Raw genomic sequence first — 69,549 nt, forward strand, 5'->3', positions numbered from 1 at the left:
GTGCCGGTGACTGGTCACTGCCGAGTATGACTTATGCTGCACAGAGACATGGGCAGTAGTTGCATCCACCGGTGGCATTACATAAGGTGAGCCAACACAACTGTCCTGCTAGGCCTCATTCTGTACAGGCTATGCTGGGCTCGCTGTGTTGGCTGTGACATGCAGTGGTGGAGCTAATGGGGGTGACCTTTAGGTGTCTGTGTGGTACCTTTTCAAGCACATTATGCAATTGAGAAAGAAGGTGTACCAGGGGCTGCAGAGTGAGCCCACCCTGCACGCACTCATCAGCAGCGGCTCAGGTCCCGCGGGGCTGGGCCCAGCTCCCTGCTCCAGGCCTTGTGACATGGTGCCCAGGGCCGCGTGGCACTGTCTCCCCGTGCGCCGTGTCGCAGCGCCACTATTCGGCCTGGCTGCCTCTCTGTCACGACAGGGGGTGGCCGAGCCAAACCTGAACGGCGCTGTGACCCCAGGGGCCAGGTCGCAAAGCCCAGAGTGGGGAGCTGGGCCAAGTCCCATGGGACGGGTGAGTGCGGGGTGGGCTCACTCTCCAGCCCACTACCAATGACCCATTTCCCCCCCCCCCATTCGCCAAACCTGGTTCCGCGGCTGGAGACATGATGCTGCTGTAGCTATAGTGCCAATCATGCACACCGCGTGGAATGCCCAGGCCTCAGCGCTGTCTCTACACATTTCGTCTAGCTGGAGGCCAGTCCGCACTGCAGGGTGACAAAGTCGGTGCATTGTCTCCAGAGGAACCGGGCAGAGGCCATGGAGAGAGGGTAACAACCGCCTTAGCACGGAGAGACTGATTCGACTGCGTGAGCAGGCGCCAGAACGAGGGTGTTCCCTACATCTGAGAGAGACGCAGCTCGGCTGGTTCTGCAGAGCCCTCCACCCACCCATCCCAACGCCAGTAAGGATGTTACGTTATCAGCACTGCACCAAACGCATCGGCTAAACATACCCTCAGGGAAGACATCGCAACCACTTCCCAGACGTGACTAAGCCTTTAATAGGTGCCCTGTGTGTGTCACAATCTATGCTCAATAAGACTCTCTGATCCCTTCCACCCATTCCCTAGGCAGTTGCATCGCAGCTACCCCACCGGTTTGTTGCAAGGAAAGATGTTCCGTCCCACAGAGCACTTTCTTCTCGCTTTTATGGTAAGGCGAAGGGCCCGAGCCACAAAACGTGGGTCTGGATCATGAAACCCCCCAAAGTTGGAGGCTGTTTGGATCCCAGGGTTTTGGTTTGGCCCGATATAAAGACAAAGGCAATGGTGTTTGGGTTAAATAACTTTGTGGGTGTTCAGATTCCGGCCCACCTCTCGGCTACGTCTACACTACCCGCCTGAATCGGCGGGTAGAAATCGATCTCTCGGGGATCGAATTATCGCGTCTTGTCGGGACACGACAATCGATCCCCAAATCGACGCTTGTACTCCACCAGCGCAGGTAGGAGTAAGCGCCATCGACGGGGGAGCTGCAGAGGTCGATTTGCCGCCGTCCTCACAGCGGGGTAAGTCGGCTCGGATACGTCGAATTCAGCTACGCTATTCGCATAGCTGAATTTGCGTATCTTAAATCGACCCCCCCCCCCCGTAGTGAGGACGTAGCCTTGACATAAGGCCATGGAGGTGCAGCTAGTCGGAGCCTGTGCCAATTGCCTGATATTCACCAAGTGCCTTATGCTGCCAATTTTATCCTCCTTGCTGCTGGGCGCTGCTGGACCCCCACTCAGAATGAGATAGCCTTGGAGTGCCTGCCTTGGCACCACAATGGTGATGGGCCTGCTGGAATTCTGGACATGCATTTTGCTGTATGTACCTCAAGCACTGAGAAGTTAAAAAAAATAAAAGTTCCAAACTCTTCAGCATAGAACTGGACTGTCCCCTTCCTTCTGTTCACACAGATTCTAGGAAACTTGGATCCTCACCACCTGCCCCTCCCTTTCCTCCACATCTTCCCTAACTGGTATATTACTGCCCAGACACGTTGCCTCTGTTTGCCTGGAACAAACCCACACAGCTGGGAAAAGTTCTGTGGCACTTTTGGACTGATCTGGAGGGGTTGGCTAAGGGTTCTAAGCCTCAGGTTTGGAGGTACCAACACTCCTCAGGTAGATAAACTGATTACTTCTTTACACAACACGCTGGTAACCTGTGGAACTCACTGCCACGCTATATCATTGACACCAAGAGTTTAGCAGGATTTAAAACAGGACTAGACATTTATATGACTAATAACATCCATAGTGACATTATATAGGATAAAGCAACCATTAATTGACAGGAGCTAGGAAAAAAACATCGTATGGGCAGGCTACTCCTTAAGTGTCCATGATGCATGTTCCTCTGGAGCATCTGGTACTGGTCCCTGTTAGAGACAGGATACTGGGTTAGACGGGCCATCGGTCTCACTCAGTAGGACTATTCGGATAGTCCTGTGTCATCGGGTGGCTGCATGTCAGCAGTGCCATTGGCAGGGGCGCTTGGGGAATTGAGATCACTGCCAGCATTGTGGCACCGTTTCCCTGTGCTACCCTGGTGTGTCGGTCGGTCCCCACCTGTGGGGTCTTGTCTCCTACTGAGATTGCGAACTCTTTGGGGCAGGGCCTGTCTTGGCCTGTGTCTGCACAGCGCCTGGCCGTGGCTGGAGCTGCTGGAAATAAGCAGTGGGGCTACGAGGGAGCTGATGGCAAGGGAGGCAGGGCAGAGCAAGGCAGCTGCTTCAGCTCGGCCCTTCCTTGCCGGCAGAGGGCAGGGCCCCTTTCCCTGCATCCCCGTCCCAGCTCCCTGCACCTCCAGCCGGGGGGTTAACCAGACCCACGCGAAAGAGGAAGAGAGAAGCGGCCGAGCAGCAAGGAGGAGGGAGCAGAGGCTGGGGAGAGGGGGCGAGCGAGCCCAGAGGCGGAACTGCCGAGCCAGCCGCAGTCCGCCACCGCCACCGCCGCCTTACCCTGCCCGGCTCGCTCCGGCACAGAGACCCGGCATCAGCCCGGCTGCCCCGGCGTCCTGAGCGGAGCCTCCCCGACCGCGCTCCGCCTCCCGTCCCGGCTCCAGCCCCGGCAGCGGCTCACGCGGCCCCGCAGCAGAGGCAGCGATGCAGGCGCTGGCCCTGGCCCTCTGTGCCCTGCAGCTGTGCCCAGCTGTGCTGGGCGGCCGGTGGGGGCAGCCCTTCCTGGTGGAGAGGCCTCAGTCCAGGCGGCTGAGCAAGGTAAGGGGTCTTCACCCCCCCCGGGGACGGGGCAGGGGCTGTGGAGTGGGGCAGACGCAGGTTCCTAAGGGCCCATGGGCACTAGCCCACACGTGCCAAGTGTCGGAGCCAGCTAAGTATCAGAGGGGTAGCGGTGTTAGTCTGGATCTGTCAAAAGCAACAGCGAGTCCTGTGGCACCTTTAAGACTAGTGTCCTGACTGCCTGGGGCGGGCTGGCCTGTGTGGACGGTGAGCCGGTGCGGGGAACGAGGTCCTAGCCCTGGGCAGCAGCCCGAGCGGGAGAGCTGGGTGGGAAATGGTTTTCCTGCCTGGCCGGAATTTTCCAGGTCTCCCAAATTGGTCCCGTCCTGCTAGGCTGACCAGATAGCAAGTGTCAAAAATCGGGACAGGAGCTGGGGGGTGGTGGGGGTGGGTAATAGGTGCCTATGTGAGAAAAAGACCCCAAAACCAGGACTGTCCCTATAAAATTGGGACATCTGGTCAACCTACCTCCTGCATTGGGACCAGGATCCAAAATCGCCAACGGTTTCGCACACCGACAGTGGGAGAAGAATTCCTGTCGGGTCAGTCGAGACGTCGTGTTTCGATCGTTTCAACGCGTTTCGATTTTGACCTCTTTTTTTTTTTTTTTTAACTTTTTTGGGGTATAAATTAACAAACCATTTGGAAGGAAAACTCAAGTGTGTCCTTAATGAAAAGCCCTTTCTAAGAGCCGGCTCTGTATCGTTATGATTTCTGAAGGCTGAAGGGGAGCAGGGACTCTTAGCGTGAGGGGCAGGACTGCATACCCACCTGTCACCCGTGGCAGCATGGGGCTGTACGCCCACTTCTGTCCCCAGGAGAGGAGTGGTGAGCGCTGGCCTGGATTCCTACGGGGGTAGCACCCTGCTTGCTTGTGTGGGAGCAGGGCTGCTTGCCAGCCTGTAACCCGGTGCTGCTCACAATGATCTCGAATCCCTGCGGCCCTGCACCTTGTGGAGTTGTTTACACCTGTGCCAAGCAGGTGTGAATTGCTGCCATCCTGATGGAGCAGTGTGCCGAGCTCCTGTTCTGTGGGTACAAATGATGGCATCAGGTGGAGAATCAGACCCCACAGGCTTTGCCCTTCTGTGCGCTGGCACTGCCTGTGTCCATGGCCAGAGAGGGTCTCCGTAGTGGTGGTTTGGTGACATGGATGCTTGTCCACCAGGAGCTGGACCAAGGTCCCTCAGCCATCCCCGCATACTATGGATAACTGTGGCCTGAGCTGTTCCTAATGACTGTCCCGTTCCTTACCCGCCTCCTGGAGTCCTTGCCATTTGGACCATAATTCAGACATGAACTAGATTGCATTGTTATTGAATCTGTGCAATAACAGCCCTGTGACCTCAGAAGAGCCAGCACAGAGACCAGGCACAGGAGCTGCCTTATCTGGGCCGTGCTCAACTTTCAGTTCTCATTTTGTTCTTTTAAATGTCAGTTCTGCTTTTGCAGCAACCACCTCACCAGCCAAAGTCGTGAGAGGCTGGAGAGAGTCTGTGGGGGTGAGAGATCTCCCCAGAGCCAGAGGCTCTGTCCAAAAACTCGCGGTTAGGCAGAGAAGCATGTAACTCTTTGCACAGAGGCTGCAGAACGGACATGGACGCCTGGCCCGGAGCCTCACTGCAGCTGAGGGGTGCAGCTTGGGAAGAGAGGTGCAGAGATGTCTGTAACCCCCCTTTATGCTCTCCTGATATGGCGCTGTGCTTTGGATTTGTCTCAGCCTGAAATTCGGCAGCTTTAGGCCTGTTCTAAATGACGCCGGTTGCCAGTGACCCCCAAGGAGCCCAGAAAGGAGCAGGGGTGTCTGGGGCTGGCTTGCAGGGCGGAGCGATCGTGTGGAAGAGCTGCTTCGCTGGCATTACACCTCATTGATGTGACCCCCCCCAGGTGGCTCTGCCAGGGGTAGAGCCACTCCGTGCTGCCAGCGTGGCGTGAAGTGACCTGGGTGCAGGGCACAATCTGGGTTGACAACTTTCAGGTCGGCCAGATTCAAACAAGCGTAGCAGCACATGGCTCCCTTTCCCGCTCCTGTCTCCCAAGCCATCCTGATCCCCAGCCTTTGAACCTTGGACTTGGAGGTGAAAGGCTCGGTGTCCATCATGCATCCCTGAGCCTGGCTCTTGCTTTGCCTTCTGTCCCACAGATCCCCTTGCAGCAAGCAGCCAGAGGCCACGTGCAAGCTGTAGTAGATAGATGGGAAAGGATGTGGAACCTGGAAAGGGAGTTGGCTAGTGCTGGGCATTAGTAAGATGAAGCCAGGCTAGTGCAATGGGCATTTTGCTCTTGGCTTATGCCAGAGGACTAGGGGCACCAGGCGTCTCCGCTGCAAAGAAGGAGACCTTCATCTCCCCATGGGGTTTCCGAAACGGTGCTATGCTAAGCCAAATACGGCAAGAGTAAAAGCTGTTACCATTTGGAGCATGCACCGTAGGGTTCTGAGCCGTGTGTGAGTACAGGACGGGGTTTCAGTGTGTGCCAGACCATTATCCAAGAGTATCTAGCCGGTGTGGGGAGTGAGGTCCTAGCCCTGGGCAGCAGCCGGAGTGGGAGAGCTGGGTGGGAAATGGTTTTCCTGCCTGGCCGGAATTTTCCAGGTCTCCCAAAATGGTCCCCTCCTGCATCGGGACCAGGAGCCGAAATCTCCAACAGTTTCACAAACCGAGAGTGGGAGAAGAATTTCCATCGGGTCAGTCGAGACCAGGGCTTTGGAGTGGAGCCCGGAGCTGGAGCCCGGAGCAGCTCCGGAGCAGTGGAGCTGCAGGTTTTTGCCTGGAGCTGGAGCGGAGCCGGAGCACAGCTCCAAAGCCCTGGTCAAGACATTGTGTTTTGATCATTTTGACCCGTTTCGATTTTGACCTTTTACATATTTTTTTAAACCCTTTTTTGGGGTATAAATTAACAAACCATTTGGAAGGAAACGTCAAGTGTGGCTTTAATGAAAAGCCCTTTCTAAGAGCCGGCTCTGTATCGTTATGATTTCTGAAGGCTGAAGGGGAGCAGGGACTCTTAGCGTGAGGGGCAGGACTGCATACCCACCTGTCACCCTTGGCAGCATGGGGCTATACGCCCACTTCTGTCCCCAGGAGAGGAGTGGTGAGCGCTGGCCTGGATTCCTACGGGGGTAGCACCCTGCTTGCTTGTGTGGGAGCAGGGCTGCTTGCCAGCCTGTAACCCGGTGCTGCTAACAATGATCTCGAATCCCTGCGGCTCTGCACCTTGTGGAGTTGTTTACACCTGTGCCAAGCAGGTGTGAATTGCTGCCGTCCTGATGGGGCAGTGTGCCGAGCTCCTGTTCTGTGGGTACAAATGATGGCATCAGGTGGAGAATCAGACCCCACAGGCTTTGCCCTTCTGTGCGCTGGCACTGCCTGTGTCCATGGCCAGAGAGGGTCTCCGTAGTGGTGGTTTGGTGACATGGATGCTTGTCCACCAGGAGCTGGACCAAGGTCCCTCAGCCATCCCCGCATACTATGGATAACTGCGGCCTGAGCTGTTCCTAATGGCTGTCCCGTTCCTTACCCGCCTCCTGGAGTCCTTGCCATTTGGACCATAACTCAGACATGAACTAGATTGCATTGTTATTGAATCTGTGCAATAACAGCCCTGTGACCTCAGAAGAGCCAGCACAGAGACCAGGCACAGGAGCTGCCTTATCTGGGCCGTGCCCAACTTTCAGTTCTCATTTTGTTCTTTTAAATGTCAGTTCTGCTTTTGCAGCAACCACCTCACCAGCCAAAGTCGTGAGAGGCTGGAGAGAGTCTGTGGGGGTGAGAGATCTCCCCAGAGCCAGAGGCTCTGTCCAAAAACTCGCGGTTAGGCAGAGAAGCATGTAACTCTTTGCACAGAGGCTGCAGAACGGACATGGACGCCTGGCCCGGAGCCTCACTGCAGCTGAGGGGTGCAGCTTGGGAAGAGAGGTGCAGAGATGTCTGTAACCCCCCTTTATGCTCTCCTGATATGGCGCTGTGCTTTGGATTTGTCTCAGCCTGAAATTCGGCAGCTTTAGGCCTGTTCTAAATGACGCCGGTTGCCAGTGACCCCCAAGGAGCCCAGAAAGGAGCAGGGGTGTCTGGGGCTGGCTTGCAGGGTGGAGCGATCGTGTGGAAGAGCTGCTTCGCTGGCATTACACCTCATTGATGTGACCCCTCAGGCTGGCTATGCCAGGGGTAGAGCCACTCCGTGCTGCCAGGCCGGGGTTTCAGTGTGTGCCAGACCATTATACAAGAGCATCTAGTCAAAAGCAAACATTGAATCGATACTGAGGGCCTGATTCACTTTTATACTGAGGCCACTTTATACCGCTGTGGCAGTGAAAAGGTGCCTCCAATTACCCATTACCTGGGCTATAACTCTGGTGGAAGCAGCATTTCCCTCCTTTCCCCTATAGCCCCCACCTGTCAGAACAATTACTCCGTGCTTCTTCTGAGCTCACATTGGTCAGTTCACTAGTGTCCCCTCCCAGGGAGCTGGGCTTATTTTAGTTATCCAAGAGGACAAAACCTTGTCTCTTGCTTGTTCAGACTCATGTTTGCACTCCAACTAAGTCAATGGCTTTAGTGATAAAGCTTCAAACTTGACCTGGACTTTTGTCCCTTCCCGGGGACATGTGCCTTTGATGTGGCTGGAGAAATGTTATTTAGAAGGAGCAGAGTTATCCATGACTCAGACTGAGGCACTCTGAGTAGGCAGCACAAGATGTTCCACGGAAATCCTAAGCAGCCCATGATCTGGGTGGCCCGAAACCTCTAACTGCCAGAAGCTGGGCCTGGATGACAGGAGATGGACCACTTAATAATTGCCCCATTCTGTTCATTCCCTCTGACGCATCTGGCACCATCCACGGTCAGAAGACAGGATACTGGCCTAGATGGACCATTGGTTTGACCCACTGTGGCCATTCTTATGTTCTTATATTGGAGGTGTGAATCTATAGAGATACACCCACACCAGCAGAACGCTACATGCTGAAATTTTCTAGGACTAGACAGAGGTGGGCTACTAGGACAAGTTCTCCTCTTGGTGACATGTTGGCAATCCCACTGACATCAGTGGGATGGAACCGACTGTAAATCAGAGGGGTTGCCCCCGCAGAACCAGTCTGTCCCAATACGGGAGCAAGGTATGCTGATGAGTCCATGTGAGGGGATGTCCAATGAAACTATTGTTGCTTCTGCTGTACCTGTCCTGTGGATAAATAGACTTTGGTTTCGAATGATTTGTCTACACACAGAAGTTGCACTGGTTTGAATGAAATTGGTTTTAATTTGATTTAGCTCCAGTCGTGCACACGAAGTTGTGTTGGTTTGAATTGGAGGTGTGACTTTATACCAGTTCAGTTAAACCAGTGCAGCTTTGTGCATGGATGCTCTTATACCAGCTTAAATCTGGTTTATATTGGTGTAATTTGTGTTGGTAAATTTACAGGTACAAGCTGAACTGACCGAAACAGTTTTAAACTAATATAAGAGTTTGTGCACAAAAGTTGGTGCATTGGTGTAACAAAACTGATTTAAGTGAAACTCGTACAACTTCTGGGTGTAGATAAGCCTGTACGGCAAACCACTGTAGATACTCTTCTGGTGGTTTAGCTTGCACCTGTTAATTTACCGACACCAGCTAACCTGGTATTAAACCAGATTTAAATCAGTTTAAGACTGTCCACACACAAAGCTGCACTGATCTAACTAAATCAGTATAAAACCACACCTTCAATTACACTGGTGCTAGTGTGTGTGTAGACTAGGCCATATATACTCAGTTCAGAACCTGTTAATAAAACAAGCCCTCTGAGTTTCAGAGTCTAGTGTTTGTTGGTGTCGTCAGCAACGAATGTGCTGTTTCTATGCACACGTTAAATCTGGGAGATGCATGTTTTTATAAGCATTGTTCAATAGGAAATTTGGAAATGCCAGATAGAGGAGCAAGTGTTGGGCTCAAATGTATTAAAAGGCTTTATAATTATTGCCTGAGGAGAGTTTCTAAAATGCCCGATGGATTTAGGATCCCAGAGGCAATGGCATTTGTGCTCCTAAATCCCTTGGGAGCTTTGGAAAATCTCCTCCTGAAATGTTAGAACAGTGTTACCATTTCTTCAGCATTTGACAGAGACCATTTAACCCTTTCCTTCGCTCAATCCTGTAGGTTGGTGGCTTCTCGTGGCAGAACTGTGGCAATGGGACCGATCCCTTTGTGATTAAGAGTCTGTCCGTAGCCCCGGACCCGATCCACATCCCCGGGAACCTGGAAGTCAGCGTGGCGGTTTCCAGTGAAGCTGACATCGGCTCCCCTCTGAAGGTATGTGAAACAGGCAAGCCCGCCAGAGAGGCCTCTTCAGACACAGGATCTGCCCATTAACGTGCTGTGGAGTGCTGGGAAAGAACGTGCCCAAAGCCATCACAGCACCTGGCCCCGGCGGCCTTTCGATTCTCTGAAATGCCCAACAGGTGTGAATAAACGGGGATTGCTAGACCTGGGGTGTGTTTCCAGCCCCAGACCTTCCACTGCTGCAGTCGGTTTCCAGGGCCCAGAGTTTCTTATTCTGGCTTGGTCTGTGCACGGTCTGGCTGTTGGGCGGCAACTTTTCACTGAAACGGGTCAGTACAACCCCTAGGACGGATGCAGTTAAATGGGCAGAAAGGTGCTCGTACCACAATAGCTATTCCCCTCCCTTCAGGAAAGTTAAAGCAGCCCATTGATTGGTGTGTAGTCACTCCCTTGTGACTTCCCACCCCCTCTCCTTGCCCCGCGGCCTGCGAAGTGGAACTGGGTAAGCTCCAAGCTGCTCCCACCTCCCGCTCCCTGGAGCAACCTGGCTGCGTCTGTGTTAGGCTGGGGTGATGAATGAGGCTCTGAGGGAACGCAGCCAAGTCTGAGGAAGGCGGGCACCGAAACTTCCACGGCCAGATTGGCAAATCCTGGGCACCTGCAGATCCCAGCGAAGCCAGCGGGAGCTGCTGAGCGCTCAGCGCCGTTGAGAATAAGGCCGAGGGTTTTAGATGCGGTGAGCTCCAACGGGGGCCGTTTCCTTGATCTTTCCTCGCTCAGGTGGGGAATGATTTCACCGAGCTAAAGGCCACAAAGGGGTGTTCAGAGAATGAGGAAACACAGGGGGAGGGAGTGAGAGGAAGGAGGGAACACAGAAGCAATGAGAAGGGGGATGCTGGTGGGCAGAGAAATCGGAGACTCTGAGTTGGGGAGTCAGATTAAGGTCAGGAGGAGGAGAAGAGACAAGGGGAAACCTTCATCGGAAATTGAAACGAGAGAAGAGGAAGGGGGGGAGGGATAGGATGCCAGGAGATGCAGAGGGGCAGGTGGGAGATGCCTCTCTACCAGGTGACCCCCCTCCCCAGAACACCAGCCAGGGGGAGCAGACCCATGACCCACCCCCAAATGCCAGACTAGGCTCCTGATTGCGGAGACGCCGATAACTAACAGAATCTCTTCCTTAAAGCTCCTCCACATGTGCACAGCACCTGCTGCCGCTGGGGGGCTGGGGCCCTCCTGAGCCCACACGCCTTCCTGGGACCCCCGGCAGAGGGTCTGGCCTTTAGAGATTAGTGACCCGCACCGCCCAGGCTGCAAACACGGCTGAGGGGTGGGCATTGCAGGGCGTGTGCCCTTTGGAGGGGGCGGGAGGGCTATGGCGAAGGCTGCAGCAGCCGGCTCAGCTGTTCCTGAGCCTCGCTGAACGCGGAAGGGCTGCTGGTGGCTCTGGTTCACCAAGTTCCCGCGCCGTGCGAGCTGGATCATGTGATGGTGTGGGCGGCAGGGGGAGGCAGGCCTTGCTACAGGGCTCCCTTCCCATCAGTGACGCTGCGAGCCCCGGCCTGCCCTTCTTCGTGTCAGTGTGGCGGGCGAGGGCTTGGCCAGATGGGGGCAGTTACACCCGCTCTGCCCTGGGCCCTGATCTGCAGGGGCAGGACTCTGATGCAGGGTGTTAACCAGCCCGCAGCCCCACCTGCAGAGCCAGTGCTGACGGGGTGATGATGTTATTTCCCAAGAGTGTGCGTAGCGAGTGATAGCAGGCCTGATTCTCCCCTGCTCTTTACATCTGGGCAAGGTCACTGCCAGCGCTGGGCTGAGCCAGTGGAATTCCCCTTTGCTAGCCTGGCACGCCCAACTACCTCTGGCCTAACCGAGGACGCAGGGCGTGACCTGTCCTGGCTGCAGCAGGCAGAGAGATGGCTGCTGGGATTCAGGGCAGGAAGAAACCGGGGCTGACTCAAGGACACAGCTGTGATTGCAGAAGTTATAGAAGAACTAGCCCGCCTTTCACCCCTGCCTCTCAAGTGCTTCCTGTCCCTCAGCCGGGCAGCTGCAACAGTGCCAAACACCCAGCAAGGCGAAACAGGAATTGCTGCCCAGGCCAGTACATTTCTGTTCCGCTTCTTTTATTTAGTGGAATGTGGCTCTGGATCGACTTTCTGCTGCTCCTTGTGGTGGTTTATCACGCTGCTGCTCATGCCAAAGAATCAGAGCGGGTCAAATTCTGCCCTGGAGTTCGGCGGGAGCTGTGTGCCGGCACCTCCAAGGGCAAGACTTTGCAGCCTTTACTGCTCTTCCCATCGCTGTTATTTCATGTTTGTGTTGTGGTAATGCTTGGAAGTTGCCTAGATCGAGGTCCCGCTGTGTTAGGGGCGCCACAGAGAGATAGTGAGGGTTTCAAATCTGGGTAGAGTCATGTGTTTTTTCGGGAACAGAATTAAAGAGGATGGGTCTCCATTGAGCTGTTCTGAATAGGAAACCTATGGCCCGGTGAAGGTTTCCCCAGGTGTTTTTGTTCCTAAAAATATCTTGCATTGTGCCCTAAGAACTCAGCACTTTGCAGACATAGGGCTGGTTTCTGATCTGTCCATCTGGAGTAGTACCAGTGCCTTCAGTTTAGGAAGGTGCTTTTCCAGCCTGGAAGAGCTTACAATCTAAAACCACCAAGAGAAACCAAGACGGGCCATGGGCCAGTTGGTCAGGAAAGCTGGTGTATGGCAAGGTTACAGAGGAAGGCTTCCTGGAGCAGGAGAAGGGTGGAGGGGAGACCATACCAGCTGGGATTCTCTGGTACGTGATGTGTGCAACCCTTTGTCCCAGGCGGTGTTTACCGTGGAAAAGAAGATAGTTGACATATGGATAAAGATCCCCTGTGTGGACCAGATTGGGAGCTGCACGTATGATGGCCTTTGCGGAATGCTGGACAACGTCATCCCCCCCGGATCACCATGCCCTGAGCCTCTGCTCAGCTACGGCATCCCCTGTCACTGCCCCTTCAAACAGGTAAGTGCTAAGCCAGCCATTTTCCGCATGTTCCTTGTCAGGACTCCCTGCTTCCCGTCTAGCCACGAGCCAGCAGGGAGCCTCCTGTCACATAGTGACATGGAAAGGGCAGTGTGGTCACAACCCCTAAGTCCAGGACCCCTGCTCAGCATGGCAGCCCTCCTCTCCCCATGCCCTCTCCGTCAGCTATCTGTGTGCTGGGGAAGGGGCTTTGTGAGTAAATAAAAATAAATTAATGGAGATATCCTATCTCCTAGAACTGGAAGGGACCTTGAAAGGTCATCGAGTCCAGCCCCCTGCCTTCACTAGCAGGACCAAGTACTGATTTTGCCCCAGATCCCTAAGTGGCCCTCTCAAGGACTGAACTCACAACCCTGGGTTTAGCAGGCCAATGCTCAAACCACTGAGCTATCCCTCCACCCAAAGTACTTGGAGGAGAGAGAATAGAAATCGGCAGCTGAGAGAAGGGGGAGTTAGAGGGCAGCATGTCTGTTGGCTGGATTCTCCATTGCCTTACAGCCCGGGGGTCAGGTCAGAGGAACTGGCCGTTGGTGGAGACAGGGTCCTGAACTAGATGGACCTGTTCTGACCCAATCCAAAGCACCCGCTTTGCACACACGGTGCAAGGCAATGGGGAATCAGGCAGAGTCTGGGTCCAGCAGGCCCACGCCAGGGAGGTCTGGGCTTTGCCTCCCCATCCCTGGGGGCATTCTGCAGCCGTTGTGGGTCGGCAGCGCAGGAAGGCCCCCGGAGTTGTGGGCTAGGCTGGGAGCGAGGGAATCCCTGAGGAGGGGCTCAGTCGCTGTGTGATCACTGGATCTTCTTGCGCTTCGACTGGCCGAAGAAAGATGGTTCCAGACGGATTTGATGGGGTGTCCGCTCGCTTTGATCGCTGCTGCCACCTGCGGGCTGTTTGTAACATTGCTGGGAAACACTGCCCCAAAGGCAGCTGGACTCGCTCTGGCCTGGGAAAGTCTCCCAGATCAGGGGCAGGGAGTAACTTGCCTGCAGTGGTGAAGCTGGCTGGAGTGGAGAAAGTCGCCTTCCAGACACTGCCAGAGCCGGTCGTACTGAGCTAGCCCGGACAGTGGAAATGGGGCCCAGAAACATAGGGGAATACAGGCAGAAACCCACAGGTGCTGAGATCTCTGAACCAAGCAGAGAGGCTGATCTGGAAATCACTGGGCAGTGGGCTGCAGGGTGGGGAAGTAATTAGTGATCAGTAGTTATGGATATTCGAACATGCTTGATTTGTTCATCTTGATAATGACTGAGATTCCACAAGAGGTGCAGGGCAGGGAGCAGATGGGGGTAGAATCCGAAAGCTTGGTGGGGTCACCCCTCAGTGGGCTTGTACCTTGGGGCAGGAGAGGCCGGTGGTGGGGTGAGGTGGGAGCTGCTGTGTGCTAACATCTTGGCATCTGTTTCTCTCCTCAGGGCTCCTACTCCCTGCCATCCAGTGAGTTCTACTTGCCCGTCATACAGTTGCCCTCCTGGCTGACTAATGGCGACTACCGCATCCAGGTTGTCCTGAGCAACGATGCCAAGCAGCTCGCCTGTGTCAAGGTGGCCTTGTCCCTCCACTCCGAGTGAGGCTGGCCAGCCCTGCCCGACCACAAGCCCACCCCCCGCTGCAGACTGCCGCGTTTCCTTTCTCTTCCCGCTGGCAGAGACCCACACCGGAGCCGGTCGGCAGCTCTCTTCCTCCTTCCGCTGCCTCTTGCTGCCGCCTGCCCTCACACAGCTGCTGCTTGCCCTTTCCTGCCTCGATTCGCCCTTCTCCCTCTCAGAAAAAAATGGCCAATGGAGGGGGGGATGGCGGGGAGAGGCCTTTGTCTTCTGTGCAGGGTGGACTTAGAGGTGGGCAAGGCTGGCAAATGCCAGCAGGGCCCTCTCTGGTTGGGTCCCTCCTGATCCTGATTCAAAGCCTCTTGAAGTCAATCGGAGCCTTTCCAAGGGCTCCGGCTCCTAGCAAGGAGACTTGAGAGAGTCTTCGTCGCAGTGCCTACAACTGCAGCCCCACTTTTTGCCTTTCCCAGCGGGGCTTAGAGCCCTTCCCTCCGCCCCTGTTCATGCTGTTCTGTAGAGCAGCGTCCGTCTCCCGGTCCTGGTCGGCTGCGCACCATTCACCATGCCAGCTTTGGGCAGATTCCCTGAAGTCAATAGAAAACACACCCACCCACCCACCCACCCCCTGGAGGGATCAGGCCCACAGGGAGGCCCACAGCACGAAACAGAACTTCCCATCGCAGTTTCTGTTTGAGTCCCAGCTGCGCTTTGCTGGGGAACGCCCCACACTGCAGCGCTATGTGCTGGATGGCCGTATGGGTCTCTTCTGCCCCTGACTTCTCTGATCCTAGGAAATATCAGGTTAAACTGCTGGCTCGGGTCTAATGCTGACTCTTTCCGTCATATCCTAGTGGTGGCTCCAACTTTCCGGAGCTCCGTTCCAGGCCAGAATGTCCCCTATGCGCACTCTCGCCTTGAGAGAGTCGTATTGCTGTGCTACAAACCAGCCTTAAGGAGGGGGGGGGGGGTCTAGTTTGATTATTTTCCCACATATGTAATGAAATTGCATTTTTCATGTTGCTTAATGTTCCCTTCTCCCCCTCTCCAGTCAGTAACAATGGGAGGGCCCGGTAGCCCTCCAGTTGACTGGTGTAAAACAAAATGGGGTTTCACAATATTCCACCCATTGAGTAGCCTAGTTAACCTCTACCGCCCCAGGGGGTTTTGCCATCTGTGGGCTAGGGTATGGGGCTGTTTTTGTTTGTCTGGGTTTTTTTTTTAAATATCACACAGGGAATTTTAGAAAACAAAATTGAAGGAAGAAAACAGAAAGAAATAATTCTTTTAAACAATCAGTTGGAAAAAGGAAAAGACGCTTAGAGCTGGCTGCCCCTCTCTGCAATGTGGGGGTCGGTTGCCGGTCAGGAGTGCCGTCTTGTATACTTTGAGGGTGCAAGCCCCCTCCAGGAATGTGCACCCCGACACTTGACTGGAGAAATGACATGTTCATTCTTACTGGCCACTTCTGGAGACAGGATACTGAGCTAGATGGACCATTGGTCTATCTTGGGGTGGCACTTTTTATGTTTCTGAGTCAACCTGGGCAGCAGCAGCAGGAAACCTGTCAACACGAAGAGCTGTACAGCTAGCACTGAATTCTCTGACAACAAATAACCTTCCTAAACGGGACCACGCTGGACCAGATCTATTCCGAAGAAGTCATTGCTTATGGTAATGTAAGGAGAGCCGGGAGGGTGGGCATCGCCAGCCAAAGAGACAGATCTTCAACAGTATGAACATTATCTCTCTCCCATGTCTGCATGAAAAAAAGAAAAGAGGAACAAACCAAGAAAGCAATGTACTAATATTCTCACTACCAGGGGACCAAATGACTCATTCTGCTCTGGGCTTCTGTGACTCTAAAAAGGATGTGGTTGTGATGGCTTGAACCAAAGGAACAATTTGATTGGCTGATGAGGATTCCAAGCAGTGTAATTATGAAACTGAAAATCGCCCGACTCTGAACTTCTCGACCCCAGTGTTGGAGTGACCATTTCTTAAAGGTGCTAACCCATGGTGAGGCAGGCGGTCACACCGCCATGTCCTGGGCAGAGGAACAAATGAGTTTAGAACCTCGTAGGTTTGCAGCCGGCATATTTAGCAGCTACAGCAAAGGAATGGGGCACCCGAAAATGTGCTGATCAGACTCTTGGTTCATCGGTCTTGACAGGCTTTAGGGAGCAGAGTCTCTGTTTGGCGTAAATTGTTGTAGCTCAGGATGTGCCCCTGGAAATAGGGAGTCGGGACCCTAATCCGGTGTACTCTGGGCTGTTGATTTGTTCACTTTGGGTGCGATTCTGCACTGTTAAGTCAATGGGAACTTTGCTGTTGATTTCAATGGGTATGGGATCAAATTGCTTGGGTGGTGTTTTTCCTGTAAATCCCTGCCTCCCAATTCACATGCAGGGCTGACATTGCACCCGCAGACCCAGTTCAGTGCAGCTGACCCTAAGATGTGTGTAGAATACGTAACCCAGTCACTGCACACCCCGTCCCGTATTATTGCACTGGAGCTGTATGTGTACAACCATCAGAGGGGTAGTCGTGTTAGTTTGTATCCACAAAAACAACGAGGAGTCCGGTGGCACCTTAAAGACTAACAGATTTATTTGGGCATAAGCTTTTGTGGGTAAAAAACCCACTTCTTTTCTACCCATGAAAGCTTATGCCCAAATAAATCTGTTAGTGTTTAAGGTGCCACCGGACTCCTCGTTGTTTTTATATATACAACCGTCGCTGTGTTAGCGCACCTGAGGTGTGAGTAGATTTACACCATCACTGCACACCTGCTATTACAGCCGAGGTGCATGTGTGTGCCATGCCATCCCCGCCTTGTACCCTGTATTGTTACAGTCGACTTGTGTGGATAAGACACTGTCACTGCACACCCTCTCCTGTATTTCATGCAAGGCAGGTGTGTATGACATCATTAGTGCACACCTGTCCTGTGCTGTTTGTGGTACATCACCATGTATTCTGACTTCCATTACTACCCTCTGAGCATGCAAATGTGACAGCCACTGCTCACCCTGCTCTGTATTACATCTGCGATACATGGGTATGACACCCTAATACTACTACTTAGCGGCTGTGTAGGGCTGATCTTCAAAGCACTTTATAAGCCTTAACTACTGAATACCCGCAGCCCATGGGCTGGTGTGATTGTGCATTAACCCAATGCTAATCACTATGTTTTGCACAGTCTGTGTGTCCACGACAGGTTTAAGAGACAAAGGCCTTTGGTCACCTTTCTGCTTCCTAAACTTGCTACGCTTTATAGCGACGTCCTAACAGCCAGTGGGTTTTGCTCTGGTTTGTTCTGTGTGGAGAAGCACTAACCGTCCCCCCGACTCCTGCATCCTTGCTGCTTAGCTGAAGCCTGCTGGTTTTTTGGGAGGCAGCGGCCATTAGTACTGGTGCCACGAGGAGTGCTTAATAAATCTTTTTCACTCGAGGGCTGAGTCCTTGGCAGTGGTTCTTGGGCCTTCGGTAAAATTAGAACTGGTGATTTTCTTTATTTTAAATGTAAATGAAAATCTGGTGAGTTGCTTTGATGCCCATGATGGTGTGACAGCACTGGCTGGAGCGAGTGATAGTGGATTCCCCGGCTGGTCTAAGCTCCTATCCCAGGGGTGGGCAAACTACGGCCCGGGGGCTGCATCTGGCCCCCCAGATGTTTTAATCCGGCCCATGAGCTCCCACCAGGGAGCGGGGTCCGGGACTTGCTCCGCTCCAGTCAGGAAGCAGGGTCTGGGCCTTGCCTCACTCTGCGGGGCTCCCGGAAGCAGCGGCATGTCCCCCCTCCGGCTCCTATGCGTAGGGGCAGCCAGGGGGCTCCGCACGCTGCCCCTGCCCCAGGCGCTGCACCTGCAGCTCCCATTGGCCGCACAGGCAGTGCGCAGAGCTGCGCCTCCGTGTAGGAGCCGGAGGGGAGACGTGTCGCTGCTTCTGGGAGCTGCTTGAAGTAAGCGCTGCCTGGAACCTGCACCCCTGATCCCCTCCCGTGCCCCAACCTCCTGCCCCATCCCTGATTCCGCTCCCACCCTCTGAACCCCTCGGTCCCAGCCTGGAGCACCCTTCTGAACCCCCAACCGCTCATCCCCAGCCCCACCCCAGAACCCGTACCCCCAGCCGGAGCCCTCGCCCCCCCCCCGCACCCTAACCCCCAATTTGTGAGCATTCATGGCACGCCATACAATTTCCATACCCAGATGTGGCTCTCAGGCCAAAAAGTTTGCCCACCCGTCCTATCCCATGCTGCTGTCAGTGCATCTCATGCTGAACCTGCAACGTTCCCTCGTCCTGGGCACCCACACGGCTGTATCAAAGGATCTCAGTAAGGAGGTGCAAAATCCCCCTCTTAATACACGGCTGGGCTCGGAAGGGCCCTGGGCGTCAGGCAATCTGCATTTATCAGACTGCCTGGAGGAATTCTCCCCCAGCTTCCCCGTATGGGGCAGCATTTCCCAGCAGCTGCTCTCACTAGATGTTTCCCCAGACCACTGTGCCCCTGCTCTGACGCATGCCCCAGGGTCATTACTCCACAGCCTCTCCGATTCAGGTGTCGCTTGGTGCAACTCAGGCTCTGACCGGCATTGCCCAGAACATACCATTAGCCAGGCTGCCCCGTGCATGCTTTCCTCCCCGTAATCCATCATTGGTATTGCCCAGACACAGGCCCCAGCCTGGTTATGTGTCCCTGGTGCACGCTTGCCCCTCTGGCCCCTTGGGTGGTGCACGCTCCTTTCTCTGAGCCCTTGATAGTGAAATACGCCAAGTGTAGTGGTGGCTTTTGTTACATCCACATGAGCGCGGGGGTGACAGAGCATCACTTTTATGTGAGAGGCTGACGCAGGATTCATAAGCCCAGCACCGCTAAACCTGCAGCTCCTGCAAACACATCCCTGATGTTGTCAGTGGGCATGTCTCCTCCTGCTGAGTTCTGGCTCCATGCTGCACCCGGATCTTCTTCCCCCACAGCGGGGGGGCAGGGCAGCATTGCCAACTCTTGACTCTGTGGGGCCAGGTCCTGGAGTCACACCAACGCCCGGTGGGATCTCAGCTTTCCTTGCCAAAGGATGCTTCTCATCCCCCCTACCCCCGGGTGTGGGGAAAAGCTTGGAACGGGGAAGCCTCGAAGTTGTCAAACCCCAACGAGCAAAGACCCAGAACTGCAAAGAGAGGAACCCTGGCCCCAGGCAGCCGGTCTGCTGACAGGCTGAGGCCTGACTGTTCCTTGCAGGTGTGGGGAGGCATGGGGAGGCCAGCAGCAGCAGGGCCTGGGGAGCAGGCTGCATGTGCCTTTCCCACTGACTGCAGGGAGGGTTGGGTTACAGGCCATGCCGGGGAGCAGCCCCCCAGCACCAGCCCGGCCAGGGAGCCCCCCTGCAAGCACCCCCAGGCAGGGGAACCAGCAGAGGGAGCCCTGAGCTGGCCCAGCACCGTGCAGCAGCCTGGAGCGGGCCGGGGCTCTGCTCCTGGTTCCCTCGCGGGGCTGGAGCTAGCTCGGCTTGCGCAGCGCCAGCTCCGGCCGCCAGGGGGGCACAGCAACCCCCTACTGCGCACGCGCAGGCTGGAGACGCCGGGCGGGGGAGGCGAGGGAGCCGCGGGAGAGGGAGTCAGCTGAGCCGGGCGTCACGTGACTGGGCGTCGGGTGACCGGCATGCGGAAAAGCAAGATGGAGGGGTGGGGCCGGTGATCGCCGGGCAGCTGCCGGTGAGCGCTGAGCTGGGGGCGCGTGCCTGGGGGGCATTGCGCGGGGATTGGGGGCGCGTGCCTGGGGGAGCATTGCCCGGGGATTGGGGGCGCGAGCCTGGGGGGCATTGCCCGGGGATTGGGGGCGCGTGCCTGGGGGAGCATTGCCCGGGGATTGGGGGCGCGTGCCTGGGGGAGCATTGCCCGGGGATTGGGGGCGCGTGCCTGGGGGAGCATTGCCCGGGGATTGGGGGCGCGTGCCTGGGGGAGCATTGCCCGGGGATTGGGGGCGCGAGCCTGGGGGGCATTGCCCGGGGATTGGGGGCGCGTGCCTAGGGGGGCATTGCCCGGGGATTGGGGGCGCGTGCCTGGGGGAGCATTGCCCGGGGATTGGGGGCGCGAGCCTAGGGGGCATTGCCCGGGGATTGGGGGCGCGTGCCTAGGGGGGCATTGCCCGGGGATTGGGGGCGCGTGCCTAGGGGAGCATTGCCCGGGGATTGGGGGCGCGTGCCTAGGGGGGCATTGCCCGGGGATTGGGGGCGCGTGCCTAGGGGGGCATTGCCCGGGGATTGGGGGCGCGTGCCTAGGGGGGCATTGCCCGGGGATTGGGGGCGCGTGCCTAGGGGGGCATTGCCCGGGGATTGGGGGCGCGTGCCTAGGGGGGCATTGCCCGGGGATTGGGGGCGCGTGCCTAGGGGGGCATTGCCCGGGGATTGGGGGCGCGTGCCTAGGGGGGCATTGCCCGGGGATTGGGGGCGCGTGCCTAGGGGGGCATTGCCCGGGGATTGGGGGCGCGAGCCTGGGGGAGCATTGCCCGGGGATTGGGGGCGCGTGCCTGGGGGAGCATTGCCCGGGGATTGGGGGCGCGTGCCTGGGGGAGCATTGCCCGGGGATTGGGGGCGCGTGCCTGGGGGAGCATTGCCCGGGGATTGGGGGCGCGTGCCTGGGGGAGCATTGCCCGGGGATTGGGGGCGCGTGCCTGGGGGAGCATTGCCCGGGGATTGGGGGCGCGTGCCTGGGGGAGCATTGCCCGGGGATTGGGGGCGCGTGCCTGGGGGGGCATTGCCCGGGGATTGGGGGCGCGTGCCTGGGGGAGCATTGCCCGGGGATTGGGAGCGCGTGCCTGGGGGAGCATTGCCCGGGGATTGGGGGCGCGTGCCTGGGGGGGCATTGCCCGGGGATTGGGGGCGCGTGCCTGGGGGGGCATTGCCCGGGGATTGGGGGCGCGTGCCTGGGGGGGCATTGCCCGGGGATTGGGGGCGCGTGCCTGGGGGGGCATTGCCCGGGGATTGGGGGCGCGTGCCTGGGGGGGCATTGCCCGGGGATTGGGGGCGCGAGCCTGGGGGAGCATTGCCCGGGGATTGGGGGCGCGTGCCTGGGGGAGCATTGCCCGGGGATTGGGGGCGCGAGCCTGGGGGAGCATTGCCCGGGGATTGGGGGCGCGAGCCTGGGGGAGCATTGCCCGGGGATTGGGGGCGCGTGCCTGGGGGAGCATTGCCCGGGGATTGGGGGCGCGTGCCTGGGGGAGCATTGCCCGGGGATTGGGGGCGCGTGCCTGGGGGAGCATTGCCCGGGGATTGGGGGCGCGTGCCTGGGGGAGCATTGCCCGGGGATTGGGGGGCGCGAGCCTGGGGGAGCATTGCCCGGGGATTGGGGGGCGCGTTCCTGCACGGGGGTTGGAGCCTGGGGCTGCAAGGGGACAGTGCACCCTCGGGAGCCCGCTGCAGTGTTAGTTGCATGGAGGGGGCAGCAGGTGTCTGCAAGCTGGGGGGTTAAAGCCCAGGGGTTGCCACCTCCAGGGTGGGGGTGAATCTGGGACTGCAGGCACATGCAGCAAAACAGGGGTGCAATAAGATTGAGGGGGCGTTATGTTGGGGGAAGTGTGAACCAGGTGGCATGTGCCCAACATAGAGGTTGTGCTGGGTAGTGCCAGTTACAGCTGACCATACACCTAGGTGACCCATGTATATGGTGCATGGGGCCGGGGGGGGAGGGGGAGGAGGAGCAAGGGTAAGTAGTGGGCAATGTCTGTTAGCCGAAGTTGCACTAAGTATCCTCTGTACTGGAGATGCTGTGGAGCAATGAGAGGTGGGGTCGTGTGTGTCAGGTTGGGGCAAAGCAAACTCCCTAACAGTCAGAGCAGTCATAGGGAAATGCTTGTCAATGCCTCAGAGCCACCCACACGTGGGCAAGCTGGAGTCATGAGGGCAGTTTGCTAAATACAAATTGCCTGTGGAGGGCGAGTAATGTGGAGGGACGTTCAGAGTACTGGTGCTGCGTGGCATCTCTGCAGGCACTGGAAAGTAAGAGTAAACGAATACTGACAGAAAAGAGCCCTGGCATCTGACACAAAACTCAAATTATGAAGGTCTTTCCGGAGCTCTGAACAGCACCTTAATTTTGAAAGGAAGAGCAGCCCCCCAACCTTTCGTGTCCAAACCAGACAAGGAGAAAACCCATAATAATGGTGGAAATGGCTCCTCCACTTCAATTCTGGAGGTAGAATCCTGACCTCAAAGGGCTAGACATGCTTATCTTTATGCACTTGGTAGCCTCAGTGACTTCAGGAGGACTGTTCTTAAGTAAACTTGCCTGCATGGTTAGAGGAGGGACTGAATGTTCTTGTCTCTACTCTCTGTAAGTGATGAGGAAATAACTTGGTGGGTTTTGCTTTTAGCTGATGTTCTCTGCATGGATCAGACGGAAACCCTCTTTCTCCCCTCAGTACTTTTCCAAACCCTGACTGAGTGGTTCTCCTTCTTGCTGATTGCATGGAAATTGACCACTTGTGTTTCCTGCTACTGTGCAATCTTTAATCCAGAAATGTAGATGTCAAGTCACGACGGGCAGATCTGCCTGGGTTTCAAAAGAGAAGAGCAGCGAGGTGCGCTCTAGGAAAATTCAAGGGAGGAACTGAGCACTGACTGGAGAGCAGCATAACATAACTATGTTGTTTCTTGTATAGAGAACATCACTGATGTGAGCCTCAAATAGCATGTCAGGCTCCTGCTCCACTAATGGTTTGTTTCTAGATGAGCCATGCAGAGTAGGTGGTGCAGCTGGTTGCTGTGTAATTACAGTCAGATTGCTTTGTTGGAAGAGTTTCTCTTTGATCCCCAGGCTGACAATTGTCTTTACTGTTCACAGTACATACACCAACAATTCCCTCGCCACTGCCATTTACATCCTCCTGTTCTGAGAGTGGATAGGATGCTGCTTGTAAAAATATCACCAGTTGTTTTGGCAGGCATGGGTAGAATTTGGAAATGAATCTGCCCAAAAGCTGGGGCGATCGATCTGCATTACTGACTGGATTTGAAATTATGCTAATTGCCTTTTGGGCAGGACCCCATTTTAATGGCTTGGCTGAAGTTGAGCTAAGCATGAAGGAGATTGCTCCTTGCTCTTCTATTGGGCACCTATGTTTTTCGCTCACTTCATTCGTTCTAGGCGGGGGAGGTAATTATTTGGGTTAGGGAGGGTGGGGTCTGCACCTTCCCAAAGGCTTCGCTTTCTCTCTTCAGTTATCTTCCCCATGCTGTCCCTTCGCGAAGCCTTGCAGAATATCATTCCACTTCCTTTTCTGTGTGAGCCTCTCTCCTTGATTCACCTAATGCCAGAAGCTTAAACAAACGCTTTGGAGGATAAATTCATCCTGGCCGTCAGTGGATTTTGGCCCTTTAAACTATGATGTTAGTTTCAAATGAATGCTTACACCTCTTCTCTAACCTCTAGGACAGTGGTTCTCAAACTTTTGTACTGGTGACCCCTTTCACATAGCAAGCCTCTGAGTGTGACCCCTCTTATAAATTAAAAACACTTTTCAATCTATTTAACACCATTATAAATGCTGGATGCAAAGCGGAGTTTGGGGTGGAGGCTGACAGCTTGTGACGCCCCACATAATAACCTCGTGACCCCCTGAGGGGTCCCGACCCCCAGTTTGAGGAGCCCTCCTGCCCCCATCCTGATAACCTGGCTCACACCTCTTTTCAGCAAAACTCCCCTCCCCATTGAGAAGGGGGATCATCCAGTTTTGTTAGATGCTGCTATGGAGCAGTAGATCTTGCCTTTACCATGGAAACTAGAAGCAGCACTTCTGCAGCACTGTGCCGGCCTTACGTGACTGCCTCTCCTCAATTCAAACCTGCCTTCCCCGCTGCTTGGTGCAATGGACTTCCTGTCGGCCACTGTGGTGACTCTCAAGGCGTGTTTTGTGTCAGCTGATTTAGGGTTAAAGCTTGCTCAGAAATAAGAGTAGTACCGGGAGAGGACACAGTGTGGTGAGAGACTTGTTTTTTTTTCCCGGAACACCCCTTATCTGAGGGGGACTTTTCTGAAGAGAAGGAAACCACTTGGGTCTCCAGGACAGGAGAGGTTGATGTGAACTAACCGCAGGTGAGACAGAAATAGGTGCCCTGCTGACTAAGGAAGGAGAAAAGTAGCTCGAAGGACACCTGGAAGCTCCCCAGTGCTGCCTCCTCATTCTAGTATGTACTTTCGGTGGCTGTAAAACTTCTAACAGCAGGAGGAGTGTGGACTTGACTCTAACCACAGGGAGACTGCAACGGGATGAGGTGATTGACTACCTTGGAGCAAAGGGTTCTGGGTTGAAATGAACCTCTTAAGAGTGACCGCTGTCTCAGGTAGTGGAGGAGCAAGTTAATACATGTGCTTTATCCAAATACACCTCTACCTCAATATAACGTGACCTGATATAACACGAATTTGGATAGAACGCGGTAAAGCAGCGCTCGGGGGGGGGGGGGGGGGGGAGTCTGCGCACTCCGGTGGATCAAAGCAAGTACGATACAACGCGGTTTCACCTATAACGCGGTAAGATTTTTTGGCTCCCGAGGACAGCGTTATATCGAGGTAGTGGTATAGTCTGTATGCAGAGCCTTGCATTCCTCCACCTACAATTCTAACCGAGATCTGCCGATCGCTTGCTGAGAGTGTTTGGAGAGAGAATGTTTATGGTCCAACATATATTGGGCTAGCAATAGGCTGGGAGTGGGGAGCCAGGAGGGGAACAGCAGGGGTTATACTTTTAAGGTCAGGATTTAATAGCATTGGGCAGGGCTATGTAGGAGGAAGCTTGTGTAACTTCTGTCCGTGCTACGTTTGGCTCCAGCCGGAGCAATAACTCCCTCCGTTCCCCGGTCAACTAAGTTGCCAAACTTCAGAGACTAGATTTTAGAGGCACTGGGGCAGTTACTAAACTGAGGTCGCTGCTTGCTGGATTTCTTACAATAGCGGGTCTTAAAGCTTGACATCAAAGATCTCTTTAGATAATAGGGTGGAAGATGCCACGCTCTGCTGTCTCTGTTTCGTGTGTTCTTCACGTGCAAGCTCTTCTCAGATGTATTGCATGAGGCTCACTAGGTAAGATTGTTTCTATGCCTCTCTTCTCCTTCCTTTCCTCTTCCTCCCGCCATAGCCCCCAGCCCGAAAAAGCAAATGTGGCACGTTTCCAGAGAACCCTTAGTTGCTGTGCTGCAGTGGCTATTGAGAGCAGCTGGGATGTTCAGAAGGAGAATGAAGAGTTGAAGATGATGACATGTCTGAGCCTGAGTGAAGAGGACAGTGGACTTGTCATAGTGGCACAGAAATGGTTTGGGGCAGGGTGACTACCGGGAGCACAATTGTTCGCTGGGGAGAGGAGGCAGTGTTGGAGCCAGGAGGTTACCGTGGGGGAGAGGAGGAGCCAGGAGCAGAGCGCACACAGCTGCTGTTGGGCGTCCTGAAGGGAATGCTGGGAAGTGGCTGGACAGGTGGGAGGGGAGCTGGAAGAGCTCGGTGCCCTGAAAACCCAGGGGGTTACGCTTGGAAATTCCCTAGCGTTCTTCAGGATACCTTCCACCCTTGTCTCATCTTCCTGGCACTAGGGCAGCAAACTGTCCTCCTGTCTGGCCTGCTGTGCCCCGGTGTGTTGTATCTGACTCCGTTGCCGTGTCTCCGCTGGCTTTCGTCTGTTCTTCCTCTGTCCTTCTATTATTTGCATTAGAGTAATGCCTAGAGATCCCTAGTCAAGTCAGGTGCTGTCCCTGCCCCAAAGAGCTTCCAATCTAAACAGACGAGTCAGAGGAGGGTATGATCCCTGCTTTCCAGATAGGGAACCGAGGCTCGGATTTTGGGCAAGTCATATGACTGTGTTGCAGAGCCAGAAACATGAACCCAGAACTCCTGAGTCCCCGTCCAGTGGTGTAACCCCAAGGCCAGGCATCCATTCATCTTTCCATCCCTTGTTGTGTGTCCTAGCTCGCTCTGGGCCTTGCTTTCTGTTCTCAAGCCTTGCTGCTTCTCTCCACCAATTCCCTCTGCCGCCTCCACCTCTTTTCCCCATTCTGTTCTCTCCCTCTCTGCAGTGTTGTCTCCCTGACCAGCGCAGAAGCTATAGCAAATACTTGAGTGCCTGTTGTCCAGGGAGAATGGCTGTTTGCTCTGGGCCCAAACCTGCTTTCACTACAGTCTCACAATTGCTGCAGTCGGAGCAGAAGCAGGCCCCTTGTGCCCAGGGGAGCGACTCCGAGTTGCATAGTGCCACACACTTCCATGCACGTATATTGCATATCTCCGAGGCTGTGATGCTTGCTGGTTCTCCTTGTGGTTTGTTACTTAAAGGTGAATTGTGACACTCCTGTGGTAGGAATGGAAACAGAGCCTGGATCAGCCCAGCAGTAATTAAAGCATATTTCTCTCTTTGCGTTTCCGCAAATTAACGACCGGTTTCCATCCAGTTGCTAATACTGCCTGTGGGGCTGCCACCATTGGTCACCCCCGTAGCAGACTTGTCTCTTGGTTTGCCGGATGTTTTCAGCCCAAGTGGAACTGCTGCTCTGAGGGCTGGGCCAGCAGCAGTGAATCTAGATGCTGGGTGGATTTCCATGTCCACCTTCCTAATCCTCCTGCAAACCTCTAAAGCTTCCTTGTTCCATTTACAGGCTTCGAACGTTTACCATCTTAAGACACAGCAAACATCATACTTGGGAGGCATAGTGCCTGGGCCTGCAGTCAGCATGGCATCTGGAGACTCTCCAGGCTTAATCTTGGAACTAAGCGTCTGATTGCTTCTTGGCTTGCCCCCAGGAGAAAGAGGCCTTCCTTTTAAATGCTAACCTATCGGTTCTGTAGGGCACCCAGTTGCTAGAGCACTGACAGAGTAGAAAAGCTCCTGAAAGCCTCTCCATTGTTTTCTCTTATCAGATCTTATTAGTGTGACCAGATGTCCTGATTTTATACGGACAGTCCCAATTTTTGGGTCTTTTTCTTGTATAGGCTCCTATTACCCCCCACCTCCTGTCCTGATTTTTCACATTTGCTGTCTGGTCAGCCTAGATCTTATCCAGGAAGCAGTTTAAACCCTTAGTCCAACTTGATCAGCCTGATTTCATGGGGCAGAAGGAGGGGAAGTCCTGAACCCTGGGTAAAGATTCCTGGAGCTGGCCCTGGCAGTGGGGGTTGGGACCTGCTTGTTGTCAACACGGATCTCAAAATACCAAGATGAACTAGATGAAAGACGGTTGGGAACTTTGCTGGATGTGTGTGGGGCAGTTGTTCCCCTGCAGCCAATCAGTGTCTCTTCACTGGGAGTCCTTTGGGTGCCTGTCAGTCCTGAGTGTATCCACTCCCTGGTGGGCCTGTACAGGACCCTCCATTCTGAGCACCTGTCAACAGCCTTCCGTAAAGGTGACCTGCAAGTAGATGGAGAGCTCCGGGGCTGTGTGCTGCCAGCTTGCACGGGCTGGTTGCTCTGCGGACCCGGCCTGTTTGGGAGAAGCGGTACAGACGTCAGTGTCATCTGGTGTTAAGTATCTGGGCAGGTCACCTCCAAGTGATCTGTCCCCGCAGGAATTGCTGAGTGCATCCCGGGTGGGTGTGTCTAGCTTCGGGGAGGAGTGCGGGACTTATATTGACCCCTCCACAGGCCTAGGCTCTCCGGTTATTCTGGAGGCTCCATTCAGGCATGCCGACACTGTGACTGCCTGGGCAGGCTGGTGAGGTGGTGCCCCATAATAGCCTGCCAGGGCGAGCCTGCCCTGGCAATAGCACAGGGAGCTGGTCCTGTGACCATGGCTGAGCCAAAGAAACCCCAGGCAGGGAGCACAGAAGTGACTCCGGCAGGGAGCATAGAGTTAGCAGCAGTTCCTGATGTGACTGTTTCCACAGCCACCATGTCCACCAGGAGGCTGCGCAGCGAGGACTACAACGACTACAGCTCCACAGAGGCTACGCCTGACGGGAGCCCCCCCGAAGGCATAAACAGCTTTGCCTCGCCGTCATCCTACCAGCGGTTCGGGGAGAGCAACGGGACGACGTAAGTGACTGGTTCAGAACCACCTCTTCTCTCTGCTGGCGCAGACGGCCCATGCGTTACTGAGAGTGGGCACTGCGTTCAGCTGCTGGCCACCACGGCCCCCCTGTACTCCTCAGAGGATGCTCCGGGATCCTTTGGGCGTGAAATGTGCTGTGTAACCGGTAAAGAGCTACGGCTTGCCTTGCAGGCTCTCTCGTGCCTGTCCGTACAGGTCTCTGGGAGCAAGTGCTCCACCCGCCAGGATTGCTGTCAGTTCAGTCCAGGTGTGGATAGATCGGGTACTTTCCACAGATGCTGTGTCTCAGCAGATTATTATTATTATTATTATTTCTGGCAGTTTATTTCCCCCGTGAAGCCTGACTCAGAGGCAGCATCTTCTTTTTTTTAAAAGCCTCTTTGGATTTCCCTCTTCTTCCCACTCCCTTCCTCTGCCACTTTTTTTTCCCCAGCCAGCTTTGACTTGGGGATGTGGAAGGCAAATGACTTGCCTGAATTCAGAGCAAATCAGTGGCTTGCTGGCAGTAATGTCTCTGCATCTTCCTTGCTCCCGGTTCAAGCAAAAGGGCACCCGCTGGGGCAGCTGTAATCCAAAATGATTGAACACCCTGGGCGCCCAGGTTCGCTCGGGGCTACACCGCATCTCCCTGAACGGCAGCGCAGGATGCTTGAGTTCACGGACCCATTCAGTATCCATCGCTTCTGACTGCGTGGTCACCTGCTGGTGCAGCTGGGCTTACGAAGACCTGCAGGTGCTGAGCTCTGCTTGCTGCTCCGGCAAACGTATCCGCTGCTCAGAGATCTTGCCAGGGTATTTTCTGTTCCCAGCCACTGGCAATCTCTGTTCAAGAGCAGCCTAGGACTAGAGTGGCCATGTGGCGGGGGGGCCGGGGCTGAAGGACACTGGCAGGCTTGCACTGGGGCTAGAATATCCTGTGCCACTCCTGACCATCTCTGTATCTTCTCCTCCGCAGATGGTTTCAAACCTTGATCCACCTGGTGAAAGGGAATATTGGCACTGGCCTGCTGGGACTGCCCCTGGCTGTGAAAAACGCTGGCATCGTGGTAAGACGGCGTCTTCCTTAATAGCACGGAGGCACCCACTCCGATTGCGGGTGGGGGCTCCTGCTTGGTTTCTAGACAGAGGCATGTTGCTGACTTGGACTCAGGCCTTCTGTGTGTCTAGCACCTCCTGCGTAGGTGGCTGCTGGGGTTGGTCAGAGGCTAGAAAGTGTCCAGCCCTACATCACCGGTTCCACTCCCTGCTAGGTCAGTAGTGACTGCGTGGCTAGTGGCTGGCTGTTCAGAAACCCGAGTGAAGAGCTGCGGTGTCGGGCTGGTTCCTTGGGGGAAGGCATCAGCAGGGCGTCGCTGCTGTGTTCCTCTTGGGGCCATTTCCTCTGCCCGGGCTTGAAACAGGGTGTTGGGGAAGGTTTGCCTGTGTGCTGTATTGTGTAGACAAACAGAGGGCTGCAGACTCCAGAGCTGTGGGGCTGGCGCTTTTTGCCAATCGTACAGCAACCCTTAGCAGGTCTCTTTGCAATGCTGCAGTTAGACCAGTGACTGTAAAACCTCTGGCTGCTAGATGTCCTTTCACCCCCTTATCTAGACTGAGAAAACACGTTGTGTAACGTCAGGCGGTCTCTTCTCCGCTCCTAGCAATTAAGTACAAGTGTAAGTCATGAAGTAAAACAAAACCTTGCCGTGTGACGACAACACGTCCGCCTAGCCCAGGTGGTAGAACTTGGGCGTTAATGCTGTCCCAGAAGCACCTCGCTCTGAACTGCATTCCTTAGCAGTCAGGTGCTCTGTTACCTTTCAGGTGCCGCTGAGCCTTCCTGCTTATTAACATTCTTGTGTATCTAGCTGCTCCTGCAACCCTCAGGCACTGATACAGGCGTATTCATTTCGCCAGTATCTATAACAGGCCATACAGTGCATAGCGCCAGCATCTGTGGAGGGAGCAGGCTGCTCTTCTGCCCATTGCCTCTGGAGCTCCAGGGGATCCGGACACTGAGTCAAACCCCAGCGGTTCCATTTCCCCCTTGACTTTGCTACTAATCTGGTGCCAGGCGTGGTTTAAATACCGTCCATCTTCTGTAAAGCTCCTTGAGGGGCTTTGGCATCAGACGAAGCCAACATACCTCGCTTGAGGTTCCGCGGCTCTCCACCAGTCCGCAGGCGCGAGGTTGCCCCAAACCTGGGCCTGTGCTGTACTGCAGGGAACAATCCAGCATTTGGAAAGGCAGAGCCTGGATCCTACAGAGCTTTTCCCCCTCGCAGTTCTGATTCCAGGATCAGAGCGGTGTCCCGCTGTGCTAGTAGTTTTGCGTGGGTTCCTTGGTACGCTCTTCTAATGCAGGCAGGACCGCGCTTGTGTTCTCAGCTCTCTGTACATTGCTGTCTGTGAACCCAGCCTTGCAGTTCTCGTTTTAACCATCAGAGTGCGCTCTTCTCTCTCTCCCCCTTCTCCTGCTGTCTAGCTGGGCCCGCTCAGTTTGCTGGTGATGGGAATCGCCGCAGTGCATTGTATGGGCATCCTGGTTAAATGCGCTCACCACTTCTGCAACAAGTAAGAGAAACCCTCGCTGCTGTCGGGCCTGAAGTGTTGGCGTCCTATCCCCTCCCCAGCACCCCCCTTGTCTTAGTTTTATGGAGCCCATTAGAAATGGTGACACATCCTTTAAAGTCCTCAGGCAGCATTCTGTCCGTTGAAGTGTGCTGAAAGCCCTTGTGCAACCTGTGGCCAGAGAGCTCTCCTTCCTGAATCCCTGGGGGTGGCGCATGGTGGGTGTAGAGGGTTGGAGAGGATGTTGCCTTTGTAATCTTGTAACCAGATTCGCAGAGTGTTGCACCAAGGTCCTCATATTGGGAAGAGGCTTTTTGCAAGCTACCAGGTTAGGTAAGTTACACAGACTTCCCAAGGGCGTGGTCAGTTTCTGGTAGAGAGAGGGAGCTGATGGGGAGGAACGTTTAAGGAGAGAGGCGATTATAAAGGCGATTGTGCCCAGCACGTGATTGTGCCGTGCCTGGCCCTCAGAGTCACTCACGCAGTGTGCTACGGGTGTGCACCTCGGTCCCGATTTCACACTACGCCCCCTTATCCCAGTGCTGAGCCCGGCAGTACACCTGACGGCACTGTATGTGTTGTCCCAGTCCTTGATCTCTCCAACTACCGCCACCAGGCAGTGATTCAAAGCTCTCCTGGTTCTGCCGACTCCTTTGTGAATCACTTCATCGCTCTCCACCTTTGCTTCCCCACCTGTAAAAGGGGGGTGGAGACGCCTCCCTTCCTCCCAGGGGCCTTGGGAGGTGCACGTCACTAACACCTGTGATGTGCCGTGAGATCACTGATTGGGAAGAGCCGCAGAGGGGGAAAGTATTAAAGAACGAAACAGAAAATGGAGGAGGTCACTTTCACTTCCCATGGCCTGATTATATCCCTGCTTGCACCAGTGTAGCCAGGAGCACTCCTTGTCTGTTGGTTCGAGTCCCCAGCTCACACCTGCTTTGGGTGCATTCCCATCTTCCTCTGAGCAGATACTATGGGGTTATTGCTTGTGGTTACACAAGCTTCTGACGCTCCCATCTCCATTCTATAGTATCTGGGTTCATCAGAGAAGCATGACAGAGTTATTTACAGTGGACTAGCACAGTGGTCCCCAAACTATGAGGTGCGCCCCCCTACGGGATGCAGAGGAATGTTTGGGGAGGTGCAGCAGGGCCTGGGCCAGCCTCCACGGGAGCGCCACCTGGCCCTGCTCTGCCCCCAGCTGTGGCCCTGACTCTCAGCTGCAGTGGCACTCGGCCCCTGCTGCCAACCCTGACTGTGCCTCTGTTCTTGGCCCATCCCCAGCTGCGGCTCCGCTCTGCCTCCAGCCCTGCCCCCGGCCGCAGCCTCTGGCCCTGGCCGCGGCCCGGCTGCAGTTCTGCTCCCAGCCATGGCTCCGGCTCCCAACTGCGGCCCGTGCGGGGGGGGGGAGGAGATATGAGGAAAAAGTCTGGGAACCCTGGCCTAACAGTTGCCAATCAGAAATATCTTCAGACTTGCATCTAATAGCAGCAATCTTGTGTTATTCCCCCGGTGTGTGCCTCTGAAAGTAGATTGGGCCACCAATGTCACCTTCCTCTCTCCCTTCAGATATCAAAGGCCTTTTGTGGACTATGGAGATGCTGTGATGTACGGGCTGGAAGCCAGCCCTAGCGCCTGGCTTCGGACCCACGCCATCTGGGGAAGGTACTGTGTTCTCTTCTTGCTTTGGGTTCGGATTGGGAGAGGAAGCACTGACTGGGCTCTCAAACATGCTAATCAAATAGTGAGTCAAGAGACTTAACCAGTTCTTCCAGTTCAGGGGAATGCAACCTCCTCGTTCTCGGCTTTGTCCCAGTCTGATGGGAGCCTGGCTTTGTCCGTAGCACCTTTCTTACCCTGAGAGAGGCTGCACAAAGCAAAGCGCTAGGGTCTGGCCAGGCTCTAGGCAAACACAACTGTTGTGTGCTCCGCAGTTGCTTGTATACACCCCTGGATGCTGGAGTCTGTCTCGCTGAAAGGATTGTATTTATTGCCTTGAAATGCGGGAGGTCATCCTTCCCCATGTGCTCAGTTGTGGTGCTGTAGGGGAAATGTGGTACTTCAGTGCACGTATCTGGGTGGGAAAAGGAAACTCATTTGCTCCGCAGCCTAGCAAGGAAGGGACAGATAACGCTAATTACTTCATTGCACGTTGGCACATCTTCCTGTCAGCTGCTGGACACCGCGAAAGCTTAACCGCCGGTTCAAACGCTTCCCGTCCATCTTAGTAACTCCATCGCCTTGCAGGTGTTGCCGAAGTCAGTACGTTAGCAGTGTGTCTATTACACACACTGACAATCCGTATGTGAGGCAGTGCTTCTGTGGGGCAACAAGAGCCTGTAACACCTCTTGCTGGGACAGATCTCTTTGAATGCAGGGGGGAGAAGTGGCTGAGTCTCCCAGATGGCCGGGGGGCGGTGCTGGTCCCTTCCACAGAACGGGCAATCCAAACTCATGGGGGTGGGGAGGGACACTCTTCAATTAACCACTGAAACCACTTCCCTGGGCTTGGGGTGGATTCTCCATCACTGGCAATTTTAACATCAAGACTGGATGTTTTCCTAACAGATCTGCTCGTGGAATTACTTTGGGGCAGTTCTGTGGTTTGTGCTATACAGGAGATCAGACTAGAGGAGCACAATGGTCCCGTCTGGCCTTGGAATCTATTAATTTTGGGGGTCCAGATCTTCATCCCCACCCAGTGTAAACTCTGTGCTTCTGCGCCTCTCCAAGCTGCAAGATAATGTCCCCTCCTTGGCCACAATCTTTGAGATGCCTTTACGGGTCTCTTGGGCTAAATCTCTAGAGGCCACAATGTCAGACTTACCCACGTCTAGCACAGGAAACTGAGCCCCTTCTAAAATGGGAGATGTGGTGGAGAAGGTGAACGGAGAGCTAGGCATTTTTAAGCATAAGATGCAGGATCCCATCTTATCCCTTTGCTGAGACAGCGGTTGGAAACCACTCTTGCGTAGCTGAGATCTGTTCATGCACCTTTCTCTGCTTGCAGCTCTTCTGATGGGCCTGTTCCAGGTATTGGCTTGTCTCCCCGTTGAGAGGTTCCACCTTGTACCTTCCTTGTACCCGGAACATTTTAGTTTGACAGTTGCTGGTGCAGCCTTAAAAAGGTCTAAGAGGACACAAAGGGCCTTCTGCTGTGCGAGCTTGCTGGTGAAACGGAGGGAGAGGGGAAGCGTCTACCTCTGGCAACGCTCCCTCCTACCATCAGCAAAAGCAAGCCATCCAGTTCACCCTTTGACCTCTAGCTCTGTATTGCAGCCTCCTAGCCGAGGAATCGCTCACACTGTTGATGTAGCATTAGGATCAAAAGATGCACCTCTAGCATGAGTCCGTGTCTTGCAGGCTGCATGGTTTTAGCATTAATGATTCTTTTTTAAATACTTTCTCTCTTCTCCCTCCACCCCCCACAGGTACGTAGTGGGATTTTTCTTGATTCTCACCCAGCTGGGGTTCTGCTGTGTGTATTTCGTATTTCTGGCTGACAATCTGAAACAGGTAAGACTTTGACTTTTTTGGTGATAAGGGGGTGGGGAGGGGAGTTCTTGTTTAAAAATTCTCTTCCAGATTTGGGGTGAGGGAGGAGCTCAGGTTGTTCCTCCTCCCGCAGACTAAAACCCAAACCCAGGGAGAAGAGCCTTGCTTCCATAACTAGAGCAGTACAGGAAAACGTAACCCTTCAGCCCAAAGGCAAAGATCAATATCCCGGCCACGTTCGTGCAAAGTGGGAAAGTGACAGCTACAACCTCCCCCTACCATGTATTTGTCACCGGTGATAAATGGCTGCTAGACCTCTTGTCTTCCACACTCACCGAGCAAACTAAGGCCAGGACCTGGAAAAAAAATCTGCACTAGATAAAACTTGCCTGCCACATCCCTTGGCTTTGGATGCTTCCAAGCCTCAGGGGTTAAGAGGGGAAGGGGATTATCCCACATGGCCTGTTGCAGGAATCTTGCATCTTCCTGTAAAGCAGTTGGTACTGGCCGCAATCCGATGGGATATTGGACTAGATGGTACGGTAGCCCCTAGAAGCTCTGGTTGGGACAATCGCAATTTCAGGGGGAGGTTCCTATTGTAGAATGATGCCAACGAGAGCCCTTTTAAACAGGAACAAATGAATTAGGTCTCTCCTCTCCGGATGGCAAACTTCCCAGGGCAGGGACCGTAGCGTTTAAGGCCAGAAGGGACCATCAGATCATGTAGGCTGACCTCCTGTATATCACACGTTACCAACGCCGCCCGACACCCTAAGCCCAGCAACTGAAATTAGACCAAAATATTACAGCCTAGAAACAGGCATTTGCAAAACTTCAAAGCAAGCTGGGAGTCCCCTGCATGCCTCCCCATGCCAGTCGCTCCTTTCCTTTTAAATGGCCAGAATCCAGCAGGCAGGGCATAAAAAGAAAGCATTGAAGATCTGACCGCGTCCCACGCTCTGAGCCCGGCAGTGTACTGGGGGAGCGCTGCCAAGCGTCCCACAAAGTGTCCGAGGAAACCCTGCCCACCTGCTTCCCCAGCACGAGGGGAGCTTTTCTGGGGGAACGCCCTTGATGCTGTGGTGTATCTTTTTTTTTTTTTTTTTAAGTAAGTGGCTGGAAAGGAGACTGCATCAGCAGTCGTGCCTACTTAATAAACACTCTGTGGGGAGCGGAGTTCCTGCGAGAAATCCACAGATGCGTGCCAGCTCAGCTAGTGTGTTGATCTGTCGGATGCTGGGGGGAGTGTGAGATCGCTGGAAACAGGCTTAGTTGGGTTTTATTCAGATCAGTGTAAATTTTATTACTCGACTGGGAAAGGGTGGAGGTGTAGGGGGGAAGAGGGGAGAACAACCTCTGGTTGCTCCAAAGAACTGGGCCATAATGTCATGAAAACCAGTCGCCTCAGGAGGTGGAGAGAAGAGGGAGGGGATCTCCCAGTTACCACATTTGGGAATACACCTGAATGGATTCCTGGGGGTTTCATGTCCTTCCCAGCGTTACGTTGCCTTCTGTCTTTTGGGGGTGTCCTGTCTTTCTCCACAGGGCAGTGAATTAGTATGTGAAGTGGCTGTTCTGCATCACTGCTCTCTCGGTATGATGGGCTGGTTTTTCCTTCACCTCACAGACCCTGTCGTACTCAGTCGTGAATAGAGGGCAGGTGGACAAATGCAGCCAGCTGTTGGTTCACTGACCCCACTGGCTGTCACTGCTATTTCGAGGCAGGCTTCCTTCCATGGGAACCCTTCATGTTGCTTTAATAATGGAGCAATCTCGGAGCTCCAAAGCTGGCTGAGCTACAGAGGAGCAGACCATTAGAAGTGGAGATTAGATGTTTGCTTATTTACTGGCTAAGGGAGGGGAAAAGCCCTTTGCTGGTTTCAGAAGCCCATATTTTGCGGGCTTTCTTTTACATGATGGTAAAGCAAATCCTCCTATGAGATCTTGAGCATTAAGTCTTTGCACAATATCCGTGTTTATATTTTGTGCTGTGCTTCGCCAGCCCGGGAGTGGTTACGGCTTGGGTAATGCATTGTATACTAACACCAAAGTGTCTTGAATCCAATCATGATGTGGCAAAAAAAGGAACAGGCTGTTTCTGCTTTATGCAGCGCGTGTGTGTGCGCATTGAGTTCTTTGTAAAAATATACTGTGCCGTCTTTTTAATAGACTAGTTATGGGTTGGCTAAAAAGGGTTATTTGCAACTCGTTCGGAAATCCTAGCTCAGCTGTCCAGCAATCTGACAGATTTACACTTGATGTGATAGGCGAGGTGTTTGTCTCAAGTGTCTTTGAGGACCCAGGATCTGTGACCATGGCAGGGGCCGGATGGTCTTGTGTCTAAAGCACAGGGCTGGGCTCTTTCCCAGCTTTTCATTGTGCGTGCTGTATGACCTCGATGCAAGTCTCTGAGTCGCTACGCCTCGCTTTCCCCATCTAGGGACCATAACGCTTCTCGCCTGGGAGTCTGAGTTTCATTTGCTGTTTACAAAGCTCTGTAAAATTCATATGGAAGCCGCTATAGAAGTTCAAAGTGTTTTCATAGGAAAAACCATGTTAAATGTCCCCTCCCTGCCTGCCCTAGAGTGGCGTGTTGGGTTATTAAAAGAACTTGCAGTATTTAAGTTTTGCAAATGCAACCTCTCTCTAAAAGATAAAAGCTGTGTGGCTCTTAAATTGAGAGACCATAACTGTGTAGCTAGGACTCGCCATCAGCCCCGCGACTCGGTTGCCAAGTTCAGGTTATGACAGGGAACAGTTCAGGATCCAGGGTTTTTTTTTGGCTCCTCCCTCCAGGTGATCTCTGCAGCAAATGGCACCACCAATGACTGCCATTCCAACAAAACCACGGTGCTGACTCCCACCATGGACTCCCGGTTGTTCATCCTCTCCTTGCTTCCGTTCCTGGTGCTGCTCGTGTACATACAGAATCTCAAGTTCCTGTCCATCTTCTCCATGCTGGCCAACCTCGCCATGCTGAGCAGTCTCATCATGATCAACTGGTATATCATCACGGTACGTGTGAAGACCAAAGCCGAATGCCTCTCTAGTCTAGAGACCTTCCAGAGCTCACTCAGGGACTGCATATGATAATCTTCAGATGTTTGAGAGCCGGGTGCGCCTCTCGGGGCTTCAGCCTGGCGGGGAAGGAAGGGTTCTTGGGGATTCTATCTGGCCCAGAGGGGGGGTGTGTGTCTTGGGGATCAGGGCTGAAGCCCCAAGAGGCCCCCTCCCACTGGCCAGAAGCCCTGAGACCCACCACCCTGCCGCAGGGCAGAAGCCCAGAGCTCCCCCCCGCCCCAAGTCTGGTAGGTGAAGAATGGGGGGGCCTGGAGGGCTCTGTGAGCTGCACTTTAACTGTAAAAGAGCCACAGTTTGGCTACCCCTGCATTATATGAGCTACTCTTAGGGACTGCTGCAGGTCAAGACGGTTAGAGGAGGGGGTGTGTGGCGGGGGGGGATGTACACTGGAGTCGTTGGGGTACAGTAGGTAAAGCATTAGGTGCACTGCACGGGGGGGAAACTTACCCAGCTCTTGCAGTGCCGGGTGTACACCTGCTTTCAGGAGCATTCTAGTCCACGTTGTGACGGAGTGCTTGTGAGCTGAAACTTTGAACAAGCGCCACAGAAAAGAAACCTTTGGAATAGGCCTCGGTTTCTCTCTTGCCTTTAAATCCCAGCTGCTCTTTTCTAGGGCATTCCGGATCCCAGCAACCTGCCTCTCGTAGCGGGCTGGAAGACCTACCCTCTGTTTTTTGGCACGGCTATCTTTGCTTTCGAAGGTATCGGTGTGGTAAGTGTTGGCTTGTAGCAAGAACCAGCTGCTATTTGTGCTCTCTGCAGCATCTGTTCTGTATATGTTGAGATCTCTCTGTGCTTGTAAGCCAAATGTTTGACCTGGGTGACTGGTATTCATTGTGTATTCACTACACAGACACAGCTTCCCTCCGTCTAACCTCGTTGCTACTGGGGGAATGGAGGGGTATCGAGCCCTTTAAAGAAATCTTGAAAGACCTTTATACTACAGCAGCAATTGTTCAATTACTTCCTCTTCAGATCTAATACTTTCAAAGCCAGTGTTCTGACTTAGAGACCTTGGGGTCTACCTGTGTGGCACAGATGAATGTGGCCTATAGGAGTGAACTTCCCTGAATATCTCTACCGGGTTGGGTTTTAAAGCAGCCTTGCTGGAGAGAGAAAAGACAAAGTGACATGAAGATTGGAATGCTTGGTCTATTCCCTCCACTTGAGTAGCCTGGTATCTTGCAGCAGTTTCGGTTCAATTTCCGGTGGTGCCAATTATGTTTGCCTACTTCCTAGTAGGTGCTGTAAATAGAGCAGCATGCTGATATGAAAGAGGAGGAGGTGGGTGGGTGGAGCACTTTTATTATCTTGGTTAAACATCATAGGCTATTTCCCAGAGTTCCCTTTCTAAGAGAACAGCTGTTTTCATTTCTTTGTGTTACCTGGCTGCGTAAACACATGAGCTGGAAGCACCAAGCCCATTAAGAACATAAGAACGGCCATACTGGGTCAGACCAGTGCTCCATCTAGCCCAGTATCCTGTCTTCCGACAGTGGCCAAAGCACTGGTCTTCAGAGGGAATGAACAGAACAGGCAATCATCGCGTGATCCATCCCCTGTTGTTCACTCCCAGTTTCTGGCAATCAGAGTCTCAGGACACCCAGAGCATAGGGTTGCATCCCTGACCATCTTGGCTAATAGCCATTGATGGACCTATCCTCCAGGAACTTATCTAGTTCTTGTCTAAGATACCAGAGTATTGACTGCACAGAACTGTAAAGCAAGCATAGGGCGGTGGGAATAAAAGCTTTTTCTTTGGCTTAGTTTGCTTCTCTCACAGTCCTCTGCTCCAACAGCTGTGCTTCTGTGACCTGTTGGTGTGCCCTCTTTACAAACCACTGGAGTCGAAGACATATAGCAGCTAGCAAAGGAGCTCTCAGAAATCTATATTTAAAAACCCAAAAGTACCACTGACAAATCAACTGTAAAAGAATAAGACTGGCCAAGAAAGAATTTGAAGAGCAGCTAGCTCAGGACACAAATACTAATAGAAAAAATTTAAGTCCATCAGAAGCAGGAAGCCTGCCAAATAGCCTCTGGGGCCACTGGACGATTGAGGTGCTAAAGGAGCCCTCAAGGAAGACCAGGCTATTGTGGAGAAGCTAAATGAATTCTTTGCATCCGTTTTCACGGCAGAGGATGTGGGGGAGATCCCCACACCTGAGCCATTCATTTTAGGTGACCGACCTGAGGAACTCTCCCAGACTGAGGTGTCCGTAGAAGAGGTTTTGGAACAAATTGATCAGTTAAACAGCAGCAAGTCCCCAGGACCAGATGGTATTCACCCAAGGGTTCTGAAGGGAACTCCAATATGAAATTGCAAAACTACTGTACTAATGGTGGTATGTAGCCTATCGCTGAAATCAGTCTCTGTAGTAGATGACCGGATGATAGCTAATGTTATGCCTATTTTTGAAAAAGGCTCCAATCCTGGCAATTAGAGGCTGGAAAACCTAACTTTGGCAAATTGGTTGAAACTATAGTAAAGAACAGAATTATTAGACCCGCAGATGAACATGATTTATTGGGGAACAGGCAACACGGCTTTGGTGAGGCAAGATTTCACTTTACAAATCTATTACAATTCTTTGAGGGTGTCAACAAGCTTGTAACAAAGATGATCTAGTGGGAAAAGGAAATTGGACTTTAAGAAAGCCTTTGACAAGGTCCCTTACCAGAGGCTCTTAAGCAAAATGAGCAGTCATGGGATAAGAGGGAAGGTCCTCTCATGGATCAGTATCTGGTTAAAAGATAAGAAACTAAGGATAGGAATAAATGGCCAGTTTCCACAAAGAGAGGTAAATAGTGGGGTCCACCAAAGATCTGTCCTGGGACCTGTGCTGTTTAACATATATTCATAAATGATCTGGAAAAGGGGTGAACAGTGAGGTGGCAAAATTTGCAGATGATACAAAATTACTCAAGATAGTTAAGCGCGTAGCCTACTGTGAAGTTACAAAGGGGTCTAACGAAACTGGGTAACAAAATGGCTGATGAAATTCAGGGTTAAGTACAAAGTGTGTTGGAAAACATAATCCCAACTATACATACAAAATGATGGGGTCTAAATGAGCTGTTAATACTCAAGAAAGCAATTGTTTAGTCATCGTGGAGAGTTCCCTGAAACCATCCGCTCAGGGCTGCCGAGAGCGGGTTTGGGCCCCGGTGAAAAATTTTTTGGGGGCCCCCCAGCAAGGGCAGACCGGCTAAATAGGGCTGACGAAGCCGGGCCCCGGGGCCCCTTCCGGACCGCTGGGCCCCGGTAATTTGTACCGGCTTCCTCCCCTCTCGTCGGCTCTGCATCCGCTCAGTGTGCGGCAGCAGTCTAAAAGTCTAACAATGGTAGGAATCATTAGGAAAGGGATAGATAATAAAACAGAAAATACATAATGCTACTATATAAATCCATGGTATGGCTACACCTTGAATACTGTGTACAGTTCTGGTTGCCCCATATCAAAAAAGATCTATTAGAATTGGAAAGGATGGAGAGAAGGGCAATGAAAATGATTAGGAGTATGGAACAGCTTCCATATGAGGAAAGATTAAAAAGACTGACAACAGCTAAGAAAATAGACAAGTAAGGGGGCGGGGGATATGACTGAAGTCTATAAAAGCATGACTGGTGTGGAGAAAGTGAACAAGGGAGTGTTATTTAACCCTTCACATAACACAAGAACTAAGGGTCATCCGATGAAATTAGTAAGCAGCAGGTTTAAAACAAATATAAGGATGTACTACTTCTCACAATGCACTGTCAACCTGTGGAACTCTTTGCCGAGGGACGTTGTAAAGGCCAAAAGTATAAAGAGTTCAAAGAAGAACTGGGTAAGTTCATGGAGGATAGCTCCATCAATGGCTATTAGCCAAGATGGTCAGGGACTCAATCCCATGCTCTGGGTTCTCCTTAACCAACTGCCAGAACCGTCTGGCACTGGCCACTGTCATGGATAGAGTACTGGGGTAGATGGACCATTGGTCTGACCCAGTATGGCCGTTCTTAAGCACAGTGACCATAGGCTTGAGTAGAGGTAAAGCAACATGCTGCAAACTTCACAATGCACTCCTGCCACACTCCCAGAAAAGTATCGTCTTTGTCTGCCTTGTTACTCTTGATTACTAGGGTTTCTTGAAAATTGTTTGTCTCAGCAGTTTACAAAAAATTGCATTTTCAGTGGAATGAAATTGTTCAAAAAGTGTCTGATTTCCATGGAAAACTTTGAGATGTTGTTGAAAGTCAAATGCACAAAACCTGAAATATTTCGATTCAAAATGGTGCAATTTGGGGACTCTATGCTCCCATTCTCTTGTATAGGGTGGGCTCGCTGGCTGGACTTTTCTTTGCATAAAGTCAGTGACTCCTATCATGAATTCCCTTCTCCAAAAGGGGATGAAGCATCATGGGAGATGTAGTCCGGCTAGCAAGCCCAGCCCTTTGAGGAGAATGGGAGCATAAGGCACCCAAACTACAATTCGTATGAGGCATTGCTGCTTCATTGTTTTTCAGTATTTCATGGAAAAGTTGAAATAGCTTAAACCTGTGCTTTTGCTAATCCATCACCTTCTGGTTGAAATGATTGGGGAATGCGATCAGCTCTGTGTTTACAAAGGAGGGAAGGCATAGTAGCTTCCTGTAAATAAAACCTGACACCTGCTAACTCCTACACAACTCCTTTAGCAGCTACATTACCTGTGGCCCAAGCATGAGAAAAGCAGACCGGGCATTACAGAGAAAGTACATGAGTTTAATGGCATTCTGGTACATCCTGAATGAAGTTCATGTATAACTTACAGGGATGCAGTGCTGGTACTTTCAGCAGCAGATGACATGGTAAAGCCAATTAGTCTTAAGGAATGAGGAAGAATGTGAGAGGGGGTTTCCTTTGATCTATTAAGGGGAGAAGGAGGTCTCCTGAAACCGTTTATTGTGAAGGGGGGGAATGGAAACCTACAGGATTCACAGAGGTAGTGAAGCCAGTTAACAGTTCTAGATGTAGGACAAACTAAAGTATAACTTTATCATCCCGGTATAGACTAGTCCCACCCATGTGATAGAATTCTTCCCCACCCCCAGCAATCCCAGCCAGTAGTTCTCTGAGACAGCAGTGTGGGGAGACTGGGTTGGACACGGGGATGGTGATGATGCTCCCCCTCTGGAGTGGAGTGTGGCGACCAGCTGATGCAGCACGCAACAGGGGAAATCTTGCCCAAGAGCAGGATTTAAGGGGAGGAAAAATGGCATGGGTGTCTAACCGCACAGAGGAGATAGCGGCAGGGCTTTCGGTGCTACAGTACATTGCGTGGCACTCTCCTCTTCTTTTGAAAGGTTGAAGGGATGAGCTGACCCCATGAGGATTTGACCATGTGATTCCTAGGAGCCTGGATACTTCATGCCAGAATCTTAAACCATGTAATCCACCCCTGGGCCTTGTAATTCACCCTACTGTTACCTTCCCAATTCCTTAACTCCTCTGCAGCGTAGCGACTTGGTTAGTCTCTGCAGTCACATGATTCCCTGCTCCTTTTCCTTGGGTCTTATTGCAACATGGCGTAGGTGGGGGAGGTTCCCCGTGATCCAGGGAGCATCTCGTCCTGTCCAGCTGCTGCACTGTTGGCAAATGGCTAAACCGCAACAGTCAGCTGTGTGCCATGGCTGCTCCTCACTGCTGCTTAGGGTCTCCTCTGACTACGGGGCACAGACCCAAAGAGGCTTCCTCAGCCAGCCCCGTCCAGGAAGATGCTGGCTCAGAGGTGGCGTGCTAGACTCCGAACCTATGGAGGTGAAGGGGAGGGAAATGAATTCAGTTTGTTTTTTTCCTCCTCCTCCTCCTCCCAGGTGCTCCCCCTGGAAAATAAAATGAAGAATCCCCGGCACTTCCCAGTGATCCTGTATGTGGGAATGGCCATAGTCACCATCTTGTACATCAGCCTGGGGACCTTGGGATACCTGCGATTTGGAGCCAGCATCCAGGCCAGCATTACTCTCAACCTGCCCGACTGCTGGTGAGTCTCCAGTCAATGCTATTTACCACTTCCCGTAACACAAGAACTAGGGGACACCAGGTGACCTTAATAGGCAGCAGTTTAAAACTAACATAAGGAAGTACTTCCCACAGCGCGCAGCCAGCCTGTGGAACTCCTTGCCAGAGGATGTTGTGACGGCCAAAATATAGCTTAAGAAAGAAAAAAAGAATGAGATGAGTTCATGGAGGATAGGTCCATCAGTGGCTATTAGCCAAGATGGCTGGGGATGCAGCTCCATGTTCTGGGTGTCCCTAAACTTCTAACTGCCAGGAGCTGGCACTGTACAACGGGCCGGATCACTCGATAAATTGCCCTTTTCTGTTCGTTGCCTCTCTAGCACCAGCAACTTGGAAGGCAGGATCCTGGGCTAGATGGACCATTGGTCTGACCCAGTGTGGCCATTCTTATGTTGTGCGTGTGGGGAGCTCGCATTTCACATGATGCAGAAAGGGAATTGGTGGATGTAATAGCTTAGTGCAGGGCTGCTGAGGGGATGAGTAGCTTGACCACACTCGCCTGCTGTCCAGAGCAGCATCTCAGGATACCGCTTGGCCTGTGGTGTGGCCCTGCAGCCTTTGCCCTGTCCCATGTCTGCTGTCACTTCCTCTGTGGCAGGAGAGCGAAAGTGAATGTCTTTGCCATTTCTGAAGAGATTTGGCTCTGACTGTCCTGGTCTTTCCACCGTACTTGTAAGAGTAGCACAGACATTCCACTATCATGGAGCCCGCTACTTGTTTCCATCACACATGGGTGCAGGGGAGGGAGGGTTAATATGAACACAGCACTTTCTATCCCAAAGGAGCCATAAGCTGTTACATGCATCAGTGACATGCAGGCAGTGCCAGGTGTGGAGTGTAGCATATCAGGAAGGGGAGGGGAGGGGAGGTTTTGGCCAAAGTCACCAAGGGAAACCTCTTCCATTATGAAAAGTGCCATAGGAGCTTTAATGTAAAGGTGGTCTCCAAAAGACAAGCACTAAATTGCATCTGTATAAGGACTAAGCTTGGTTCTGGTGGGCCTTGAACCTATAGCTCCAGAGCGGGTGCTTAGATTGCAGAGCTTTTCCCTCCGGGCTCCAGTCTGGTACTGGTTAAGTGCTACTTCTGCCTCTTTCCTTGGGATACTGTACCTCTCTGCTCTGCATCTTCCTTTGTAAGTGGAAACCTTGCTGGACTTTGATTCATCACACGCAATACAGAGGAGGGTGTCTATCAGGCTCCAATCCTGCTGCAAAGATAGATATCTATCTCTACCCCTTTGGACCAGACTGCCCCACAGTTATATATAACTTCTTCATTAGGAAGCTGGTGGTTGGTAGACAATCAGAGTTATTCAGTGTCTGTGGGTGACTGACCTCTAGGTTACCGGGAAAGGTGTGAGTGGGAGACAGGTTGTAAACAGGGCTCTCTTTTGGCCGTGGGTAAATCATTTAATTTTGCTGCCTTAGTTTCCCTGTCTTTCCTGTGAGAAGTAATGGGGTTTAAAGCACTTTGGGGATGAGAAATGCCAGGTGTTTTTACTGGGCTTGCATTGTGCGTTTCAGTCCAACACACACTTCATTCATTAATCAAGGGCAACGCATACAATTCAAGCAGGGTGCTTGCAGGAATGGCTTGTGTGTGGCATTCTGACGGGTGTCAATAGGCAGCCTCACGCTTTACCAAATAGCCAGTTTTTATTTAGATTAAATTCCTAATAGGCTGATATTGGGGAGTGCCTTGTTTAGGGTGACCAGACGTCCCAATATTAGGGGCTTTGTCTTATATAGGCACCCATTACCCCCATCCCAGTTTTTCATACCCTAGCCTGGTCATAGAGAATGAGATTAAAAACAAATTTGCTTGGCCCCCAGCGGGCCCAGACAAAGGTGCTGCTCCAATCAAAACCCTCCAGCTACAGAGCTGCCTTCTCTTTTTTGTCAAAGGCAGGTTTCAAAGGACTCTGAGGAACTAAGGTAGCGGGGAGGCAGGAGAGCAGGAACTAATTAAAAGCCCGGTGCTGTCTGCTAGCAGCTATGGGCTGTGTTTTGCAGCTTGCTTGGAACGTGGAGGCTGTGATAATTGATTCAATGAGGCGCACAGATGTGAGGCTTTTGAAACTGTTTGAGGTTTAACATTTGCCAGCCTAAGTCCAGGAGAAGGCATGTTGTGTAACTCCCTTTTTGTCTCGACTGGCTGATGTTCCTCCGCCACTCAGGAAGGTGGTTTTAGGGGGGGATTTAAGTGGGCCCCTCTTCCTGGGAGGACGACCTTTTACTAGGATGCAGAGTGACTCCAACTTCTGGTGTCTAAAAGGGAAACATTTCTCCTCTCCTCGTGTCAGCTGAGCTCTGTTCCTCCTTCCCCGACTCCCCTGGCGTCACAACAAGAAATGGTGGAAAACCATATGCTTTGTCAGGGGGCGGCCTGCCGTTGATACGGGAAGATGCTTAGATGTAAGGACTTTCCCAGTGTGCTCTGTTTCTCCAACCTGCCCCGGTTTAGGTGTTGGGAAAGCCATGGGCTTCTCAGAATGGGACAAATCATGAGTCCCTTCCTCCCCGGCGGGCTGCCGTGCTTTGTAACGGCTCACTGGAAGGCCTCTGACTGGAAGGGGTGCGCTCTGCTCACGTACAGTACTGTGAGCAATGGGCAGAAGTAACAGACAAGAATCTGATTTGCCTCCTCTCTCCTCAAACGCTTTGAGTAAGTTTCAGACATGGGTCATCTTGGAAGGGATGTTGAGTCACTCACTAGCCCTTGACCAAACTGGTGTTGAACCAGTGCCCTAGGAGAGGTTCAGGAGAGACTTACAAAAATGCTTCTGTATTATGGTAGAGCCTAGAGGTCCCAGCTGAGATCAGAACCCCATTCTGCTAGGTGCAGTAGAAACGCGTAGAAAGACAGTCATCACCCCAGAGAGTTTAGAGTCTAAACAGGCAAGACAAAGGGTAGGAGAGAGGAAATATTACTATCCCCATTTTTACAGATGGTGAACTGAAGGGCAGAGGAACAAAGTAGCTTGCCCAAAGTCTTGCAAGGAATCTGACAGAGCTAAGAATTTAACTCAGCTCTCTGCAGTGCCTTAATTACAAGACCATCCTTCCTCTTTGCAGCATCATCCACTTTCTAAAACATCACTGGCTTTTTCCAAACTCGGGGGTGGCAGGTTTGAGGAGCTGAAAAAAGGAAGCAGCTCTTCCTCTGCCAGTGAGTAGAACCGGAAGTAAGAGTGGTGCCGTGTCTTCTGGACACACTTCAGGCTGTTTGCAACTTCTAATAAACTTTGGTTTTATTATAGACCAAAACGTTGGGCAGAAAAATCCAGATTCTGAACTATGTGCCAGGCCCCTGCGGGACCTTGGAGTCTACATCAGATTGAGCCCTCTCAAAAGTTGGGCTTTATACCTTGCAGAAAACTCCCAGCATGCCTCATCCTTAAAGGAACATTGCTTTCTTTTCCCCTTAAAGGGCAATTGCCCCATCCCATGAAAAATAAAACCTGTGAAAGATCATCCTTGACCCCGAGGGATCGCTGATGAGTGGGCTTTTGTGGAGGTGAAGATGTGGACAGTACAGTCTCTGGGGAAATGGAATCCTCTACACCTTGCGAGCAGAGCTAATAATACAAAACACTTAGTATTTTCATAGCATTGTGCAGACATCAATTAATTTCCAGACAGAACACTTGGATCAAGTTGTAAATAAGTATCGATAACTTGGAAGTATTATAAAAAACAAACTCAAGATCCTAAATTAGGGTAAAAACTAACTTTCTGTTAAGTGTGGAAATGCTAAGTGAAGGTGGCTGATGAACGTCTGTCCATGGAGCACGTGTCCCAGCCTACTGCTCAGACGCAGAATGGTTTATTCCTCTTAAGTTGGTGGGCTACATCGATGGAGGAATGTAAGTCTGTGTAACCGCAGCATTAGTGGGATGCTGAGCAGCAACGCCAGGTTTGCGGCAGTTGAGAGCTTCGTTTCCAGGGGTTTATGGCCATGGCTGTCAAACTGTGCAGAATGAAAGCTGAACTGTTGCGACACTGTGACGTCGCCCTTGGTGGGGGCTGGTGTGGACGACAGCCTCCGTGAGAGCTCTTGGCGCATGGCCTCGAAGGTGGACCTGTCCACTCCTCAGAGCGCAGTGACTGCACCACTCGTCTGCAGGACTCCCTCTTCTTGATCATCCCTGAGTGGGGCCATCTTTGCTGTGGGTGAGGGCTGAGCGGTGGCTAGCCCCTCCTGGCCCTCTTCCTGCACTCAGGTTTCTGTTGCGCTTTGCCCCTCACCTAGGGGAGCAGGGGCGAAGTTGCTGACTCCTTGTGACCTGCACAGACTCCTGGGCCAGCCCTGCCCTCGATCTTTGAAGACATGCATTAGTCATACAAACTTCTTGCTTTACGAGCTAGTGCTATGTAGCCTTTTCCCATCTTTGGTGGTCACTTAGTGTGACACAGTAGGAATATAACCAAACACAGGAACGAGAGACTTACGGTCAGATGTTCAGAAGCTCACCCCCATACCTGGATGTGGCTTATGCCCCAAGCCCCAACTTGCACAGGCATCAGCGTATTTACACCCTTAAATTGGATTCTCACCAATGTGAAAACGTTGCCTGAAGCTTTTTGTTCATTAGGCTGCCTTGATAAGTGTGGGCATTTTCAGTAGCTAGTATGTCCTGTAAAGCCCCAGTGGGCCGTGTAGTCCCAATTCCTGAGTTACTCGCTATCTGAAGAAGACTGTGTCAAGGGACTAGAGAATATATAAAAGATATTCCAGGCATATTGCCATAGGAATAACCTAAGGGAGATCCGTTCCAATATGTGCAGCAAATAGCTCCTGTCTATAGCTTGCGCTTTGTACCTCGCCTGTCCCCATCGCTACTTCAGCCAGGGTGTCGTTCTTCTCCCGGCACTGCCACCATTGAGTTGATCTTCCCAAGCCAAAGCAGTAAGGTCACTTCACCACAACCCCCAGCAGGGGGTGTGTGGAGCAGAGAAGCAGCACAGCTTGAAACTGATTCCCAAAGGGAAGAGAGTGATTTTTATTGGCTACTTTAATTGTCTCTAGGTTAGAACTGCAAAGTGCTTCATCCTCATGCTTGCGAGCTGTTCTATGCCCTGTTGATCAGGTGGTTCTCTTCCCCTCACCCCAACTGCCTGACTCCTACATTTGAATCCCTCACTGGTGGGTTGCAGTGCTCAAGAGCCTCTTGCTCATAAGAATGTGTTCAGGTCCCCCCTTCCCTCCCGTGCACCAACCCTGACTTCATAGAGTTGCAGTTTCTCAGCATACTTTGCTTTGGTACCTTGTATGATTACTAAGGGGAGCACCTCCAGCCTGTAGAAGCTAAAGTATTGTAAAAAGGTGGCTAGCCCCTCCTGCCTTAGCTGGAGTTATTGAGTCTCCAGCTTCCATTTGTCTTCCCCCATGCCGCACAAGTGCTGTCTAGCTCTGCTCCCCCATGCATGTTCTTATTTCTCCAGACAGGCACGCACACCAACTGGAAGCCTGATCTAGATTGGCACATGCAATGCTGGGATCTAGCCAGCTGGTTGGCCCAGGTAACACAACACTTTTATAAAAGGCTGGTTCTCCTGCCCATGGATCCCTTGACATTGCACAGAAATTGGTATCCCCTAGCCATCCTTGGTCCGAGATCGGGGTCATTCTCATGCAGAGAAGACCAACTCCTTCCCTTTGTATCGCTAATGTCTGTCACTGTATTACGAGTACTTAGCGAGACCCCGGCTGACTTGGGGACTTAGCTAGGGTCTCTACCAGGACACACAACCTGCCCAGCACTGCTATTTTAACAGTCCCTTCCCCCAAACCCTCTGCGCCGAGCTCCAAAAAGTCTTTTTTTTTTTTTTTTTTTTTTTTTTAATCGAGCAGGTTAAAGTGCAGGCGGTGGTGACGTCCGCATTGCGTTTAACTTCCTAAGCCCGTGCTAATCCTTGCAGTGCAGTCCTTCCCCCTAGCTGGGGGGGGGGGGGGAAAGGCAGTAATCAAAAACTGTGAAATATTCATGTCGAAAGCTGATAAACCGCTTTGAAGGTAGCCTTGATCTTTTTATTTTAAGGCACAGAGTAAAATCGGGCTCGCCGCAGAGCGAGGCAAAAAGTAGCTTTTTCTTCCTCCCGCAAAGAACCCAAATTTTGCTAGCAAAGGTAGGGATGAGAGCGCGCCCAGGGAACAGGTAATAAGAGACAACTTCTGTAATTCTAGCTCACTGGCTCACAGCCAGCGTTGGTTGCTGGTGGTAACTGACGTCTGATCAGCCGGCTCCTCTGTGAGACGACCTGTGGTCTCTGCCCATTTCCTGGTGGATGGGTGGCCAGGTGCCCCAGTGGTTAGCCTCCCTGCATTCCTTAAAGGTGGCCCCTGCAGGTCTGGCTGGGGAAGGTGGTCGGGGAGCTTGCGCTGCTGGGACAGTGCCCGTTCTGTAGCTGAGCGAAGGCCTTCGGACTCCAGTCGGCAGGAGCTTAGTGGACAGTGTCATGCTGTGTGTGCATGAGCTCACAAGTTCAAAACCCTGGTCCCCATGACCCACCCTGACTAGGATATGAAATGACCCCCTTTCTGAGCAGTGGGAGAAGACTCATATGCAAGCGGCAGAGCCCCGGAACTGGCTAGCAGCAGCCTGCTTTAAGCCAGGGGCTGAACATGTGGTCTGAGGAGCTTCCACAGAAGCCAAAGGTATTTAGGGGCCCAGAGATGCAGTGAGGCATCTAGTGGGATTTTCCAAACATCCAAAGTAGGTTAGGTGCCAAAGTCCCATTGTTTTCAATGGCAGGCACTTCCCTTTGGCAATTTTGTAAATTCCCCCAGGCACCCAGCTGCATCTTTAAGCACCTAAATACCTGTGTCAGTCTGGCCCTTTGTACCTTCCCGGATGGTTGGGGTGGGGTCAGAGCGCTCAAAATGCTCGTCCTTGATAACTCCGGTCCTGTCGACTCCTCCGGTACCAGCCCACACTGAGATCTCTCTCCTCGTGGATACAGAGCCATCTGGCCAGAGCAAGTGCCTTTCAGCTGTGGGCTTAGGGCGTGAGCTGCCCTGCCTTGCAAATGAGATGCTCACTTACCCCTTATCCATGGATCGCGGGGCTGACTTCACAGACATGGGGATTAAGCCCAGTTCTCTTTCCCTTCTAAATTCACTCTTGTCGCAGAGTTATTTTTATTTTGCTTTATCTTAAATCTGCCCTTGAGGGAGCTGGGGTGTGAGTGGAGGTGACTGGATTTCTCCCTGTTCCCTTTGCAGGCTGTACCAATCTGTCAAGCTGCTCTACTCCATTGGGATCTTCTTCACCTACGCGCTGCAGTTCTACGTCCCTGCGGAAATCATTGTGCCCGGGGCTGTTTCCCAGGTGCCAGAGCGCTGGGCGCTGTGGGTCAACCTGCTCCTCAGGACGTGCCTTGTCTGCGTGACATGTGAGTAGGCGCCAAACCCCTTTGGTTTGCTCACCTTCTAGGGAGGGGATGGGGTGCCAGCGCCGTGGGAACCCTTGTGAAAGTATTGGCAGTGTATCCTTGAATCTTCCCCCATTGCTTACTGGACACTCGCCTCCTCCACGCAGCCTGACGCCCCTTGGCACAATTGTTAGACTCTGCCCAGGAGAGCCCGTGGAATGGGATCAGAGGTATTGCTGGTTAGGACTTGCCCAGCATCTATCCCTTCCCTGGCTCTAGTCAGAGGCTGTCATGCTTGGCTCTGCATGCACCCAGAGTAGGAGCTGCAGGTGGTCTGTGTGTTGGAGCAGCACATAGGAAACTTGCACAATGCTTGCCTGTGTTAGGTCACTTATCAGGGACTCATTCCCAAAGTGCCGGCTGTTGGGCGCTGAAATCCCGTTCAGAATGCAAAGCGTGGGGCAAACCTCCTGGTGCACTGAGTACACACTGCAGTGCCTTCCCTGTCCGCTTATGTAGGGCTCATGTACGTTCGTATTTGACAGTTACACGCTCTGCAGGCGGTTTCTAGCTGCTCTTCCTTGCTTTAAGGCTTGTCAGCAGCTCACAAACGGGCGACTTCCTCCAGTGGCTCAGAAGTTGCTGGCTAATACAGTAGCTGGATGGGAGGGGGCAAGCTAGGGAGCGGGAGCATGTTAAATCGGCCAACCACACTTTCATATATAACTGACCTACTTCACCAGGCCTCTTTCTTTTGCATTCTGTGGACTCTGTTTTGAAAGCAAAACTCTGCATCTCCATCCCCCCTTCTAAATTAAAAACATTTAAAAAATATTTAACACTACTTCAAATGCTGGAGGTGAAGTGGGGTTTGGGGTGGAGGCTGACAGCTCACGACCCCCCACATAACCTTGCAACCCCCTGAGGGGTCCCAACCCCCAGTTTGACAACCCCTGCCTTAGACCTATTGTCCACCCGGCTAATAAGTGTGGGGGCTTTTTTATTCTCTCTAGTGACTTATTCCTTCCTCCCTGAGATTGAAAAGAGATGTAGCTAGCAGAAAATGGAATTAAAAAGAGAGCAAGGCAGGTGTGGTGTTCTCCGCTCTGCTTTGAACTAAGGATAATTCTGGAAAGATTAGAACTGTCATTCAGAAGGATAAGAGGACAGGAATTTGCCAGCATCTGGCGTGCCAGAGTGGGACAGAATAGATGAAATAAGGTGGGGGTGTGCACAAAAAACAGACCCTTCTGCCTTCCTGTACTGCGGGGCTCTTTACTATAGGAGACAGTGCTAGAACAGAGATTCTCGGCAGAGCACTCCCCCAGTGCCAGGGGATGCTTCCCCACCATTACCGCTCTAGTAGTGCAGCAGGATGCGGACTCTCCAGGTCCGAGAGACGCCCGGAGTTGACGGTTTCAAGCAGCTAAGTGGAATAGGCTGGAGTGAATCCAGGGCTGGAACCTTGTGGATACGTCAAGAGGCTGGGAAAGAACAAAGGGTTAAAGGATCGTCCCAGAGGTGCTAAGGGGCCGGGCATGGATTCCTTTGTCGCGCATATTCCTGCTGGGTTTGCGCACTCAGAGTGGAATGAGTGTGAGATCGCGCGGGTTCTCAGAGGAGATAAAAGCCATTAAGTGGTTTGCATGAATATTAATTGGAATGATCTCATGGCCTTGGACCAAGCCTGCCTCACAAGAGAGGGCGCAGTTTGGATTTGTTTTAGCTTAGCGCTTTAGAACCTACACAGTTAAAAGCCCTTTGCATTAATATCTGTGGAAAGCACAACGGTTGTCCCCTGAGGCTGAGGAACTGCAACTGGTGATTTACTTTTGCTGCTTGTTCTCCGTGGGGTTTTAATCTTGTTACTTTGAGCCACCGCAATCGAAGGAGTCGTAGGGGGCTCACGATGGCACATTTTGCAGCCGGTTACTCTGCTTGTCCTGTGAGTTGTCTCTGTAGGGTTGTGCCCTGTGGAGCCAGGAGACGGGGATTATTTTGACTGGGGGAAGGGGGAGGGAGAGGTGAGAGAGGAAAATGAGGTGCAAAAGTGTGTGGCTCCTGTTATCCCTCAGCATCCCTCCCTCCCTCCCATCCCCCTCACACCCGTAACTGGAGCCAGAACTGAGCAAGCGCCATACTTGAGTTAAGCAGTGGAACAGGGCAGCCCCCCCCCCCCCTTAAACTGCCCCATTGGAGTTGGGAGCTTTTGTCAAGAGGTGAAGCCTCTTTTCTTATGGAGCTTTGTAAGTGATCCAGGCTTCCTTCGCTCCGTTGCGTGGCCCGATGGTCGCCTGTTCCTGGAAGTGGCTCAGTGCCAGTGAAATATCTGCTTCTATGTAGTGGCCAGTATCTCAATACGATCACTCTGTCCGGTGTAGTGTTCGGGCCACTTGCTGAGCCTGCTTCTGAGGCCTGGGAGCCAAAGATCTGAGTTCTAATCTTGCCTTTGACGCTAACCAATCTTCCTGACAAGGTGGTTCGCCTTGAGGTGAAAAGGACTGTAAATTCTGAGAGGCTGCATCTGCCATCAATTATGTGGCTACAATTCCTGTTGACTTCAGTGGGAACTACACCCTGTAATTGAGGGCAATCATCTGTGGCTATCTTGTGCAAGCAGCAACCTGCTTACAGAGGCTAATTTACTAGCTTTAGATGAGCAGGTGACACTAAAGTTCAATGCCCAGATGTTTGTCTAGAGGACTCCAGGCAGACAGAGCTGTGGTAGTAATATAGGAAAAGTTACAGGAATGCTACAAGTTCATGAATTGCTCAGAGGTGCCCCCTATTGTTGTATTATGAGCAGGTTGTAGCAGGAATCTCTCACTCCAGCACTCGTAGGGTGAGCTGCTTGCTGGCTTGATTGTGATCATCTCTCCTCGCCTCGCTGCTTCTTAATCCGTGAACGTGCGGTCTCCTTTGCTAGGTACTGCATGCCTTCTGGCGGGCTGGCTCCTGCTACCTGGCATGCAAAAAGACGTGTCGCCTCATTGAGGAAAGCACCGTAATGTGCCAGAACCCTGGTGTCTACTCTGCTTCTTCCAGCAGGTGGCGTCGGTTGTGGCTACTTGCTCCAAACCTCCAAACCATAAGAGCCATAGTCCTCTGTGCCTCAGATCAGTCTGATGCGACAACTTTCAGCTCCGGTGCTCCTGGTCTTTCCAGGAAGACTTGCAGCAGAACAGGGAAGACCGGACTTGACACCAAGCCCTGGGCTACACTACAGATGTATGTTGGTATAACTGCATTGCTCAGGGGTGTGGAAAATCCACATCCCTGAGTGATGCATTTATACCGACCGAACTCCTGGTGTAGACCGTGCGATGTTGACGGGAGGGCTTCTCCTGTCACCATAGCTACCGGCTCTTGGGGAGGTGGAGTACCTACGCTGATGGGAGAAGCTCTCCTGTCCGCAAAGATAGCGCCTTTACTAAGTGCCACCACAGCTCAGTGCTGTAAGGGATAGACAAACCCTAAGACTACTTCCTCGCCCCTTTTTCTTATGCGCCAAAGACAGGCAAGAGCACACACCGGATTGGTTTTCTCCTCCGGTCATATTTCCAGTGGAAAGGGGTAGGGTGAGCTCTGCATCCAGTTGGTCTCATGCTGCTGTAACCTTACTCAGAGACTGACTGCAGCACACATCTGCAAAACCCTATGCTAAAGAAGGTCCTGAACTGTCTAAGCACGGTGGGGCCACGGAAAGACAAGTTGGCCTTAACTCAGGAGTTGCTGCCTGTGTTGACACATTGTGTTTAATTCCAGCAAAACTCCATAGAGAACAGATTTCTGTTGCAACCCCTCGGCCCGCCCTGAGGTTTCACCGTGGCCAGTCTTTAGCTAACCAGCCAGGCTTGCCGGTGCTGTGGAATTAGGTGGCTGTTACTTTCAAGGCCCTGAGCTTGTGACATGATTAGAAAGCTCTGTCAGAGGCGCTCACCTGAGCGAGTTGCTGCAGCGGCGGCTCTGTACTTCGCTTTCTGACTGTCACGTAGCCACCGAACGCGATGCAGACTCCCAGGCTGTCAGAACCTTCGGCTCCAGTGGCTGTAATAGAGTTGAGTTGCCATCTTACCCTGCTGCCCCTCACACCGCAGCTGTATTGGCAGAATGACCCCTGGACTGAAGACCTTGGTGTTGGGGGCGCTGTGATGCAAGCTGAACAGCGCCACATTTCTTTCCAAGCACGTTTCTTGTTCCGTTGCACAAGAGATCCGTTTTCTGGTGACCCATATTTAAAACAAATAAGCTCTGGGTGCAAAAATGCCATCTTTGTTTTTTCTATATCCTGGGCTCTAGGAGTTGGATTCCCCCCCCTCCCCCTCCCTGAGTAGGTAGCAGACAGTATTTTTTTGACAGGCCGTGTTTTCAAAGCAATCAACCAATTTCCTTTTCTCTGTGGTGATTATGCTTTGAAGTGCCCTACTTTCATTGCCGAGAATCTTTTTGTTGTGCAGAATCCGGTTGCCTTCCTTCTTAGGATTTTGTGTCACTGAAAAGCCCTAACAATGCCATTGAGCACCAGAGCTGAAGAGGGCTGGAGAGCTACCCACCTTGTCTTTTCCTTTCCTAATAAGTTGGCTGTTTGGGGCTTTGGCCCTTACAGCAATTTTTTTTAATTGATTTATTTTATTGAACTGCTGTCTGTGGTACTTATCCGGCCCCACTACTGTAGTGTTGGAGTTCCTCAGGCTTTAAGGCACTAATCTTCACAACAGTCCTGTGAAGTAGGGAAGTGGTGGTATTGCCATTTTACAGATGGGAAGCTGAGGCATTATAAAGCTAAGTGACTTGCCCAAGGTCACACAGGACATCTGTGGCGGAGCAGAGGATTGTACTCTGCTCTCTAGTGTCCCGGACTAGTGCCCTAACTACTGGGCTGTCTCTCTTCGGTGTTGTAGGTTCTTCATTATGCTTAGGATTACAAAAAATGAAGCTCCATACACCCAGGCTAATGTGGCTGGAGGCTGAGAGAACATCCCACAAGTAGCTTGGAGTTTCTCTCTCCATTTCTGTGTAGCAGAGCATGTCACCAGGGCCCAATATGCAACTTCAGTAATGGAAATCATTAGGGGCAGTTAAACCAGGGTAAGTATTTTCAGTAAGCGTTGAAGCCGGGGGGGAAGAGTGGCCTGAGACACTGGGAAAGTGGGGAGAGGCGGAGATGGATGTGAAGAGTCTCATGACAGCATGTGGCTGGTAGGCCCTTTCGTTGGAACTGAGTTTCAGAAGTTGTTCCCGTTTCTGGAAGTGGAGTCTATTGGCTGTCACCCTGACTGACTTGGCATCGCGTGCTCCTTTCTTCGCTGTGATGATGGCCCTTCGGCACTGGTGCCAGAAGATGGGCACCGACCTCTGTTTTAATTTACACCTTTTTGGGTAGAGCAGGGTGCTAAGTTTCTTTTTTTTCTGGGCAGTTACTGTCTGGGTGAAGAATGTGATTTGTGCAGGAATGCTGGGACTGCAGATAGCGTTCAGTGGGGCCTGTAATATTTTACAGATTCTGTTAACGAAGAACCGAAAGGCATTGGCCCGGCAGCAAGATCCGGGTTTCGGGTCATTATCACGGAGGTCATTGTTTAACCAACTCAGCGTGTCAAGTGGTAATGTCAGAGGCAGTGCTGTCCCGTTTCCTCTGCTGCCTTTGACATCTTTTCCTGCTCTGTGGTGTTCTCCGCCCCGCCCCGCCTCAGCCTCTGTGGTGTCACCCTCCACTCCTCCCTCTTCTTTGCGCACGCACACACATTTCCTATCTTCTAAGTGAGGGCTGAGCTGGAGCTGTGACCCTCATTCATGGCTGTCTGAAGATGGCCAGGAGAGGCATCCTCTAGTGGCAAAGGCAGAACTGCAGTAAATTCCCTTCACTGCTAGCTGTTCAAGTCAGGAGGTTCCTTATGAAAATGGGACACGTGTGGCGAACGTCTGCACGTTTCTAACTACCATCTAAGCCCTGAGGTGGAAAGGGTTGAAGTTGCCATTCCACGTGTGACACCACAATTACCTTCCATAGCAAGAGCATGGTTCCACTAATTCAGGACTGTGACTTGGCTGGGGGATTAAGGAGAGAGCTGTTGTTTCAACACAATATCGGACACACCCACGTTGGCGAATAGAGAAAACGCCTGGCCAAGGAACCTGCTTGTTTTTCTTTCACGTTCTAGTATAAAAATTCCCCCTCTAACGGACCAAGTTCCCTTTTTAAAGCATCATGTTCTTGATCCATATTGCCTTGATCGTTGCTAATGACCACAGTGCTTGTTGGCAGTTGGAATGCTACGAAGGCAGTGGATTTCGTGGTGTTCCTTACACGCAGCAGGTCATGCCTATTTAACCCTTCCTCTGCCCTAAGAGATCATTGTCCCTCGAAAATCCTCTTTATTGCTCTTATGGTCCCCACAACCATCGATCTGAGCATCTGTTACTCAGCCAACCCTTCTGGTGTTGGTCCTAATGGGAAGCGTGGGCTCCTGACGCTGGAAACGTAGATCTGAGTTTAACCCCCTGATTTTGAAAATTGGCTCCTTACTGGGTGGGGTGGGGGGGAAACGTGACTCTGGACTAGCTGGAAACGCTCTGTCTGTGCGCAGAACGACAAAGGCCTTGGTGTCCCTGTACAGCGGGTGCAGCATGCAACTGCTCACCTGCTGTAAGCACATACTGCAGTCCAAGGCCTTGGCAGGTTTGTAAAGGCCCAGACTGGCCCAAGGCTTTAGTGCCTAGCTCGGCTTCCTGTCACTGCTGTTAAGGTTGGTTGGGGGACCCTGGCTGTCTGGCCCTGTGTGTGCCCGGCTTTCTCAGCTATCGGCTCACTCCCCTCTGTAGCCTGTTGGAGCCAGAGTCCAGGGCACGATGCTAAAGACCCAGGCCTTTGACGACAAGCTGTGTTTTAGCTCTTGTTCTCAGGGGCCGCGCCTGCTGTCTATAAGTGGGTGTCTCACTGCCGCAATCATGGGCCCTATAGAAATAAGTTAAATGAGCCGCCGCCTCATAAAACTGAAGCTCTGCGAGTAGCCCCGTCCTATTGCCATGGTGCCATTACTGGCTCTCACTTCAAAATGCCTTTTCCGAACAGCGATCTGAACTCATCCTGTGCAGTGGGCTGCGCCGTCTGCTTTCCACATCAGTGCCTTGCTTCACCCTAGCCAGTGGGCCTCTGTTCCACAGGGGCCCTTGAAGGTGTAAACGTTTGACTGGTGAGAGCGCTGGGTCACCCCTCCCACCTCCATCGCAAGCTGCCCTGTGCACTAATGATCCAGCCCCTATCTTCCCTTCCACCTTCCCGCAGAGGCAGCAGAACCCATGGGGGGTGGGGAGGGGGCCTAAGCTTAAACTCTAAAATAACTTGCCCCTGGATGCCCAGCCTGGTCCAGGGAGTCCTGAGACACCTGACGAGGCTTGCAGATCTGTGGTTTATTCCTTTGTACAGGGCTGCTGTCCGACACATCCTGTTGCTCTGAAGGAACCTACCCCCTGCTGAAGAGCAGCATTCCCCATTGCAAGGAGACACGCACCCCTCGGGCTGCTGGCCTTTCTGTGGCCTAGCCAGCTGGGAGCACGACACCCTTCTGATTCCCGCTCAAACCCGACGCCTCGGTCTGGTGGCCACCGAGGAGACCCCCTGCTCCCTGGACTGAAGGGGAGAGGGCGTGGCCGTGTCAGTGTTCTTCTGGGAAAAGATAATGGCCACGGTTCTTGGGACCGTGAACCTGACCGATTCCCGGAGCGAAGCTGCCACTGTGGGGATTTCTGGGTGCAGCCCCATGCATTTCTCCTCATTTAGTGATATGCGAGTCCAGGAGCGATGGTGCCGAATCCCTGTGCACGATGGATCTCCGTGGCACCCTAGTGCACTCCTGGAGGAAGAGTTCTCCCCCCCAATCTGGTCACAGTCTCTCTAGCCAATCTTGTGTGCACGCTGGGGCAAGGTGGAGCTCCAAATGGCCTCTCAATACTGAGTGCCAAGGGGCCATTCAGGAAGACCAGCCCCTGAAAAGCTACTGCTTGCTTTGGTTAATGACCCCAGCACCCATCATCTGTAGCGCTCTCCGCTCTAGATGGGTGGAGAAGTGCTATCCCCAGAGAGAATCGCACCTGCCCAGCTTATGGTGAGTCAATTGGCAGAGCCAGGAGAAAAGCCCAGTGCTCCGGAGTGCCCTGTCTAACAGACAATGCTGCCTCGGGCGTGGGGGAGGTTGTGCCTGAATTGGGTCGTTCTGTACCCTAGACGTGTGTTGTCACTTTAACAGTCTTGGGGGGGAGGCGGGAAGAGACACCCAGGCTGCTGGCTTCCAGCAAAGCTTGCTTTGATTGGTGGGGAGAGGGAGATCTAATCCAGGGGGCCAAACACAGGCCCCCTGCTGTCTCATTCACCTTACGCTGTGGTGGCCTGTCTGTTCCCACCTGCTCAGAGGAGAGCGGTCTCTCTGCAGGTGCCAGTACTAACAGCCCTGTGTTTCTCTCTCTCTTCCCCCTCCCAGGCCTGCTGGCAATCCTGATCCCCCGCCTGGACATCGTCATCTCTCTGGTGGGCTCTGTGAGCAGCAGTGCTCTCGCCCTCATCATCCCTCCCCTGCTGGAGATCACCACCTATTACTCCGACGGCCTCCACCCTGTCACCATCGCCAAAGACATCCTGATCAGCGTCCTGGGCTTTGCGGGGTTTGTGGTGGGCACCTATGAGTCCCTTTGGGCTCTGGCCACCCCCCCCATTTCCAACACCACCAATGCCTTGGTACAGTGACCCCTTTTCCTTCTCCCGCTCCACCCCAGCAACGCCGTACAGCCTCTTGGCAGCTCATGGGGTTTTTATCAGGGTTATGGCAGTGAATCTCCCTTCCTTCTCTTTAAAGGCATTTGTCCAGGAGAAGTGAGGGTGAGTGCGCAACCAGACAAGACAGGACCCTGATTCCCTTTCCCTCTCCTCATAGCGTGCGGTTCCCACTTTGGGGGTCTCATTGCTTGGGTCTGGGAGCCCTGCAGAGATGACTTGCGGCCCCTGGTTGGGATGGAGTGCCTTCCTTCACTCCTCCGGGATCCTTCTGGCAGATTAAGATGACATACCTACAGGTGCCAAGGTACTGCAGTTTGAAGTGGACATGCTCTAGACTATAGAGTACCAAGGGGAGGGAAGAAACCTTTGGGCTCGTTCAGGGATCTAGATGACTGCTTCACAACCAAGGGTACCTCTACCCTTCCCAAACTCCCCTCTGCCCAGAAAAAGAGAATCTCCGAGTCTTTTCTGGTGCCAATTCTTTTTTTTTTCCAGCACTTTAATTCATGGCAACAGAGCAACTCCAGCCAGTGAGTGACACATTAGAGCTCTCATCCCTAAGAGCTGTAGAACCTGGAAAATTACAGAGACAGCAAGGGGAAAAGGGAGCAGGAAACTGCACAAGGAGAGAGAATCTCTTGTATGCGCTGCCCTGGCAGGCGCTCTCTAGCTTGAGGAGCCAAACACATGAGCATTAGATGGCAACGTTTATTGGAAGCCACATTACAAACCCGTCTGTCAGGGCCTTTTTCAGCCTAGATCCCCCTGCCACACCCCATCTCCGGCTCCGTCCATTCTAGGTAGTGTGGGATAAGGCAAGTCTGTGTGTTTGGGTTTCAGAGAGGAATTGGGGGATTGTGCTAAATCCCTGATTTAAGTTTAGTTGTGATTCCACACCCCCCCCCCCCCCCCCGTAGACTCTGTATAAGGGATATGGGGTTATCGAAAGCATTAGGAACAAGGTACCCACGGAACAGGCTGGTAGGGTGTCTGGGGGCTCCAAAGTACTTAACTGCTGAGGCAGTTATTTTATTCTTGAACTAGGAGCCCACTTTCCTTTACACCTTTTCTTCCAAAAAAGGGCACGGGACAGGGATGTCCCCTTGCCGGTACTTCTTTAAGCTCACTCCTCCTCCCCCTGGAACGCACCCCGCCTACAAGGGATGTCTTGTGTTTACACCCACCATAGCTACGCCCCTACCTCACTGTTTGTTATAAATCACTGATCGCGCAAATGCTGAATCATGACGACGAGAACCGAAGGCACATTGTTATAATGAACCTGCATTCCTCTTCTCTTCCCTTGCTGGATCTATCCTTTGTTCTCCAGCTAGTTAAGTGGGGGGTCCCACTACTTGCTAGGTAGGAAGAAGTGTTATCTGTTTTACCCACTTGGTCTGATTAGCGAGGGAAGGGAGCTGTCTCTTTCGTGTTCCTCTTTCATTTCCCTTTACTTCACACTAGATCTCTAGACAGCGATAAGCTCTTTAAAGCTTTGTCATGGTCATGCTTTGGTAAGGCGTGGCTTGACACGACACCATAGCTCTCATTCATGTGGCTTGTAACAGTTTGTCAATGACCAAAGGACTAGAGTAAGCGATCTTGGACCTGGATGCAGGGTTTGATTTAAAAATCTCTTCCTTCTGGTTAGCGTAAGAGGAAGGCATCACTCACGTCTGAATGAAAGCACTAATGAAGGGAGTGTTCGTAAAGTGACGGCTGGAAATCAAATAGCGTCCCAGTGTCTGCTTCAGCACACAGACCCATCCAGGACTACTTTGTAGTGATTGTTTTTTGTAATTTAGTTTTTTACATCTATTTTTAAAGGCGCCGCCAAGACCCCAGCAGGATGGTTTGTTAATCTCGTGTCTAAAAGTAAGCCCAGTCTGAAAGGGCATTGGGCTGAACTTATTTATTTGCTAGGATGGGGCAGGTAGGGCCAATGTATATTCATCTTGAAATAGAAGCTTGGAAGCCAAACTTGCAGCAGGTGATCAACAGAGGTTTGTTCCCAAAGCCCTGTGCTGTAATATGAATGGTCTGAAGGGAGGGTTGATGCTGTCTCTAAACCATCCAAAACCTCTGAGCTCTTGGACGAGTGTAGCAATGGAAAGATCAGTCTGTACAATGGCTGGAGCATTTCATTTCAGTAGAACGGGAGCAGGATTTGATTTCCCCTTGGCCGCAAAGTGGCTGTCTTAGGTAACTAGCAGGGCCTACCCGCTAGCCTCTACAGCCTGGAAATGGAGTCTGTGTGCTTTTTTTTTTTTTAATGGCAATTCCAAAACATGGCTGGCAGGTCCTGCTGCACCCCAGAGGTTGGGTTGTGACTACCTGACCCCGAGGGCTTTACTGGAAGGTGTCAATTTATGCTGCGGCAATACCAAGGATTGGTTTTAAAGGGTACACTAGTAAATGGGGTTATTGTGCTTTTGCTGTTTCTTCAAAAGCTGCTTCTGTCTCCAGGAGCCCTTAGGGAGATGTTTAGGAAGCAATTGTGGACCTACATTTTCTGTGCTTCTCTCTCCGTGTACATTCCTAACACAGATGTTTTCATTAAATGGAGAGTTCACTTCCTTCATCAACTCCTGTTCCTCAGGTTGTTTCCTGAAGCAAACAAACCCTTCAAGTTCAGATCTCCTTGAAAACAGCCTGACCAAAACAATGCATATTGGCACCTCTCCAACCCCTGGCGTGGGCCAAGCTTCTTTTCCGCTCTCTATTACCTCTCCTTCAAAGCCTCAGTGTGTCCTCCCCGGGGGCACACCTTTCCTTTAGAGATCCCCTCTCCCACCCCGCAGATACCCTGCTCTCTCTGCAGCCGCAGTGCAGCCAACAGATTCTAGGAACAGGTCCCATCTGGTCCGAGAGCCAGCCCTGGTTTCAGCAAGAAACACTGTGATTGGTTTGAACTGAACTTGAGGAAATACAGGCAAATTTGGCATGCTAGCATCTTGTTTCTGACACTGGAGAACAGCGGGGCTTACAGTTCTTTGGTGTTTGACCTCTTCTGAGAGAAGACCAAATGCCAGGATGAGAAGCTATCTGGAGATGAGCTCCAATACATAAACTGCCTCCAGGTCCCTCCTATTGTACGGAGGCTACGTAAGTAGCCCCTTTCCCCGCAATGCAGCCGCAGTATAGAAATTGCATTTGGTTCAGCACAGGGTGCATATGTTGTCGAGACCTCTACACCCGTGTGCCCAAGCCTGGTGTCTTCCTGCAAGATTGTCAAACCAGTCATGTGGTGGTGTAGCTTTTCTTTAGCTGCAGGTAGCTATATCTTATGCTCCTTTACATTTTCACTGCCACTCATGTCATCGGAGTGGCTGCAGCTGCAAAGCAAAACCTGCTCCATCTGCAGCCTTCCTGCTGAAGGTCCTAGCAAGCCCAGCAGCCAGTGAGGGCTTATTACTGTTTACTTAGGGGACACTCTTGAGTTGCCAGTTGCTGGAGTGTCCCTTTAAGACCAAGGACCTGACCCTGATGTCGCTTGCTTTGGTGTAAAGTTCAAGTAACTGCCCTGAGATCGGTGTGAGCGAGATCAGGATCAGCAGGCCCCGGTTTCATGGAACTGCACTGGGGAATGGAGCCTGACGTGCACACTACATATGGCAAGAGTGCAATGGAAAAGATCATTGTATATAGAACGTACTCTGGTGTCTGATTTCATTACTGACATGCAGAATCATTGGGCTGCACCTTTTCTACCCAGCATCATTGCATGCTGGAGTCTCGGGGAACAGTTTCTCTTGGCTTCGTGGCTTTGTCTTCTGCTTGATGGAACGTTGGCAGCAATTGATAGCCACTACCTCCTGTTATCAGCAGGGCTCTCCTTGCCTGCCAGCCAGCGTAAGGATTATTACATCGAATGGAACACTAATGTGGGTGTTGCTCCCCCTGCCACTCCCACCCATCCACATATGCTGCTCTTGGCCTCTAGGCAGTCCTGATTGACCACTGAGGGGTGTCTCTTCTCCATTTCCCCAGGTAGAAGTGGCAGTTCAAGTTAACCTCAGCACTGCATCAACCCCCCCTCCCTCACACCATGTAAAATACTAATGTCAGAATTATTGCTAATGGGACATGTCCTGTTGGGAGCGATAACTTGTAGTCTGTCCCCTCTTCCCCCACCTCCATTTAAAAGCTCTTTCTGTTGTCAGCCCTGAGCTGATGCGACACTATACAGCTCCAGGGGCTGGCTCAGTGGACACTCTTGCACAGAACACAATATAGATTCAATATAACTTTGCAGAGCACTTGGATAACACGGGATTATTTGCTCTCTGAATATTAGCAGCTCGCTGCTGGCTCAGAAGAGGGGGAAAATGGTTTTGTTTGTACTAACTGCCTTGGCCATATGATCATGTTTCGAGGGATATTGTAGAAGTGGCCATATCTACTTTTGGAGCCCCTGGTCGCATTTGACATGCATATCCTGCTGTCCCTCTTCATTCCCAGTGGGGCTCCAGTTCTAGTGTGGTACCACATCTCCAATCAAGGGAATGAAAAGGGCGTTTCGTGGCAGAGCAGAGGGAAGGAGTGCATGACATGCTCATCTGCAATGGTAAAGAAACCCGGGACAAAATTCCACTTTAGATTTACCCCTGTGTAACCGGAGTAACTCCATTCACAGTCAATGGAGTTACGCTGGCTTTACCCCTGATGAGAACAGCATTTGGTCCCTGGTGTTAGAATGAATGGTTGACCTGGCAGTTCAAGTAGCTGTGAATTTAGACTGCAGTCAGCACTGACGTCCTCACATTTGAGGTGCTTGTAGATTCTTATGATCAGGACGTTATTCACATTTTTTTGACTAGCTTAAATGTTGGGCCTTTCCGCTATATTTAAATGAAAATAAAGGGGTGGGGAGCAGGGTGCATTTACCTGGGGTTACACTTATCCATGGAATGACTGAATAATTGTGGAGCGAAGTGTATTTTGACATAAGGTAGTCACAGCCAGCATTGGACTGGATGATCAGTGAGACCTACCATTTGACTTCTACATTGTCAGCAGGTCAGTGACCAGGAAAAGTGTATGTGTAAATATATCTAATCTGTTGTGTATGTTTTTCGTGCCAGCATGTATGTATATTGCCAGCACACAGTATGTATATCTGCCCAGTGAAAGAACTTATTTGTATTTGGTGCTGTACCTGGATCATGTATTCTGTTATTTTATTCAATAAATAAGGTCTTTTTTTATTTTATTAAAGGCTTCCATGATGCGATTTTTATACTAAGAACTTTTTTTTTTTTTTTAGATGTTGGATAAATTTTACCCTTTTGGGTTAACTGTCCGTAGTTACCAGCTGTGATCATTTATATGTAACAAGTAGGCTGTTCTTAATTATTTAAGATTCTTAATTATTGGGGGGAGGGATAGCTCAGAGGCTTGAGCATTGGCCTGCTAAACCCAGGGTTGTGAGTTCAATCCTTGAGGGGGCCACTTAGGGATCTGGGGCAAAATCAGTACTTGGTCCTGCTAGTGAAGGCAGGGGGCTGGACTCGATGACCTTTCAAGGTCCCTTCCAGTTCTAGGAGATAGGATATCTCCATTAATTCAGTATTCAATTCAACACTGTTAAATATTGTTTGGCACCCAAAATGTGCAAGACGCTTTATCAATGACCTTAAGCCATGGGTCCTGGCCCCCAAAGGGCTTGGCATGTAAATGATGAAACTCCTGTCAGATCCAGGACGTAGGTGGCTGGGCCTAGGGGTTCGTGTAGGACAGGGGACCGGGTTCCCGGGTCAGAATGGGGTTCAGGACCAGGAGCTGAGGTCAGGAACTGAGAGTCCGTTATCAGGCCTGTTAAGGATCAGGAGATAGGAGCGGTTAGCACTCGGTGATCAGGGTGGAGCCCAATGTACAGATAACTTCCTGTTCCTTCTTCTGGCTTAAGTAGGGGGGAAACAGGCCAATCAAGACCTCGGGTATTCCACCAATCGGGGCCCAGAGGTGGAGCCTTCTAGCTGATGCCATTAAGCTGTTGGGTGGAGCATTGACCCCCAGGAGCCTTGTGGGCCCAGGTTTTAGACATGTGGGTCATGACAATGGCACAGGAGGGAAAAACAAAAGAGAAGGCAGCTGGCAGGGAGATCTGTAGATCCACCTTCCCTTCCCTGGCACGGAAATAAGGGTATGGAGGTCACATGTGCAACATAAAATGAACAAGTCTGACTGGTTCTAAAGGATCTCAGATCTGTGCAAATTGGTTACTTCTCCCCTGACCAGGAAAGGGGAGGTCATGGTGACTATAAATCTGCATTGTGGGAGAAGGGGTTTCAAAGCCACCAGGGGAAATAGCTGTCCAGCTCCCATCTATTTCTAATAGACCTAGACACCTGATTGCCATGAGGCAGCTTTGAAAATCTATGCCTACATCTCCTAACTCTCCTCCCTTCCCTCCTAGCACTTTCTAATAAGTTGCTTTTGAGAGAGACCGAAGCCAGCCCTTCTGCAGCCGGCACACAGACCCGGTAATCCCTCCGTTCCAAGCACTGTATCTAAACGTGTGGAGACGTCTACGGCATTGGAGAATTCACAGGGCTTCATCTGCAAGAAACTATACTCAATGGCAGCTGGTTGGGAGTGGATTATTGAACAGGTGCATCATGGTGCACCCAAGAGAGGCAAAAGGGAGCAATAGAAACTGCTAAATTTAGTGGGCAGTATGCTAAGCAAATACTTTATTAAAATACCCCAGCATGTTTGCCCTTATATGGCATGACCTTCCTTTTTAATTTCTTCCAAGGGACTTGTCTATGCTGGGGAATTGCAAGCAAGGACAAGGACTGTCATTTGACGTTGTCAGCAAGTTGTGAACACTGAATGCTAAGCTGTGTTTAACACCGTTACCGTAACTCTGCAGTGTCACTTCCCAGTGTATTCAAGCACCCGATAAACGGCATGGTACACCCAGTGAATTGATTTTGCACTTGTGTAGTACTTCCCCTTCCAAACACCAATGAACTAACTCACCAGTTAATTCATGTATCCCCATTTTACAGGTGGGGAAAACCGAGGCAGGGAGAATTAAGTGATTTGCTCAAGGTCATGTAGGAAGCTGCAGCAGAGCTGTGAATAGGACTTGGGTGTCCTGGCTTCTCCTCTTGTGCCTGCACCATAAAATGATTTTTCCTCTCTAGTAAACGGTCCAACTTACTAGTATTCAGTTTTACGTTTTCTGTTTCTCCTGTAATAAGTTCTGACCATCACCTCACTTTATAACCTACTTGCAAGAACAGTGACTAAAATGATGCCTTAATCCTGCATCTGGGTGGAAGGACCTGGGTTTGTTCCTTTCTCTGTCTAGTGTTGGTCAAAATGTTTTCCTACTGGGACTGCAGGAAAGCCAGCTGTGTTCTATTCGCCTCCTGCATGATCAACATAATTGCTGCCTAAATGCTTGTTACAGAATCTTTACTGCTAGTCCCAGTGTGCAAAGCAGAAGCAAAAGTTTGATCTTCAATTAGCAGGTCAAGCTTGTGGCTCCAATGGTTGTGACTTATCAATTGAAATTAATTTGTTCTCCCTATCAGTGAGGGAGACAAGTTTGGGTAGAGCCCTAGGTGGATGCAAAATTCATATCCGCATCCATCCGCCATCTGAAACCTGGTCTGCGAATATAAAGCAGATAGCCGCAGAGGTGCGGGGCTCTAAGTATGGGACATATCAACCTTTCTACAGTACGGACAGGGTGTTTTCTTTCTAAACTGCAGATGGAGCTAGGGTTTTCAGAAAGTATCGGTGTAATCAGGAAAGGTCTGTAGATCCACCTCCTATATATATGAGTCTGTTGGTCTGGCCACATGGATGCACAGTTGTACCCGATCCACCCAACAGCGTGATATGAAATTCACCTGCACTCTTTGATAGTTACTCATTTGGAAAGTACAGCAACAAGGCTGGAACTTGAATTCTCTTCAGATACTGCTGAATAATTCATGTTGCTGCTGTATGTCGTTATCAGGGCCATTTGGAAAATCAACTCTAAAGAAATTAGTCTCTGGGTTTGAAGGATGCTTGGCTACCAAGCACAAGAAATTGTCCATAATGGATGGAAGGCCTGAGCATTGGGAATGTATGACCCCAGGAACAGGACCAAAGTGGCACCTAACTGCCCTTTGTGCCTTTTGCAAATCAATCCATTCTGTGGGTGGCACCATTCTCCAGCAGCTGTTTGGGGAGTGGGAGAAGAGGGAACCTCCTTGCACGCTGCGCTGAGGGAACCTGGCATTTGGAGGATCACCTCTTCAGTCAGCTGATGGAGTTCATGAATAGAGCGGGGTCAGTTTTGGGAAATGGGGAGGGATAATCTCCAAGTTCAGCAGAGTGAATTCTGCGTTGGGAGGGAGGAGAGTCCACTAGTCCCTTGTCCTGTGTGCCACTCACGGGAGCAAGACAAAGATGCTACCCTCTTGAACAAGCTCAGGATTAATGCGGAGATTATAAATCTTCAATGTTTACATGAGCCAAATAATCAGTTTGAAGCCAGCCCCCGGCACGAAGTGGATACAGCAGTGTTTCTCAACCTATTTACCATTGTGGGCCGCAGGTTGAGAACTATTGGCCCGCCCAGCCCTCCGCCGCCAGGATGCCCCTTCTCCTCGGGGGCAGACCTGCACCATGTGCCGCACCGCTCCCCTGACTCCCTATGCCTGGTAATCCCCCCACAAACCCCAATGCCCAGAGACCCCTCCACAGAGCGGGGCTGGCAGCCAGGACCCCGGGTGCGGGGCCAGAAGGGGAGCCCCATGTAAAACCTGGGGGTGCTGGAGCACGTCCCCACCGCCCTAGTGCCTGCACCTATGCTGCCCAGCACCCTCACCAAATCCCCCACTTCCTACTGTCTGTCCCCCCCAAACCTCCCCAGAGCCTCTCTCTCCTGCACCCGGCCGGGCCCCGCTGCTGGCAGGAGCACTCCAGCAGGGCTGTCTGGCACCCTCTCCTCCTCTGCCAGCCCTGCCCCCTGCCAGATGGGAGCAGCAAATTATGAATGTTTTAGCACACAGCTGCGGCCCAGCTATGTGCTAATTGGGCTGGGGGTTGAGAACCAGTCCCCTGGTATTCAGTATGGGCATTGCTCTCACCAGTAGATTTCAATTACACATCCTTTTCTCCCTCTAGTTTGTAGTTTGAGCATGCATTTAGTAAAACAGGTGCTACCCTAGGCCGAGCCAGGTTCAGACTGACTGCAAATTAATACATCTCATTTTCTTCAGGGCCAACTTACCAGTACTAGAGCACTTCTAACGCTATCTGATTGTACTAATTTAAGGGCCCTTTCATTTGACGTGTTGGGTGTCCTCAGCATGCACTGAAGTTGATCAGTTGAGCTTGCTTCATTCTGTTTGTTACCGCTACGTGCTTTATTGAAAGTTTAAGGAGAGTTGATTTCTCCCCCCCCCCCCAATGGGTTGCCAACTTTCTAATTGCACAAAACCAAACACCCTTGCCCTGCCTTTCTCCAAGGCCCTGCCCCACTCATTCCATCTCCCCTCCCTCCATCGCTCGCTCTCCCCCACCCTCACTCACTTGCTCATTTTCACCAGGCTGGGGAGGGTCCCTTTTCGACCGGGAATTCCGATTGAAAACCGTACACCTGCAACCCTTACACTAGTCACTGCATATGTGCTGTGGGTCAAGGAAAAAAGCCAGGGGGTCCATTAGAAAATAAAGAATTTATAATATCAGAGCCCACCAAATCTGTTCATTTAATTCACAATATTCCACTAGCAGCTTCTTAAGAAATAAATCCCCCCACCTTAAGGTGGGAAGGCTTTTAATTGAAACTCTTAGCTAAAATCTAGCAGCTGTAGGTCTTAGTCTAGGCTGAGCCCTTAACTCACATTAAGCTTCTGAAACTGGGATGGGCTCCCAGAACTGGAGCAAGGTCCTGAGTTGTGCTAAATTTCCAGGCTGGACCAACATGCCAGGCTGGAGTGAGTTCCTGACTATGCTGAAGGGCTGGAATAGACGTCTGACTAAACTGAGCTCCCACACCGGAGTGAGGTATTCAGGGCTGGAGTTCATCATAATAGAATATCAGGGACCTCAGGAGGTCATCTAGTCCAACCCCCTGCTCAAAGCAGGACCAATCCCCAGACAGATTTTTGCCCCAGA

General features: G+C 52.1%; 2 protein-coding genes across 3 annotated transcripts; both read left to right on the forward strand.

Moving 5' to 3' along the window:
- Nucleotides 1–3,101: 3,101 nt before the first annotated feature.
- Nucleotides 3,102–14,165, forward strand: GM2A (ganglioside GM2 activator). The gene is made up of 4 exons (XM_065409814.1): nt 3,102–3,215; nt 9,378–9,530; nt 12,321–12,503; nt 13,941–14,165. The coding sequence occupies exons 1-4, from the start codon at nt 3,102–3,104 to the stop codon at nt 14,094–14,096; spliced, it is 606 nt and encodes a 201-aa protein (XP_065265886.1). The 3' UTR covers nt 14,097–14,165.
- Nucleotides 14,166–19,742: 5,577 nt separating this feature from the next.
- Nucleotides 19,743–59,518, forward strand: LOC135882505 (proton-coupled amino acid transporter 1-like). 2 transcript variants are annotated; one of them, XM_065409434.1, is made up of 11 exons: nt 27,925–28,083; nt 29,055–29,145; nt 30,564–30,652; nt 32,222–32,317; nt 34,084–34,168; nt 36,944–37,162; nt 37,842–37,940; nt 43,068–43,234; nt 50,500–50,669; nt 59,126–59,379; nt 59,498–59,518. In XM_065409434.1, exons 1-11 carry the CDS (start codon nt 27,941–27,943, stop codon nt 59,516–59,518), a joined length of 1,434 nt encoding a protein of 477 aa, XP_065265506.1. In that variant the 5' UTR covers nt 27,925–27,940. The 2 variants fall into 2 exon arrangements, with proteins under 2 accessions (XP_065265507.1, XP_065265506.1); XM_065409435.1 differs by lacking the exons at nt 50,500–50,669; nt 59,126–59,379; nt 59,498–59,518 and adding an exon at nt 19,743–19,787 and having other exon boundaries at nt 27,936–28,083; nt 43,068–43,238.
- The last annotated feature ends 10,031 nt before the right edge of the window (nt 59,519–69,549 follow it).

This window comes from Emys orbicularis, chromosome 8 (genome assembly GCF_028017835.1).
Source record: "Emys orbicularis isolate rEmyOrb1 chromosome 8, rEmyOrb1.hap1, whole genome shotgun sequence".
Lineage (NCBI taxonomy): Eukaryota > Metazoa > Chordata > Testudines > Emydidae > Emys > Emys orbicularis.

Excerpts from the sequence above, each read along its gene's own strand:
- LOC135882505 (XM_065409434.1), top strand. The coding sequence starts at position 27,941 with ATGTCCACCAGGAGGCTGCGCAGCGAGGACTACAACGACTACAGCTCC. Across the intron at positions 28,084-29,054 it reads GGGGAGAGCAACGGGACGAC|ATGGTTTCAAACCTTGATCC; the intron begins GTAAGTGACTGG and ends TCTCCTCCGCAG. Across the intron at positions 50,670-59,125 it reads GTGCCTTGTCTGCGTGACAT|GCCTGCTGGCAATCCTGATC; the intron begins GTGAGTAGGCGC and ends TCCCCCTCCCAG.
- GM2A (XM_065409814.1), top strand. The coding sequence starts at position 3,102 with ATGCAGGCGCTGGCCCTGGCCCTCTGTGCCCTGCAGCTGTGCCCAGCT. Across the intron at positions 9,531-12,320 it reads ACATCGGCTCCCCTCTGAAG|GCGGTGTTTACCGTGGAAAA; the intron begins GTATGTGAAACA and ends CCTTTGTCCCAG. Across the intron at positions 12,504-13,940 it reads GTCACTGCCCCTTCAAACAG|GGCTCCTACTCCCTGCCATC; the intron begins GTAAGTGCTAAG and ends TTCTCTCCTCAG.